The sequence below is a fragment of the Salvelinus namaycush genome, chromosome 16 (assembly GCF_016432855.1).
Source record: "Salvelinus namaycush isolate Seneca chromosome 16, SaNama_1.0, whole genome shotgun sequence".
Lineage (NCBI taxonomy): Eukaryota > Metazoa > Chordata > Actinopteri > Salmoniformes > Salmonidae > Salvelinus > Salvelinus namaycush.
The window spans coordinates 19,868,777-19,940,002 of NC_052322.1; the positions used below are offsets into that span (position 1 = coordinate 19,868,777).

Genomic DNA, 71,226 nt, shown 5'->3' on the forward strand with positions numbered 1-71,226 from the left:
AGATAATTCATACCAGAGAGGAATATATTTCAGTGTCATTTATCATAAATGATTGAAGTCAGCAGCACATATATTAACTAAACTGCTGGGATGATCAATCCAAGAACCGGTCAGTCTACGTTTAAAATGACATGCACAAAATTATCTGTAATTTATTCATGGTCACCATCCATGACATAATTGGACTGCTTTATTATATTTCAAATGTATAATCTATTGCAAGTTTGGAAGCACTTTACAGCTCAGGATAAAATAACATGGTACATATTTGTAACCGGACATTGTTACAGAACATCATACTTGATTCATAAATTCAATTTACACATTTAAGCTAAACGTGCTTGACAATGGGATGGTGATGGTGGTATATGATGAGAGCTGATATGAGTGTGTGTTTTGCTTTTCATTTTGGTTGTCTGTATCGATTTAAATGTAGATATTTTTGTCCACTCAACTGATAATTGTATGCAGGGGTGCAACTTTCACTGGGGATGGGGGGTGGGGACACATTCTGAAATGGCATTTTCGTCCCCCCCAGTTTTATCATTGGAATGTGATACAAAATGAGGCAACGGTGCGCTTTAGGACCATGAGGGTTCGGGTAGACTGTTTGGAGTGTTTATCCGATTGGATAAAACATTTTTTTAAAGATATGTCCACCCACTTCTAAAACCAAAGTTGCGCCCCTGATCGTATGGATAATTTGATGTGGAACACATAAGCACTCTTAAAATGCACAATACTGGGTTATAAAGTTCATGGCAAGGCTCAAGCCAGACTCATCCAATCTCATTGTCTTAAAAACTAAATTACTTCAATCTGAATTTTTACTAGCAACACAAGTAAACTATTGCTTTAAAAGCTCATTATATTTTGCACACATCAGACTTCCGAAATTGTATTTTAGCTACACTAGTCAGGCTTTACAAACTGTTATTTTGAAATATCAAGGAAGGCTCAGGCGTCCACACATTTGAACACGGTTAATTTGGATAGACTTCTTTGGATAGACTTTATCAATCAACTTGATCGCTACCTGGGGCTCTGTCCCGATACTCTTAAATGTCTTCCGTGTCTCCTCCACCTCCATTTGCCCCTTGTCTACTTTTGGCCAGCCACTATTTCCAACAGACATCAGGAAACTACTATCTACACTTCATTATTTTACTGATGCCGGGTTGATCTTAATTCTATTCATCCACGTTTAACTAATGCATCACTTTGCTTTGTGTGTTCAAAAAAAGGAAGAGATAACTTTCTCTTCTTAATTTGTCTTAAGACTACGAGCTACATTTTACGTGTGCTGCAGCTACTGTGACCAATGAAAACACAACCATTTGTAGACACATTTTAGTGGCCAGTGGGATTTCTCTTTGCATAGGCAGGACAATGTAATGTATAGATGTTTGATTAAAAAAACTGAGCGTAAAAGCCCTAGTAGCTTGTGCATTGCTGATGTGGTCAGATGTTTGTATAACTGTTCAAAGGGCTGTAAAAGAAACATTTTAAATCTAAATCGTTTTTCTGTGGGGTACAGCACTGTTCCAGAAAAATCTACGCCGTTTCAACCCTTGCCTGTTTTAACTTATCAGTTGGTGGTGCTTTGTAAAACGTATATTGTTCTTGATATTACTTTCTTTGTTACTTCTCCTGCATTGGCCAGAGACTGCAGTTCTGTGCGGGGGTGTAATTTACTGTATACCAATGTGACGCTTTGTATTTTTTCCTTCTGGTTTTTTGGACTCAGTGAAAGTGTGATGTTTACATGTACAGATTTTTCAAAAGAATTTTACTTTTCGTCCATGTTATTTTCTCACCCTACCCCGCCTGTTTATATTTACTCAGACATGTCTTTAGTGCATTGCATCAAATGCAGACAGATGTGACTGCTTTGAATGGTGGTCAGGTCAGATGACATTCACATGGCCAAAGTGAGGATAGACTAAGACAACCAGGTTGGGGTTGATATCTGATGATGGCTGATAGCCCTATAGGGATTCTGGAGTGAGAGGGAGTGTCACGCCAGTTCAAAGTGCACCATGAATAGCCTACCTCTGTCTGAGATTTATCAGTAGCATAATGATACACGGATCCCCCACTGAGGGATTGCAGATAACCCACCAGTTTTTCCTCTACTGAATAGCCCTCTATAACATGCTGATAGCAGCTCATGGCACCTGGTGCGGAATTGATTCATTAGCATTTAACTAAATTACTGAGAAACACAAAACATTTAATAATAGAACATGTGTACAGTAGTTGAAACATAGTGGCAGGCAATCATTTTATGATGATTCTATTATGATCACATTCCCTGGTTGTTATAAGGAACACTTTGACCTTTCGTAACAGCTCCTCAGTGATGTGATGTAAAAGCCATTCCCCTCTCCTGGTCCTCAAGGGGGGACACAGGAACCTCAGGAAACGCTGAATCTCTGAGTTTATTTTTTATCCATTATGATCTTTGCTGATGGCAGTAAAGACTCTCTACCTATTACCATGACATTTATATGAAACGTGTATCATTGTTTTGTACATTAATCATTGTGATCTAAAAGTGGAGCTTTTTCCAGTACCTGTGACTGAATATTTAGATTTTTTTGAAAAGTGTTTATAGGTATAAATATTTATTGATATATGTGAAGCGACTAAAAAGACAAAAGAAAAGGCAGAAAAATTGTCGTTTGTTTCATGCAAAGCCGCCCAGACAGGATATTCTCTGCCTCTGACATATCACTATTGATGAGGGACTTGTGTTTGTTTTGAAATAACGCTTTTTTTCAGTGTAACGTCAACGCTATGGTAAAAAATGTTGGTTACCAACAGCAGCATTGCAAGGCTCTCTTCTGAGATGTCAGTAACTGAATAAAACAGTGTGATGAGCTATCAAACCGAAACTTGGCTACTTGAATTGCTTTCTTTGATTGGGGATGGAGGGCAGAGAATGTATTGGAGAGATGGAGAGATGGAGTAGCCTTGTGGATAGACGTGCTCCACAAGCTCTTCTCTGTTGCCATGGTGCATCTTCAGTCTCTTTGTGTCAATATATATTCACAGAATGACCAGGATACGGATGCAGTAGTACATAATCATGTTCAATGTCACTATCTGAGCTGCTGCACCTCCTAAATGTGTCTATATCCACAGTGTCCAACACAGTTCTAAAGATTTGTCCATACTCTGTCACAATTTTACCTTTGCCTTGCCAATCACTTTTTTTTTTAAATGAGCTAGTGTATGCCATACAAAGTCTCCTTCCAAGTCCTCAAATATGTTTAGAGTGTGCAGTACTCAACCTGTCGTGCTGATGACACATAGATAAGAGTGCATTTTCAGTTCATCAGGCTCAAGCAGCTAGTAGAATGAGGATGTCATAAGATGCAAGCCATCAAACAACACTTGAGAACGAGGGAACAGAGTAAATGTCTCTTTTCTTAGGGAGTCTTCTGACAGTGTACCACTATGTAAAAGACTGCAGTGGCAGCCTAAGTCCACAAGAGATCAGCAACGAGCCAGAAAGCAGCAGCATGGAGATTGCAAGCAGCCGTCCAGTTAAACTTCAGCAATCAACCAATAACATTCACAGGGGCGCAGCATAGGACCACTGCTAGCTGACAGTAACAGAGCGGCCTCCAAAACTGTGGGATTTTCTATGGGCTTAATGTATGTTAAAGGTGTTGTTTATGCCCATACTTAGCTGCTAATAGCATGTGTGTTTGAGAGAAGGACCTCAGTCCAATTGAACAATATCTTTGACTAAGTGAGTGTGTGAGTGTAAAGTTATTATAGTGCACTCATTCCAAAGAACTGAGAGTGTTCTGCATCATGTGAATAAATAATATCAATGCTATTTTCCTTAAAGTCCATTTCAACTTGACAATCTTCATTGTGGCCTCTTCGGTTTGAATGCAGGCCTTAGCAAGGGCTTCATTAAAGAAGGATTGGTTGCAGGTTTACATGTTTCTGACTGGGAACAAAAGGCAAAAGCTATTTCACAATCTGGGCACATGTATGGAAATGTATAAGCATCCAGTTGGAGGGAGAGCTTAGTCCTACCTTGACATGCCAAGAGAGTACCGTACCAGAAGCACAGGCTGGGTTTTCCTCTCTCATGCTTCACATGTGGCAATATATCAGACCTCTAAAGCTCAGTGGGGTTGCATTATAACTGTACTATACAGTAACTAACTTATTCTTCTAATGTATTATTTGTATTATAACACTATCTTATTCTCCAGAGTTTATGCCTTTGATCTTTATGCTTCAGTGTTGACCAGAAACGTGTGGCGGTCACCTGAGCGATACTTTACTGCCAGGAGACTGTTGTTGTTGAGACATAACATTACTGAGCATTACTGAACACTTCAGGGAACACTGTGTTAACATGGAAGTTCCTATTGGAACATGTGCACCACAGTGCACAGTCTGCAAACACTCAATAACATGATCCCAGCGTGTACACGTTCTCCCTGCATGCTGCTGATCAGAAATAGTCCAGTGATAGAGTAACACGTTAACCCTGGCCTACTGAACTTGGTGGCTCTGCCCACAAACACTGTGTTCCCCTCCCCACACAAACACTGTGTTCCTCCCCACTCTTAATATTTATAGGTTACTTGTTTATTATTAAAGGGGGGGAATATCCTGACCTTGGCTTTAGCCTCAACCCTAATTCTAACACTAGCTTTATGTCCACATCCCAGTTCAACCCTAACCCTCAACCCTAATCCTAGCTTTATGTCCACATCCCAGTTCAACCCTAACTCACAACCCAGTTCAACCCTAACCCTCAACTTCATGTCCACATCCTGGTTAAACATTAACCAGCTCTAACTTCAACCATTTGAGAGCATGCTGGATGAGAGATTCCCATGTCTGTAGAGAGTGGAACATTTTTAGTTCCCCAATTGGTAGTTACAGTCTTGTCGCTGCAACTACCGTACGACTCAGGAGAAGCAAAGGTTGAGAGCCGTGAGTCCTCCGAAACACAACCCAACCAAGCCACACTGCTCACTTAACCCGGAAGCCAGCCGCACCAGTGTGTCAGGGGAAACACCGTACAACTGGCGTACACCTGGCACTGCGCCCAGCCCGCCACAGAAGTCACTAGTGCACGATAGGACAAGGATATCCTGCTGGCCAAACCCTCCCCTAACCCAGACGGCCACAGGAGTCGCTAGTGCACGATAGGACAAGGATATCCTGCCGGCCAAACCCTCCCCTAACCCAGACGGCCACAGGAGTCGCTAGTGCACGATAGGACAAGGATATCCTGCCGGCCAAACCCTCCCCTAACCCAGACGGCCACAGGAGTCGCTAGTGCACGATAGGACAAGGATATCCTGCCGGCCAAACCCTCCCCTAACCCAGACGGCCACAGGAGTCGCTAGTGCACGATAGGACAAGGATATCCTGCCGGCCAAACCCTCCCCTAACCCAGACGGCCACAGGAGTCGCTAGTGCACGATAGGACAAGGATATCCTGCCGGCCAAACCCTCCCCTAACCCAGACGGCCACAGGAGTCGCTAGTGCACGATAGGACAAGGATATCCTGCCGGCCAAACCCTCCCCTAACCCAGACCGCCACAGGAGTCGCTAGTGCACGATAGGACAAGGATATCCTGCCGGCCAAACCCTCCCCTAACCCAGACGGCCACAGGAGTCGCTAGTGCACGATAGGACAAGGATATCCTGCCGGCCAAACCCTCCCCTAACCCAGACGGCCACAGGAGTCGCTAGTGCACGATAGGACAAGGATATCCTGCCGGCCAAACCCTCCCCTAACCCAGACGGCCACAGGAGTCGCTAGTGCACGATAGGACAAGGATATCCTGCCGGCCAAACCCTCCCCTAACCCAGACGGCCACAGGAGTCGCTAGTGCACGATAGGACAAGGATATCCTGCCGGCCAAACCCTCCCCTAACCCAGACGGCCACAGGAGTCGCTAGTGCACGATAGGACAAGGATATCCTGCCGGCCAAAAAAAAAAAAGATCAGGACAAAGGATTCATGTTAGAACCAAGTATAAATGAGGCTTATGTCTACAGGTCTCTTTTGTAAAATACATTTTATCTCAATGACAATAACAATATATAAATAAAGGTTCAATCAAATGCTTAGCTACAGTAACTGGAGTAAACCTTGTTGGCAACTTCAGTCAGTGTAAAACTAGTGAAGTATTCACATTTGTTCCATGCTATAATTAACAATCTTGAAAGTGTATTTTATTGTGTCCTTGTTGATATTTTCAGGTGCCTACTCCACCAATGTGTTGAGATCATAGAAAGTCTGTATAAAAATATAGTGTACATTCCCTTTTATCCCCTAAGAGACTGTGAAAAACAATGTGAATGACTCTGCAGCAACACAGAATGTTCCACAGGTGGTTGACCTATATTTCAGAACAGGTGTACTGTATTATATAAGCATAAGCCATCGTCTTTACCAATTAGCTGTTGCTAATCATATTGTAGCCTAATCAGCCTAATTGCATTAACAGTGGCTGGCAGCATGTTATAAAACAGACACTACACTTATCAGTATTGTCATGAACAAAACTGACAATGGAGTTTTGGGGATTATTATCATTACTGTTATCTGGTTACACATTGTGGACACCAGAACGGTTCATTCTCAAATCTGTCTATCCGCTATCATAGCCATGGACACTTTACAAGTTCAGTATAGTGGCTATGAGTTAATAAGAATATTGACTCATTATAAAAGTTATAAACTACACTTTCATCATTAATTTAATAAATCAGGTAAAATAACTACTTAGCAATTTCTACCCTAATCTTGTTAATAAGATTGCATTTTAAATTATGTGTGTAAACTATATATACACACACACACATGTAGTTATATAAACAGTATACACAGCACCAGTCAAAAGTTTGGACACACCCACTCAAGGGTTTTTCTTTATTTGACTAATTCTACATTGTAGAATAATAGTGAAGACATCAAAACCATGAAATAGCACATGGAATGACATAGTAATTCTAAATAAATCACCGACAAGTTCACTAGCAAAGCACACGTGGAGATCATCCGTTCACCTACTCTGCGTCTCACAAAGACATGGCAGTTGGAACCAAAAATCTCAAATTTGGACTCATCAGACCAAAGAACAGATTTCCACCGGTCTAATGTCCATTGATCGTGTTTCTTGGCCCAAGCAAGTCTCTTGGTGTCCTTTAGTGGTTTCTTTGCAGCAATTTGACCATGAAGGCCTGATTCACGCAGTCTCATCTGAACAGTTTTTGCGACTGCACTTAACTTTCAAAGTTCTTGAAATTTTGTCTTAAAATGGACTGTTGCTCTTTGCTTATTTGAGCTGTTCAGTCTTTTCCCCAAATAGGGCTCTCTTCTGTATACCACCCCTACCTTGTCAACACAACTGATTGGCTCAAACGCAATGAGGAAAGATATTCCACAACTTAACAAGGCATGAAGTAGAGCGGTAGAGATACTCTCAATGATCGGCTATGAAAAGCCAACTGACATTTACTCCGGAGGTGCTGACTTGTTGCACCCTCGACAACTACTGTGATTATTTGACCATGTTCTGTTGGTCAAATAACCACTATAATCTCCACCCGGCACAGCCAGAAGAGGACTGGCCACCCCTCATAGTCTGGTTCCTCTAGGTTTTGGCTTTTCTAGGGAGTTTTTCCCCTAGCCACAATGCTTCTACACCTGCGGTTTGGGGTTTTAGGCTGGGTTTCTGTACAGCACTTCGATATATCAGCTGATGTAAGGGCTATACAAATACATTTGATGAAGCTGGTTATGAATGCACAGTGTGAAAAGCTGTCAAGGCAAATTTGAAATAGAATTGAATTTGTTTAACACTTTTTTGGTTGTCTTTCCATGTGTTATTTCAAAACCCTGGATTTTTTAAATTTAACTTTTAACTAGGCAAGTTAGTTAAGAACCAGTTCTTATTTACAATGACAGCCTACCCAGGGCAAACCTGGGCCAATTGTGCACTGCCCTATGGGACTCCCAATCACAGCCAGATGTGATACAGCCTGGATTCAAACCAGGGACTGTAGTGACACCTCGTGCACTGAGTAGGTGTCCAAACTTGACTTGTACAGTGTCTATAGTTATAGACAAACAAATATTTAGGGACTTAGTCACTTGAATAGGGAATACAAGACAAAGTATTCATTGCAAGAATTTTGATTTATTCAACAGCAAAAAGCATGATAGAGAAATCCTTTTGTATATAAAAAAATATATTTATAAACACAGAGGGAGGAAAAGCAGCCTCAATCACTAAAAAGTTTTAAAATCTGCTGCCTCAATCTCCGACTAAACGCAAGGTGTGGTGAGGTGTTGGAGAAGAGATGGAATTAGGAGGGTGGTGGGCTCCCTTGTTCCACCTTCCCAGAGTCACTGCTTTCACCGAGTTGCCTACTGAGCTGCTTCTTCAACACCATCTCCCTGGCGATACACGCCACCTGCCCGTTGGTCACCGTGTACGTTCCACTCCTGCAACAAGGAATATTGTTTAGGTAAAGAGGTACAGAAAAACAATTAACCGGTTACTTAAGGTGAGACATCTTACAAAGGACAAATTAAGCACAACATTTAAACTATGCATGGTTTTAATCCATTTGTGTGACTCTTGGGTTAGGGAACTCACTTCTGTTCAGATCCAATCATGCTGCCAGGCTGGTTCTGTTTGTTTGGGAAGAAGAAAGAAGACCACCAGTGACCAGAGTCCTGTCTCTGCAGACCTGAGGAAGAGAAAACAAAAGGAAACTTTAGGAACCGAGTGAGAGATAATGTTCTTAAGTAAAACGCGTCAGAGTGCGAGAAACTGCTCTGTACCTGGGGGGTGTGGAATGACTTCACCAGCATACTCAGAACTGCCACAGGAGCTGTTGCTAGAAGTGGAGCCTATGCGCCTTCTATAGTAATCATGGGTGGCGATGAGAGAGCCAGTGGACGGAATTGATGCCATTCTCTTTAACTCTGCTCAAAGATGGAAAACCTAGGGAAGAGAGAAGGGGATATTAGGAGTGTGGAGACAGAAACCATGCAAGCAGAGGCAAGTGATACTGGGATGAGCCAAATACTATTGCTATGGATGCTGCTAGATGTCATTAAATGTGCCATAACGCAACAGCCTCAACATAGGCTTTTGTACAGATTTGTCTTTGTGGAAAGACCCATTTAAAATCAGCCTGCAACCCATTCACAGCATTGCGACACCTCAGAGAACAGGTCTATATTCAACTTCATCCAAAGTGAGTTAGAAACATGCCTGAGTGACAAATTCTGTATTACTAGCATCATCCAGTCACAGAAGCCGGTCATTAGCCTATTATAGGCAAACGTGTGTTTCCACTTCCCATGCTCCTGACCCCTTGAGCCTCTCTGATATCACTGTTTGCTTAGCCCTCAGTCTGAGGGGTGTGATAGAGACCAGCAGCTGTGCAAAGTGATTTCCACACCATGATCTGCAAATAAGTGGGCTGTCTGGGACCGGGGTATGCAGGTATAATGTTCCAACTTCCAGGCACCTATCCAGGAAAGTGCACAGGCTAGGTGAGTCACAGGGCTCAACACTTGGCGCGAGGCACTACAGGACCTCTAAAAAAGGTACTGACTAAGCCACTCAAAGCAGGATATCAGAAAGCAGGACTATACAGGATGCAAAACTCTTCTCAAACACTGCAGTGGAATGCTAAACATTTGGTTTTACTCCCCAACCAAACTACATTGCCATAAGCAAAAACGAGTGGTTTACTGAGAAGCAACCTGATTACATTTGAGTCAGATTTATCAGGTCCAGTCAGGGCAGAAGTTCAGTCCAGATGGTTACTGGCTAGGGATTGTCAGGGTAATGCATGTCTGTGCTACATAGGCAGTTGCAAAATATCAAGGATAAACCAATCCCCTTTACACAGTGGGGAAGGGGGGAAAAAGGTACTTCCGTTAGGCACTATTGGATGTGTGAATGTGCATTGCATTCATGCCAGCATTGCCAATCACACCTCATGTGCAGAAAAATAAGAGACCAACACTGGCAAGTGTATGAGAAAACAGAGCATCTAGACAAAATGTAGATGCAAAGAGACTATACAATATCAGCAGTCAAGGAAACAATTATTCAACAAATTAGAGAATTCTTTGATGATCAGAATCAGATAATATACAAAGCTGGTAGAAAGAGAACCCCCCCAATCTGCTTTCACTATTTTAAGGCTATTAGCCTACATTGTTAAAGGCCATGTGGAATATTTTTTTAAATAATTTGTGCCAGGACAATAAATAAAATATATTTAGTGTAGGTCAACATATGATTGGACACACATTGTCTGTTGTTATCTGGGCAAGTAGCCCAGTTTATTCAATTGCCATTCAAGCTGGCATAGTCAGAGGCGAATATTTTTTAGCCTTTTCTAAAAGCAATCAAATCAATCTTACCTTTTTATTTGGCGTTTGATGATGTTGAAAAACACCAAAGGCGGTGGGTATTTTGGCAATACTCGGTGAATGAAGCTAAACGACTACTCTTGCCCATTTGTGGTATGTTCTCGAATAGAAAACTTCAAATTATTTCTGGTGTGCTCAGTGTAGAATGATGAATAGGGACAAGCAGGTAACTTTATACAGTGGGCGCTGTGACGCATCCTGGACGAGCTGCTCATGGGTGGGGTTAGGGCACGTTTAGGCTTACGTTTCCAAGGAAGCCAACCTGGACTCAGGAGTAGACGTAACATAGCAAGCGTAAATATGTACTGAAATTAGGGCAAATACTTTTCGTATGGTGTGTACAAATTTGTGGATATCCATCATCCATTTCGTATGATATGTTACATATTACAATTCTTATGATATGTTACGAATTGCAATGTGTACAATATGTTACGAATTTGCAAAATGTATGACAAGTTATGAGTTCCAATTTGTTGTGGCTAACGTTACCTATATGGATAATGTGAACTAAGATATAGGTTATGGTTAGGATTAGGGCTAAAGTCAGGGTTAAGGGGTTATTAAGGTTAGGGGTTAGGAGGCTAAAGGGTTTAAGTTTAGGGGTAGGGTTAGCTAACATGCTAAGTAGTTTTAAAAAAAGCTAAAAGTTGTAAGAAGTTGCTAATTAGCTAGACTTGTCCTTGATGAGAGTCAAACACAACCTTTGGGTTGCTAGACTTCGCGTTATATGCACGCACGCCTTCCGTCCATCCCGACCAACTACCCTATGTAATCATACCGAAAAAAAAATTCGGGTGTACGTTTAACATGTTACGTCTAGTTAAAAGGCTGGGCGAGCACAAACATGATTTGCAATCAATTGCAATGCTCTTGACAGACACGTCATACAGAATCCGCAGCTGTCCCAAACACGAATAACCGAACTTTAACCCAGTAGCCTACTGATTGATTCACTGTTTTAATTTGGTCTTCTACAGCGTGGAATTTCGCATTTAGGAATGAATCCTAACTGTGAAAGCAGAACATAATGTCAACATGTGATTATCTGGCTTTTTCTTTTCAATGTTTGTAAGATGATTGGAATCACAGACTATTGTAACAAATCCTATAAATGATCAAATGTTATTCCCTCAATAATAACATCATGAAGAAGAAAGACGCAATAATAGTTTTTTCAAAGTTAACAATATAATTTTTTGGAAGAGTATTTATCGTTATCTAAGCACTTCAGACATCCCTGGTGGTCTAGTGGTTAGGATTCGGCGCTCTCACCGCCGCGGCCCGGGTTCGATTCCCGGTCAGGGAACATATGTTTGTTTTTTTTAAACAACATGACAGTGACTGTACCACCAAAGTCCGTTATACCAAGTTAACAATATCAGTTTTTGAATTGTATTTATAATTTTCTGAACACTTCAGACTTCACTGGTGGTCTAGTGGTTAGGATTCGGCGCTCTCACCGCCGCGGCCCGTGTTCGATTCCCGGTCAGGGAATATGTTTTTTATGTTGTTGTTTTTTAACAACATGACAGTGACTGTACTACCGAAGTCCGTTATACCAAGTTAACAATATCATTTTTTGAAGAGTATTTATCATTTTCTGAAAACTTCAGCCTTTCCTGGTGGTCTAGGGGTTAGGATTTGGCGCTCTCACTGCCACGGCCGGGTTTGATTCCCAGTCAGGGAATATAATTTTTATATTTTTTAAACAACATGACAATCACCGTTCTACCGGAGTCTATTATACTACCGTATCATGGTTATAGCTGTGAACTGTAACAATAATACTCACTTTCATTTCTCTCTTTATTTCCCCCGAAAGGTATAGTATCCAAAATCAGACCAGACCACTTTTGTTTTAATTGTAAATTATCTTAAAGTACAGAAATACATTACTGTACATTTGTGATTGTTATGTTCTTAGAACGCAATAGTAGAATATGACAATGACATTTTCCTTCAAACAGTAGGACAATATACATAACTACATATTGGAAACACTACTTCATATTTAGAATGAATGAAAGGTTGGAACCAACACTGTCAAAGCCATACCCAAGTTATCAACCTCCTGCATAATGTTTACTCTTTGAAGGGGTAGTGTGGACAATGACATCAGGTTAAAGTGATGAAGGGAGTAGTGAGATTACAGATGGTTGAGAGAAAAATTTATTATGTTAGAAGGAACCACTGTTCTGAGATGGGCTTCTTCCAAACCCAGAGATATCTCTGTCAATCCCTAGAATTCTGGACACCTTGTTCTGTGTGGGAGAGACAGAAGACAGTAGAGACATGAGGAATTAGTTGTAATATTAAAGATGAGAAAATACAGTATTTTCTGTTCTTTATGTTTGTGATTGTTCTCACAGACACTTACCTTCACACTTCCCACCATGTCTTCAAAAGGACTTGAATGTATTGGAATGTCTACAAGGAGGCAGAAAGACACATCCCTTAAACAATGGAAATCACTTTCATTCCAGGTTGAAGTAAGTTTTTCAGCTTGAAATGTAACTTTATTTACTTGCAGCATTAATGTCATTCTAATGTCGTTCACCAGACTCTTCCTCCCCAAGCACTGTTCGCAATTAGCCTGGGGACGAAGTTAATATCATTCAAACATCATTCACCGCCTATGGAGGTACTGCAGAAAGTAGTAGTAGTGCAGAATTTCAGTGATGTCAGGTGTGCCCAGTGTTTTACCTCATTGACATAGCAGGCACACTGATGGAGTGGCCCAAGGAGGGGCTGGTGCGTCCGAGAGCAGAAACAGAGACAAAGAGAGATTAGTAAGAGTGCAACAGTGCATCATGTAGTATAGCAGTACAACATGTAGTATAGCAGTACAACATGTAGTATAAAGTAGTAGTATAGTAGTACATCATGTAGTATAAAATGTAATATAGCAATACACCATGTAGTATAGCATGTAATATAGTAGTAAATCATGTAGTATAGCAGTACATCATGTAGTATAGCAGTACAACATGTAGTATAGTAGTACAGCATGTAGTATAAAGTAGTAGCATAGTAGTACATAATTTAGTATACAGTAGTAGTGCATCATGTATTATAGGAGTCCACCATGTAGTATAGGAGTGCATCATGTAGTATACAGTAGTAATACAGTATGTAGTATAAGAGTGCATAATTTAGCATAGGAGTGCATCATGTAGTATACAGTATGTAGTATAGGAGTGCATCATGTAGTATAGAAGTGCATCATGTAGTATAGCAGTACAACATGTAGTATAGCAGTACAACATGTCGTATACAGTAGTAGTACAGTATGTAGTATAGTAGTACATCATGTAGTATAGTAGTATATAGCACATGAGCAAGAAAAACAGATAAGATCAGTAGCAGCTTAATCAGGTGAAGGTTGAAAGGTCAGCAAGCCAAGGTCAGCAACAGTAACTTGGCCTATCAGCTTGGGTAGTTCACTCAGGTCTAAACTAATGCAACAGTTCACTCAGTAGTTAGTTACAGTAAGTAGTTCACTCAGATTTAAGGTAGTATAGTCTTGCAGGGCTGAGGAACCTGGACCCCCTTGACTAAAGCTAATGCAACAGTCAGAATATATCACATTGAAATCAAGGTTTTTCATTATCACAAGGCCAGGGAACTCCTACTATCCTTACCGAGGTGGGCTTGGCAAAGGCAGTGCCCTGTCCGGTCAGTGGGCAGCGTTCCAGGAAAGAGATGGGGAAAGAGAGATGGTCAGATAAAGTAATCAAGAGGCGACATGGAGGTGTAAATATTGACAGTGCGCTGTATGAGTGAGAGAGTGTGTGTGTGTGTATATAAAAAAAAATACTTAAACCATTAATGGCAAGCAAAAATGCATCACAGCGACAGCTATCCTTTACACAGGCTCAATTTAAAGGCTTTGAAGGAACAGTAAAGTAGATAAAGTGATAATGTTGCCAATTACAACCGACTGGTCTGATTAGATTAAGGCTGTTGAATTTCTCCCTGTGATTGCGTAAACAAGTGCACAAGAAGAAACCTTTGTCCCAACAATGTGTCCTGTGAAGGGCAGTGGTGTAAAGTACTTAAGTAAAAATACTTGAATGTACTACTTAAGAAGTTTTTTGGGGTATCTGTATTTAACTATTTATATTTGACAACTTTTACTTCACTACATTCCTAAAGAAAATGATAAAAATTTTACTCCATACATTTGCCCTGACACCCAAAAGTACTTGTTACATTTTGAATGTCAGTTGTATTGCTTTTTTAAATCAGAACAACAATTTTCAGCTGTGCTAACATAATTTCAAAAGGGTTTTCTAATGATCAATGAAACTTTTAAGATGAACTTGGATTAGCTAACACAACGTGCCATTGGAACACAGGAGTGATGGTTTCTGATAATTGGCCCCTGTTATGCCTACCTAGATATTTTTTTTTTTTTTTTTTTAAATCGGCCTTTCAGCTACAATAGTCATTTACCACATTAACAAAGTCTACACTGTATTTCTGATCAATTTGATGTTATTTTAACAGACAATATTTTTTTTGCTTTTCTTTCAAAAACAAGGACATTTCTAAGTGACCCCAAACTTTTGAACGGTAGTGTATGTTGTGCAAAAAAAAGTCAATTCTGAATTATTTTGTCTTAGTTAAGAACAAATTGTCATCCAATAGGCTTTGATTACATTTCCAATATCCCCGTCCACGTGGAAATTCTGTAAGAGTTATATGGAGGCCAATTAGATGGTGGTCCAATCACATTCTGTCTCCTATTATTATTATTTTTACATTTGATGCCAGCAAGAATGAGACCAGGAAGTAATCAAGACGGCTAGCTTGATTAAGCCTCCTCCATGTATCTCTCACTAGGTCAGGGTTTTTCAACCTCCATATATCCACTAGTTCTAATGTATACATGATCTTTGTGATCTCCTTAAAAGTGCTTGATGGTGATAGTTTGTGGAGTGATTTCCTTTACGATCCCTTGAGGTACTTAAAACCGTATTATAATCTCCCACTATAATAATAGATTCATTTGTTGCTTGTGAGCGCAATAGATTATTATAAATATTTTAGAAGAAGTGTGGATCATCATAATTTGGCCCATATAGATTAATTAGCCAGATCTGTTTTTGGTCCAATAGGATATTTAAAATAATCCATCTTCCTTGCGGATCTGTTTGCACAATCGGATCAAAAAGGTAATCACCCTTTTGAGTTTCTTTGCCCATGACAAAAATATATTTCTCCCTCCAAGTCCTTTTTCCACCCAGCCTCCTCTATATTTGTAAAATGAGTTTCCTGTAAACAATATCTATTATATTCTTTCTCTTTTAGCCATGTAAAAATGTATCTTCTTTTTTTATGATCTGCTAAGCCCTTACAATTATAACTGCCTATACTTATTTCCCCACTTACCATAATGATACCCAAGTTTCAATTATACTTACCACAACCTATGGTGTAAACTTACAATTTAAAATCACCATGATGATTAAATGTCCATATAGCTGTACCATAATAATTTGCACTGTTAAGCATACCGTAGCTGCAACTTTGTAAACCTCCAATTGTCCTAATATTCCACCCACTAAAACCTCCCCCATATCTAGGTCTGTTGTCACTGAGACCATCAGACCATCTCCCTGACTCATGATGCACCTTTGCGTCCTAAGGCAAACCCTTGGCGTTGGCCAGAGGGAAATATGGGCAGTCCCAAGATAACATAAATATCTATGAGGGTGCTTAAGAGAACTAATCAAATAACATGGGAAACTGTCAGAAAAAAATAAATAGTAACAATAATAGATACTATTAATATAAATAATAACAGCACAATCTTATAAATGCATGCTCATATTTGAAAAGTCCTAGCAAGGCTATAAGCATGTCAGCCCAGCCTGCTCAGTTCATTGGATTCAATTGTTCGGGAAAAAAAGGAAGAAATTAAGAGAAAACAACCTGAATATACCGCAGGACCAGTCCTTTTTTATGTCCATTACATGCAAGACATATTTCCTGTAGTCCTCATTATATCCTGTTGTATTCCGACAAAAAAAATGAAGGAGAAAGGAACATAGATTCTAACGGCTACTAATAACTGCAAGTAAAAATTAGTCTTAGGCATCACACTGCCCATAAAGGAATACCCAAGTTTAACTTACAATCGACTGACACAGCCATGGCACGATAGCCAAGAATACATGCAGTACTGACAATCCAGAGCGAGTAAACCTGTAAACCCAAACCTCTCTCCACCCATACACATTTTGTTTTTTATTCCAGGGTTGTTGCTCTATCACCTCGGCTGTTTTACACCTAGGTCTATATCATTAGGATCAAGAATATAAAAAGGTAGCATAAATAGCTTATATAGAAATATATAATATACCTCTCTCTCGCTTAGAGAAGTGTTCTATCGTTAACTGTAATCAGTTTATCCCAGTGTTAACCAGCCCGCCACACACGAATAGCGACAACAACCCTGTTGACAATACCTAATCAATTTGCCGGTGTGTAACGGAACAATAATCATCCTTTACATTTTTTATAATGAGATTTATTTTTTAAATGTAAAAGGCAAATGACACCAATTATTTTAGGATCATATAGGCCTATTCCAATAGAGAACCTAGGCAGGTTTTTAATGATATAGTCCTTTATCATTGCCCTATAATAAATCTATTCATATTTATAACGTTTTATCTTAACAGCTATTCATTCCAATTCACATCAGCGAACAATAACATATTTTAAGTCATATGATACACGACCTCTACATTTAGTGTAACGGCTGTCGTAGTCGTTCTCCTCCTCTGGCTCTGGCGGATCCTGGCCGGCTGGCTCCGGCAGCTCCTGGCTGGCTGGCAGCTCCTGGCTGGCTGGACGGCTCTGGCTGGTCCTGGCTGGACGGCTCTGGCTGGTCCTGGCTGGACGGCTCTGGCTGGTCCTGGCTGGACGGCTCTGGCTGGTCCTGGCTGGACGGCTCTGGCTGGTCCTGGCTGGACGGCTCTGGCAGGTCCTGGCTGGACGGCTCTGGCAGGTCCTGGCTGGACGGCTCTGGCAGGTCCTGGCTGGACGGCTCTGGCTGGTCCTGGCTGGACGGCTCTGGCTGGTCCTGGCTGGACGGCTCTGGCTGGTCCTGGCTGGACGGCTCTGAAGGCTCGGGACAGACGGGCAGCGCTGGGCAGGCAGACAGTTCAGACCACGCTGGGCAGGCAGACAGTTCAGGCAGCGCTGAGCAGGCAAGCAGCGCAGGCGGCGTTGGGCAGACGGCCGACTCTGACCTGCTGAGGCGCACAGTAGGCCTGGTGCGTGGTGCCGGAACTGGAGGCACTGGGCTGGAGACACGCACCAGAGGGAGAGTGCGTGGAGGAGGAACAGGGCTCTGGAAACGCACTGGAAGCCTGGTGCGTGGTGTCGGCACTGATGGTACAGGGCTGGGGTGGGAAGGTGGCGCCGGATATACCGGACCGTGAAGGAGGACACGCGCTCTTGAGCACCGAGCCTCCCCAACCTTACCAGGTTGAATGGTCCCCGTAGCCCTGCCAGTGCGGCGAGGTGGAATAGCCCGCACTGGGCTATGCAGGCGAACCGGGGACACCACCTGTAAGGCTGGTGCCATGTACGCCGGCCCGAGGAGACGTACTGGAGGCCAGATACGTTGGGCCGGCTTCATGGCACCCGGCTCGATGCCCAACCTAGCCCTCCCAGTGCGGCAAGGTGGAATAGCCCGCACTGGGCTAAGCACGCGTACTGGGGACACCGTGCGCTCCACTGCATAACACGGTGTCTGACCAGTACGACGCCCTCTCACTCCACGGTTAGCCTGGGAAGTGGGCGCAGGTCTCCTACCTGCCCTCGGCCCACTACCTCTTAGCCCCCCCCCAAGAAATTTTTGGGTGAGCCTCTCGGGCTTCCAGCCGCTCTGCTTTGCTTTCGCCTCGTAATACCTCCTCTCCGCTTTCGCTGCCTCCAGCTCCGCTTTGGGGCGGCGACACTCCTCTGGCTCTGCCCAGGGTCCTTTTCCGTCTAGGATTTCCTCCCATGTCCATTCCTCTTTTCCCCATTGCTGTTGTTCCTGCCTTCCTTCTCCACTCCGCTTGATCCTGTTTTGGTGGGTGTTTCTGTAACGGCTGTCGTAGTCGTTCTCCTCCTCAGACGAGGAGGAGCATGGATCGGACCAAGATGCGGAGTGGTAAGTATTCATGTTTTAATGGAAAAACAACAAACACTACAAATTACAAAACCCAACAAACGTGACTAACCTGAAACAGTCCTGTGTGGCCCAAACACTGTCACAGGAAACAAACACCCACAAAAACACAAGTGAAACCCTGGCTGCCTTAGTATGACTCTCAATCAGGGACAACGATTCACAGCTGTCTCTGATTGAGAATCATACCAGGCCGAACACAAAATCCCAACATAGAAAATCAAACCTAGACCAACCCACCCAACTCACGCCCTGACCAACTAAAACAAATACATGACAAAGGAAAACAGGTCAGGAACGTGACAATTAGGCCATATCATATCAACTTAAAAAAACAACCTTGCTATTTCTAATGTACAATCTTCAAATTAAATAAGTAAATAAATCATAAAGAAAAAAGGTCAGCCTTACCCATCTTTGCCTTCCCCTAAATCAAAACCTGATATTAAGTCCATATAGAAAAAGGATAAGTTCATCATACCCATTCTGCATGACCATAAGTCCAACCTTATTTTAAGTCCACGGTTCCATACTGCATGAATAAAAAAAGTTGTTCATGCAACAAAAAAAGTTATACAAATTAATCCATATGTGTACTGTGTAACGCGGTGCAAATATCTATCGGGGACAACTTCAACAGCAGGTAGCTATCACACAGCCACGTTGTAATCTTCAAGTCCTTGAACATTTGGTTGTTTACATATAATTTATTGACCACGAGACGAACATTCTGCTTCACTGCTCGGAGCCTTTTGAAAGTGGGGTACAGGGCACGTCGTCTCTCCACTATTTTATGGGGGAAATTGTTCATCAATAGAGAATGAGGTGTTCTTCAATTCTTCAACAAAGCAATTTTCATTTTGAGGTGGGTCAGCATAGCTACGATCGGACGGGGCCTTCCCTCTGCTCTGCCACCGAAACGGTGAGCCCTTTGAAAATCAATTGTTTCCACTTGTTCGTCCGTCATATTGAGATTACTTTTCCTGAACACCTTGCTTTTTCCTCCGTTGACTAATAGTTTTCGTTTTCATCCTCCTTCATTCCCATTATAACAATATTATTTGTCATACTTCTGCACTTTAGATCAAGTAATTCGGCTTTCATTGTTTTATTATCATACCGTAGCCTCTCTGTATTGTCTTCTAGGGAGTCCACGGCAGTTTTCAATATCTTATTTTCCACTCGTATTTCATTTTATTCATTTTATTACTGTAATCCATTCCTATTTTTAAGGCCTCAAACTCCCCCAGTAACCCAGGCAATATATCAATTTTTTAACTGCTCGCTCATGCTTGTAAGCAATGCTCTATCTTCTGGAGACAGTTATAAAATCGTCCCCCTCCCAATGTTAAATTTTGAATTTTTGGCGGCGGCTTCCCATCAGTTTCGCTTGTAGAACACGAGGAAAGAGATTCTCTTGTTCGCTTCGATGTATCCGTTTCTTTTTCGAGCATATCAAAATGCGGATCAATAAATAGTTCCAGATTCTCTATATTATCCAGAATGTTTGCTTCGTAGTTATCAGCTAATCCTCAATTTCTGTGATTAATTCATGCGACAAGCTATGCCTACCACGCTGCCACGTCAGACTTGGTCTTTTACCAAATAGGGCTATCTTCTGTATACTTTGTCACAACACTTTTTTTGGTTAATAGATGATTCCATTTGTGCTATTTCATAGTTATTCACTATTATTCTACAATGTAGAAAATAGTAAAAATGAAGAAAAACCCTGGAATGAGTAGGTGTGTCCAAACTTTTGACTGGTACTGTATATATATATATATACTGTTGAGCGTGAAAAACCCAACAACATTGCAGTTCTTGACACACTCAAACCGGTGTGCCTGGCACCTACTACCATACCCCGTTCAAAGGCACTTTTGTCTTTGTACTTTTGTCTTGCCCATTCACCCTCTGAATGGGACATACAGAATCCATGTCTTGATTGTCTCAAGGCTTAAAAATATTTTTGTAACCTGTCCCCCCCTTCATCTACACTGATTGAAGTGGAATTAACATGTGACATCAATAAGGGATCATATCTTTCACCTTGAATCACCTGGTCAGTCTGTCATGGAAAGAGCAGGTATTCCTAATGTTTTGTACACTCAGTGCGTGTGTGTGTATATATATATATATATATATATATATATATATATAGTATATATATAGTATATATATATATATATAACTGGATTAAAAAGAAGATTGATTTAGTGGATTAAGACAAAGTGACGATATGAAAGGTGGACACAGCTGGCGGACAGATGAGTAATAGAGGTGGTGAAGGAAGATGGAAAGAATAGAAGGGTGTGTAGGAGGATGAGCTGAGGGTACCTCATGTCTCCAAGTCTCCTTGTAATGGCCACACCCACTGTGGACAGGGCAGCACTGGTCATCTGTCCTGCATTAGAAATACTCTCCTGGGTCCTCTTATACCTAGTCACAGAAAGCAAGAGAGAGAGTCAGAGATCTAGAAAAGACAGGAAGTTTATATTTTGACTACCAATCAGTCGGCATGACTACAATAGTATATCAACGGGGAAAGGGCAAAACTTAACCTATGTCACTGAGGTTTGTTCAAAGTACACCCTACACAAGGACTTAATTTGCATATTGGCCGATCCACATGTTCCACTTTCTTGAATCCTCCTTTTCACAGTGACGAGCTTGCTGTGTGCCACCACAGCATCAGCGGGAGGACACATGCTATGATCACGGATGGACTGGTTGAAACAAGATGGGTGACACCCCAAAACATGAGCCATTAGCACCTTCGTCGTCACCCTGTCCTAGTGCAGATAGCCAGATTCCCCCCACCCCCTCTGTTTTCACCAAGTGAAGTGCTCCCTCCCCGGCCAGGCCAGCCACAGCCTGTTGTTAATGCTGCTGCCAGTGTTAAGAAAGGCTATTGGACAGGCTATTAACAGGCCTCTGATCCAGCTGACCTTAAAATCCCATCAGCTGTTCCAACATAGAGCTTAGAACAACATAGAACAAGAACCCTTTTAGCAAAGCCCGTCTTGGTTAAATTCACATATATAATCGTCCAACTATCGTCCAAGGTGGCTTAGCAGTTCAGACGTCTTTTTCTGTTCCGTATTGTTCGTGTCCTGTATATATATATATTTACACCTTTCTTCGCATATCTTTTATCTATTTTATTATCCAAGAACTCAACTACAAAAGCTTTCCTGCAAAAGCTTTCCTGCAACCCGCTTCACCAATTACAAAGTATTATTTACCTCAATCTGAAAATCCATCGTGGACGCTAGCCAGGGGCTAATTCAGAAGCTAGCCTGAAAGCTAACCAGAAGCTACTCCGATAGCTAGCCAGAAGCTAATCTGTAGCTGCCCCGAAATTAGCCGGTTTGCTGGCTAGCGTTGGTGTTTCAGCTGCCCACGTTTAGTGGTCATCAGCTATTCCTTTAGCTCGATAATCTACCGGCACTTTTGTGCAACGCGACTCGGACCGGAGCATTCCGGGACTCTTTTTCTCTCAGTTTCCCCGGATTCCAGCCGCAGGCTCTGGACACTTGCACCTTGATTTCGCAGCTAGCTAGCTGCAAACCGTGTGACTATTGGCTTACGTCGACCCCGGAGCAAACTCAAATCATTCTGGAGCTAGCCAGCTGAGGAGTTCCATCACCATCCGGACCCGTTTCTTTTGTTGCTGCTGCAGATACGGAACCCCACCGGGCCTTCACGACTGACTGCCGCGACTGACTGCCGACGTTATCTGCCCGAGGGATTTATCCAACTGGCACCTCCGTCCCGACGTTACCTGAACGCTCATCTGAGGCCCGCTAATCGTTAGCTGTCTTATCGGCTGCTATTTGAACAAGTATATCGGACAACTATTATTATTATTATTATTTATTTATTTTATTTTTTCCTTGGGTCACTATATCTATTTTGCCAATTTGGATTGATCCCCTCTACCACACGGAACCCCACTACACGGAACCCCACTAACCTACCGACGGAAACGCACGAGGTACCTACAAACAGACCTCCATCCTATGCTGTTACCGATAGCCATATACCCGGCCAGCTGTCTGGATCGCCACGACCCCAACCAACCTCTACTCACTGGACCCTTATTGATCACTCGATTAGCATGCCTCTCCTTAATGTAAATATGCCTTGTCCATTGCTGTTCTGGTTAGTGTTTATTGGCTTAGTTCACTGTAGAGATTCTAGCCCTGCTCTCTATACCATATCCAACCTCTCAGTTCCACCACCCACATATGCGATGACATCACCTGGTTTCAATGATGTTTCTAGAGACAATATCTCTCTCATCATCACTCAATACCTAGGTTTACCTCCACTGTATTCACATCCTACCATACCTTTGTCTGTACATTATTCCTTTAAACTATTTTATCGCCCCCTGAAACCTCCTTTTACTCTCTGCTCTAGTAGCTCTAGGCGACCAATTCTCATAGCTTTTAGCCGTACCCTTATCCTACTCCTCCTCTGTTCCTCTGGTGATGTAGAGGTGAATCCAGGCCCTGCAGTACCTGGCTCCACTCCTATTCCCCAGGCGCTCTCTTTTGATGACTTCTGTAACCGTAATAGCCTTGGCTTCATGCATGTTAACATTAGAAGCCTCCTCCCTAAGTTTGTTTTGTTCACTGCTTTAGCACACTCTGCCAACCCGGATGTTTTAGCCGTGTCTGAATCCTGGCTTAGAAAGACCACCAAAAATTCAGACATTTTCATCCCCAATTACAAGATTTTCAGACAAGATAGAACGGCCAAAGGGGGCGGTGTTGCAATCTACTGCAAAGACTGCCTGCAGAGTTCTGTTATACTATCCAGGTCTGTTCCCAAACAATTTGAACTTCTACTTTTAAAAATCCACCTCTCTAAAAACAAGTCTCTCACCGTTGCCGCCTGCTATAGACCACCCTCTGCCCCCAGCTGTGCTCTGGACACTATATGTGAACTGATTGCCCCCCATCTATCTTCAGAGCTCGTGCTGCTAGGCGACCTAAATTTGAACATGCTCAACACCCCAGCCACCCTACAATCTAAGCTTGATGCCCTCAATCTCACACAAATGATCAATGAACCTACCAGGTACCACCCCAATTCCGTAAACACGGGTACCCTCATAGATATCATCCTAACAAACTTGCCCTCCAAATACACCTCTGCTGTTTTCAACCAAGATCTCAGCGATCACTGCCTCATTGCCTGCATCCGTAATGGGTCAGCGGTCAAACGACCTCCACTCATCACTGTCAAACGCTCCCTGAAACACTTCAGCGAGCAGGCCTTTCTAATCGACCTGGCCGGGGTATCCTGGAAGGATATTGATCTCATCCCGTCAGTAGAGGATGCCTGGTCATTTTTTAAAAATGCCTTCCTCACCATCTTGAATAAGCATGCCCCATTCAAGAAATTTAGAACCAGGAACAGATATAGCCCTTGGTTCTCTCCTGACCTGACTGCCCTTAACCAACAGAAAAACATCCTATGGCGTTCTGCATTAGCATCGAACAGCCCCCGTGATATGCAACTTTTCAGGGAAGCCAGAAACCAATATACACAGGCAGTTAGAACAGCCAAGGCTAGCTTTTTCAAGCAGAAATTTGCTTCCTGCAACACAAATTCAAAAAAGTTCTGGGACACCGTAAAGTCCATGGAGAATAAGAACACCTCCTCCCAGCTTCCAACCGCTCTGAAGATAGGAAACACTGTCACCACCGACAAATCCACTATAATTGAGAATTTCAATAAGCATTTTTCTACGGCTGGCCATGCTTTCCACCTGGCTACCCCTACCCCGGACAACAGCACTGCCCTCCCCTCTGCTACTCGCCCAAGCCTTCCCCATTTCTCTTTCTCCCAAATACAGTCAGCTGATGTTCTAAATGAGCTGCAAAATCTGGACCCTTACAAATCAGCCGGGCTAGATAATCTGGACCCTTTCTTTCTAAAACTATCTGCTGAAATTGTTGCCACCCCTATTACTAGCCTCTTCAACCTCTCTTTCGTGTCGTCTGAGATCCCCAAAGATTGGAAAGCAGCTGCGGTTATCCCCCTCTTCAAAGGGGGGGACACCCTTGACCCTAACTGCTACAGACCTATATCTATCCTACCCTGCCTTTCTAAGGTCTTCGAAAGCCAAGTCAACAAACAGATTACCGACCATTTCGAATCCCACCACACCTTCTCCGCAATGCAATCTGGTTTCAGAGCTGGTCATGGGTGCACCTCAGCCACGCTCAAGGTCATAAACGATATCGTAACCGCCATCGATAGGAAACAATACTGTGCAGCCGTATTCATTGACCTGGCCAAGGCCTTTGACTCTGTCAATCACCACATCCTCATTGGCAGACTCGACAGCCTTGGTTTCTCTAATGATTGCCTCGCCTGGTTCACCAACTACTTCTCTGATCGAGTTCAGTGTGTCAAATCGGAGGGTCTGTTGTCCGGGCCTCTGGCAGTCTCTATGGGGGTGCCACAGGGTTCAATTCTTGGACCGACTCTCTTCTCTGTTTACATCAATGATGTCGCTCTTGCTGCTGGTGATTCTCTGATCCACCTCTACGCAGACGACACTATTCTGTATACTTCTGGCCCTTCTTTTGACACTGTGTTAACAACCCTCCAGGCGAGCTTCAATGCCATACAACTCTCCTTCCGTGGCCTCCAACTGCTCTTAAATACAAGTAAAACCAAATGCATGCTCTTCAACCGATCGCTGCCTGCTCCTGCCCGCCTGTCCAACATCACTACTTTGGACGGCTCTGACTTAGAATATGTGGACAACTACAAATACCTAGGTGTCTGGTTAGACTGTAAACTCTCCTTCCAGACTCACATCAAACATCTCCAATCCAAAGTCAAATCTAGAATTGGCTTCCTATTCCGCAACAAAGCATCCTTTACTCATGCTGCCAAACATACCCTTGTAAAACTGACCATCCTACCAATCCTCGACTTCGGTGATGTCATTTACAAAATAGCCTCCAAAACCCTACTCAATAAATTGGATGCAGTCTATCACAGTGCCATCCGTTTTGTCACCAAAGCCCCATATACTACCCACCACTGCGACCTGTACACTCTCGTTGGCTGGCCCTCGCTTCATACTCGTCGCCAAACCCACTGGTTCCAGGTCATCTACAAGACCCTGCTAGGTAAAGTCCCCCCTTATCTCAGCTCGCTGGTCACCATAGCAGCACCTACCTGTAGCACGCGCTCCAGCAGGTATATCTCTCTAGTCACCCCCAAAACCAATTCTTCCTTTGGACGCCTCTCCTTCCAGTTCTCTGCTGCCAATGACTGGAACGAACTACAAAAATCTCTGAAACTTGAAACACCTATCTCCCTCACTAGCTTTAAGCACCAGCTGTCAGAGCAGCTCATAGATTACTGCACCTGTACATAACCCATCTACAATTTAGCCCAAACAACTACCTCTTTACCTACTGTATTTATTTATTAATTTATTTTGCTCCTTTGCACCCCATTATTTCTGTCTCTACTTTGCACTTTCTTCCACTGCAAACCAACCATTCCAGTGTTTTTTAGTTTTTATTTTACTTGCTGTGTTGTACTCACTTCGCCTCCATGGCCTTTTATATTTTTATTTATTTATACATATATTTGTTTGCCTTCACCTCCCTTATCTCACCTCACTTGCTCACATTGTATATAGACTTATTTTTTTTCACTGTATTATTGACTATATGTTTGTTTTACTCCATGTGTAACTGTGTTGTTGTATGTGTCGAACTGCTTTGCTTTATCTTGGCCAGGTCGCAATTGTAAATGAGAACGTGTTCTCAATTTGCCTACCTGGTTAAATAAAGGTTAAATAAATAAAAAAATAAAAAAATAATGGATAGTGAACACTCACATGTTAGATTGGCTGATGTCCTCCAGAGTAGCTGAGGCTGTCAGATATCTGTAAATACAGAGGTACATTATCATCAGGGCTCCATCTTAGAGAAAGCGTTAAGTACTGAAGATGAGCGTGCATTTCAGGATTATGTACTGTAGGTATGATGCCAGACAAAAACAAGGTGCTGACATTGTATGCTTTTCTACGACGTTCTGCCAGAAATAATAATAGATGCAATAGCTGCTTTGGCAGGCTTGGTTCACCTTTGCACAACTTTTACTCATTTTTCCACCTGAGATTGCTTCTACCAACCTTAGGCCAGACATGGTACTCTGGTCCCCTTCACGAAAGGCTGTGTACATCATAGAGCTCACAGTCCCGTGGCAAAACTCTGTTGAAGAGGCCTACGAGCGTAAGAAACTGCGTTACACAGAGTTGGCAGCAGACGCAACTCAGCGTGGCTGGAATGCAAAAGTCTGGCCAGTTAAAGTGGGATGCAGAGGATTCGTGGCTTCTTCTACCATCAGGTTGCTGAAAGAACTTGGAATCCATGGACAGGCTCTGTGGAAGACCGTCAGAGCAGTTTCTCAAGCAGCTGAAAGAGGCAGCCAGTGGATCTGGATCAAACGGAAGGACACTTGCTGGGCTATAACTTCATGACCCCCCACCTGAGAACCCAATTCAGATCCCTCCAACTTGAGGAGGGCATATGAGGTATGCGGTCAGCTGTAGGGCTGGCTCAGGGAAGAGGACTCCCCTGCCTTTCATAGTCCCGTGGGAAATCTTAATTGGGCATGGGACACAAGCTAAGGCTTGATCACCCTTTAGCTGGCCACCTTTGATGAGGGTGTTTAGTGATTAAAGGCCGAAACACCCACTGATTCAAAGGCACACTATTGAGGATGTGTCCCAAAATTGACATCTTAACCCAGTCTAAGAAATAAACCTCCCATGCCACTCTGTCAACATCACGGCAAATCTCATGTGAGTGCATATCATCTATTGGCACAATGGACAGTTTTAACATCTCGTCCCGTGTTTTATGATTCTGATTAGTGACTGCTGTGAAAGGACAGCTGACAACATAGGAAAGTCTGTGTGACAGCTTGGAGAGACAGCTGACCGGAGGGAATAGACCCCAATGGGGCTGTAATGGGCTAGCTACCCATGTTGGTAGTCTCCGACGCTGCTTCGGTATGTTGGAGACACCCGCTAAGTGCTACTGAAAATCAACAAAGGAACATACCCCTAGAGCCTGCGAGAGCTGGGGCGCAAGATGGCTCAACGACTGATCACACGGCTACGGACCCAGGAATGGAAACGACTACGAGTAGGAACACAGCACATGAGACAACCATAACAGCAGCAAGACACACACTTCAGGTGTGCAGCTGTGGTTGGGAGAAAGTAACATCGGCAAGGGGGTTAAGGATCCATCAAGGGAGGAAAAGGTGCTTGGGAGAGCAGAGACAGGGACCTCGCATTGACCAGTACTTCTTATGAAGCAGCCAGTCAAATCAGTCGAATGAAGCACAGCGACGGGACGCAAACCAAAGTTCGCAGAGCATCAGCACCCCTGTAACGGAGGAGGATAACACAAGCACAGAAATGCCGGTGGATGAACTCACCCAGCCACAGAGACCTCTAAAAGAGGAAAATATCAAAGGGCACAGACCGAGTGTGAAGTGGCCCAAAGCTGTTGAAAAGAGAGAGTGGGAAACAATCAACAACGACCTCACAAAAATCTTGAAACAACAGGTAGGAACAGCAGAGAAAAAGCTTGAAAGGATGGGAGACATTATCTACCACTACGGAGAAGAGCGCTTTGGAGTAAACGACAGGAGAAGTGGCAAGACACCACCCGCGCCAGCCAAATCTAGGAGGCAGCAAGATATCGAGATACTTGTCAGAGAGAGAAAGCAGCTGAGAAAGCAGTGGAAGAAGGCCTCTGATGCAGAGAGAGAAGGTCTCATGCTACTCCAAGCAGACATCAAATGTCGGCTGGCAACCTTGCGAAGAGCGGAAAACTTAAGGAAACTTCGTAGGAAGAAGGAACACTCAAGAACGCGGTTCTATAAAAAACCCTTTAAGTTTGTCAAAGACCTCTTCGCAAAGGAAAAGTGCGGAATCCTAAAAACTCCAAAGCCAGAACTGGAAGAACATCTGGAAAAGGTCCACCAGGACACGAAAAGGCATGAGCAGATAATCATCCCACATGACATCCCACCTATTCAACCACCATAATTCAATCTGGACACTGACCCTCTAAAATGGAAGGAAGTAGAGAACGTTGTCCGACGAACAAGAGCGGCCTCGGCTCCTGGGCCTAATGGAGTACCATACAAGCTCTACAAGAATGCCCCGGATGTTCTACGCATTCTTTGGAGGCTCATGAAGATAGTGTGACAGAAGGAAATAATACCAAAGGCATGGCGAAGGGCTGGTGGTGTGCTAATCCCGAAAGAGAAGGATGCGACAGACATCAGTCAATTCCGACCAATCTCCCTTCTCAACGTCGAAGGGAAGATCTTTTTCAGTATAATAGCACAGAGGCTGTCCACTTACCTGGAAAGGAACAAGTACATTGATACATCTGTACAGAAAGCAGGCATTCCTGGTTTCTCTGGTTGCCTGGAACATACTAGTATGATTTGGCACCAGATCCAAACAGCTAAGAAGGACAAGAGAGACCTCTATGTCATCTTCCTCGACCTGGCCAATGCCTTTGGCTCAGTTCCCCATGAACTCCTCTGGGAATCCTTCAACATTTTCCACGTACCAGAACCCATCACTACACTGGTAAAGGCCTATTTCCAAGACCTGCAATTGTGTTTCACAACACCTGACTTCACAACAACATGGCAGCGCTTGGAAGTAGGCATAATGGCAGGCTGTACAATTTCACCTCTAGCCTTCACTATGGCCATGGAAGTCATCATCAGGGCATCGAGATGGGTGGTCGGCGGTGAGAGAACTAAGGAAGGGCTCCGTCTCCCACCTATCCGAGCATCCATGGATGACATGACTACACTGACCACCACTGCAGCATGCACCAGGCGGCTACTTGCAAAACTGCAGGATAACATCAAGTGGGCCCGGATGAAAATCAAGCCAAGCAAATCTCGAAGCATCTCCATAGTCAAGGGACAGCTTAAAGATGTGAGGTTCTGCATTGGAGATGACCCGATACCAACGGTGTCTGAGCAACCCGTCAAGAGCCTGGGTAGATGGTACCACGAAAGCCTCCGGGATAAAGATCAAGTGCAGCAAGTAAGGCAGGACATCGCCGACGGTCTTGAGAACATCAACAAGACCCTACTGCCTGGGAAGCTCAAGCTTTGGTGCCTACAGTTTGGACTTCTCCCCCGGGTAATGTGGCCACTCACCGTCTATGAGGTCCCAATAACAACAGTGGAGAAGATGGAGCGAACCATTACCTCATACGTGAAGAAATGGCTGGGTGTCCCACGATGCCTGAGTAACATCGGCCTCTATGGCAAAGGGGTCCTTGAACTAGCTCTTACAAGTCTAACGGAGGAGTACAAGTGCTCTAAAGTAAGACTTCAGATGACATTGAAGGACTCCAAAGACCAGACCATTAGCAAGGCTGCACCTCCCCTACAAACTGGACGGAAATGGACATCATCCAAGGCTGTGCAGCAAGCAACATCAGCCCTGAGACACCAAGACATTGTGGGGAATATCCAGCATGGAAGAGGAGGCTTTGGCCTGGCAGCAAGCAAACCAACGTTCCATAAGGCAACAACATCTGAACGCAGGAAGCTGGTGGTTGAGGAGGTGCGCAGACAGGAGGAGACTGCAAGAAGTGCAAAGGCTGTCTCTCTTGCTAAACAAGGGCAATGGACGCGGTGGGAAGGCCTGGAGAGGAGAAAGATCAACTGGAGTGAGCTTTGGAAAATGGAGGCAAGCAACATCAGCTTCATCATAAGAGCTGTTTATGATGTGCTTCCATCACCAAAAAACCTACATCAATGGTATGGCGAGGACCCGACCTGCCCCCTCTGCCCAGCTCCAGCGACTCTCAGGCATATAATGACAGGTTGCAAGACCAGCCTCTCACAAGGGCGCTACACCTGGAGGCACAATCAGGTCCTCAAGAGCCTGGCTGCAGCACTTGAGACCAAGAGGAGTGCAACCAATTCATTACCTCCAAAAACAAGCAATCCCGTCAAAACAACAACATTCATCCGGGAGGGACAGAAAAGGCCCAAGCATCCTCCTACGAAGCCAGAAACTGGACACCTAGCCATGGCCCGGGACTGGAAGATGCTTGTCGATATTGGCCAGCAACTAATTTTTCCACCTGAGATTGCTTCTACCAACCTTAGGCCATACATGGTACTCTGGTCCCCTTCACGAAAGGCTGTGTACATCATAGAGCTCACAGTCCCGTGGGAAAACTCTGTTGAAGAGGCCTACGAGCGTAAGAAACTGCGTTACACAGAGTTGGCAGCATTCGCAACTCAGTGTGGCTGGAATGCAAAAGTCTGGCCAGTTGAAGTGGGATGCAGAGGATTCGTGGCTTCTTCTACCATCAGGTTGCTGAAAGAACTTGGAATCCATGGACAGGCTCTGCGGCAGACCGTCAGAGCAGTTTCTCAAGCAGCTGAAAGAGGCAGCCAGTGGATCTGGATCAAACGGAAGGACCCTTGCTGGGCTATAACTTCATGACCCCCCACCCCCACCTGAGAACCCAATTCAGATCCCTCCAACTTGAGGAGGGCATATGAGGTATGCGGTCAGCTGTAGGGCTGGCTCAGGGAAGAGGACTCCCCTGCCTTGCATAGTCCCGTGGGAAATCTTAATTGGGCATGGGACACAAGCTAAGGCTTGATCACCCTTTAGCTGGCCACCTTTGATGAGGGTGTTTAGTGATTAAAGGCCGAAACACCCACTGATTCAAAGGCACACTACTGAGGATGTGTCCCAAAATTGACATCTTAACCCAGTCTAAGAAATAAACCTCCCATGCCACTCTGTCAACATCACGGCAAATCTCATGTGAGTGCATACCATCTATTGGCACAATGGACAGTTTTAACATCTCGTCCCGTGTTTTATGATTCTGATTATCTGGACCAGTCCAGTGACTGCTGTGAAAGGACAGCTGACAACATAGGAAAGTCTGTGTGACAGCTTGGAGAGACAGCTGACCGGAGGGTATAGACCCCAATGGGGCTGTAATGGGCTAGCTACCCATGTTGGCAGTCTCCGACGCTGCTTCAGTATGTTGGAGACACCCGCTAAGTGCTACTGAAAGTCAACAAAGGAACATACCCCGAGAGCTGGGGCGCAAGATGGCTCAACGACTGATCACACGGCTACGGACCCAGGAACGGAAACGACTACGAGTAGGAACACAGCAGTTTTAACATCTCGTCCCGTGTTTTATGATTCAGAGTCAAATCTGCTCTGGTTCATTTGCAAAGGCTGTCCATTAGTTTGAAGTCTATCCACAGTTTTGGAATGCCTTCAAATCTGATAGTGTCTCAGGGGGAGTTGGGATAAAACACATTTCCAATTCACAAATGCATATAATACACAATTATACACAAGTACATGTGTGAAATAGGACAAATATACTGAACAAATATAGAAACGCAACATGTGAAGTGTTGATCCAATGTTTCATGAGCTGAAATAAAAGATCCCAGAAATGTTCCATACGCACAAAAAGCTTATTTCCCTTAAATGTTGGAATGTTCATTTCTCTACCATAAGCCGTCTTAGGGAAGCTCATCTGGGTGCTCGTCATCCTCACCAGGATCTTGACCTGACTGCAGTTCGACTTCAGTGGGCAAATTCTCACCTTCGATGGCAACTGGCACGCTGGAGAAGTGTGCTCTGCACAGATTAATCCCGGTTTTAACTGTACCGGGCAGATGGCAGACAGCGTGTATGCCGTCGTGTGGGCGAACAGTTTGCTGATGCCAACATTGTGAACAGAGTGCCCCATGGTGGCGGTGTGGTTATGGTATGAGCAAGCATAAGCTATGGACAACTAACACAACTCTATTTTATCAATGGCAATGTGAATGCACAAAGATACCGTGACGAGATCCAGAGGCCCATTGTCGTGCCACCTCATGTTTCAGCACGATAATACACAGCCCCATGTCGCAAGGATCTTTACACAATTCCTGGAAGCTGAAAATGTCCCAGTTCTTCCATGGCCTGCACACTCACCAGACATGTCACCCATTGAGCCTGTTTGGGATGCTTTGGATCGACATGTACGACAGTGTGTTCCAGTTCCCACAAATATCCAGCAACTTCGCACAGCCATTGAAGAGGAGTGGGACAACATTTCACAGGCTTATCAACTCTATGCAAAGAAGCTGTATCTGTCGCACTCCACGAGGCAAATGGTGGTCACACCAGATACTGACTGGTTTTCTGATCCACGTCTCTAATTTGTTTAAAAGGTATCTGTGACCAACAGATGCATATCTGTATTCCCAGGCATATGACATCTATAGATTAGGGCCTAATGAATGTATTTAAATTGACAGATTTCTTTTTTTTGCAGTGTATATTTGGTATTTGATTAGGATCCCCATTAGCTGTTGCAAAAGCAGCAACTACTCTTCCTGGGGTCCACACAGAACATGAAACATAATACAGAATGACATAATACATAACATCAATAGACAAGAACAGCTCAAGGACAGAACTACACAATATTTTTTTAAAGGCACACATAGCCTACATATCAATGCATACACACAAACTATCTAGGTCAAATAGGGGAGAGGCGTTGTGCCGCGAGGTGTTGCTTTATCTGTTTTTTGAAACCAGATTTACCGTTTATTTGAGCAATATGAGATGGAAGGAAGTTCCATGCAATAAGGGCTCTATATAATACGGTACACTTTCTTGAATTTGTTCTGGATTTCGGGACTGTGAAAAGACCCCTGGTGGCATGTCTGGTGGGATAAGTGTGTGTGTGTCAGAGCTGTGTGTAAGTTGACTATGCAAACAATTTGGGATTTTCAACACATTGTTTCTTATAAAAAGAAGAAGTGATGCAGTCAGTCTCTCCTCAACTCTTAGCCAAGAGAGACTGGCATGCATAGTATTTATATCAGCCCTCTGATTACAATCAAGAGCAAGATGTGTCGCTCTGTTCTGGGCCAGCTGCAGCTTAACTAGGTCTTTCCTTGCAGCACTGGACCATACGACTGGACAATAATCAAGATTAAACAAAACTAGAGCCTACAGAACTTGCTTTTTGGAGTGTGGTGTCAAAAAAGCAGAGCATCTCTTTATTATGGACAGACCTCTCCCCATCTTTACAACCATTGAATCTATGTGTTTTGACCATGACAGTTTACAATCTAAGGTAATTTAGTCTCCTCAACTTGTTCAACAGCCACAAGAAATGATTTGTACCAAATAAAATGCTCTTAGTAGAGATGTCCAGGACCAGTTTATTACTGGCCACCCATTCCAAAACAGACTGCAACTCGTTGTTAAGAGTTTCAGTGACTTCATTAGCTGTGATGGATATATGGTTGAATCATCAGCATACATGGACACACATGCTTTGTTTAATGCCAGTTGCAGGTCATTGGTAAAAATATAAAAGAGTAGAGGGCCTAGAGAGCTGCCCTGCGGTACACCACACTTTACATGTTTGACATTAGAGAAGCTTCCATTGAAGAAAACCCTCTGAGTTCTATTAGATAGATAGCCATATTGTGGATTCAGAGCTGAGGTTAAAAAGCCATAAGGCTTAACAGGCTTCCTGTTAAGGCAAGGGCTGATTTCAAGGTTTTACTGTTAACCTATAAAGCGTTACATGGGCTTGCTCCTACCTATCTTTCCGAGTTGGTCCTGCCGTACATACCAATACGTACGCTACGGTCACAAGACGCAGGCCTCCTAATTGTCCCTAGAATTTCTAAGCAAACAGCGGGAGGCAGGGCTTTCTCCTATAGATCTCCATTTTTATGGAACAGTCTGCCTACCCATGTGAGAGACGCAGACTCGGTCTCAACCTTTAAGTCTTTACTGAAGACTTATCTCTTCAGTAGGTCATATGATTGAGTGTAGTCTGGCCCAGGAGTGTGAAGGTGAACGGAAAGGCTCTGGAGCAACGAACCGCCCTTGCTGTCTCTGCCAGGCCGGTTCCCCTCTCTCCACTGGGATTCTCTGCCTCTAACCCTGTTACAGGGGCTGAGTCACTGGCTTGCTGGTGCTCTTTCATGCCGTCCCTAGGAGGGGTGCGTCACTTGAGTGGGTTGAGTTACTGACGTGATCTTCCTGTCTGGGTTGGCGCCCCCCCTTGGTTTGTGCTGTGGTGGAGATCTTTGTGGGCTATACTCGGCCTTGTCTCAGGATTGTAAGTTGGTGGTTGAGGATATCCCTCTAGTGGTGCGGGGGCTGTGCTTTGGCAAAGTGGGTGGGGTTATATCCTTCCTGTTTGGCCCTGTCCGGGGGTTTCTTCGGATGGGGCCACAGTGTCTCCTGACCGCTCCTGTCTCAGCCTCCAGTATTTATGCTGCAGTAGTTTATGTGTCGGGGGGCTAGGGTCAGTTGGTTATACCTGGAGTACTTCTCCTGTCTTATCCAGTGTCCTGTGTGAATTTAAGTATGCTCTCTCTAATTCTCTCGTTCTCTCTTTCTCTCTGAGAACCTGAGCCCTAGGACCATACGTCAGGACTACCGGGCATGATGACACCTTGCTGTCCCCAGTCCGCCTGGCCTTGCTGCTATTCCAGTTTCAACTGTTCTGCCTGCGGTTACGGAACCCCTACCTGTCCCAGACCTGCTGTTTTCAACTCTTAATGATCGGCTATGAAAAGCCAACTGAGATTTATTCCTGATTATTATTTGACCATGCTTGTCATTTATGAACATTTTGAAAATCTTGGCTCTCTCTAATCTTCTCCTTCTCTCTTTCTTTCTCTCGGAGGACCTGAGCCCTAGGACCATACGTCGGGACTACCGGCCGTGGTGACTCCTTGCTGTCCCCAGTCCGCCTGGCCTTGCTGCTATTCCAGTTTCAACTGTTCTGCCTGCGGTTATGGAACCCCTACCTGTCCCAGACCTGCTGTTTTCAACTCTTAATGATCGGCTATGAAAAGCCAACTGAGATTTATTCCTGATTATTATTTGACCATGCTTGTCATTTATGAACATTTTGAAAATCTTGGCTCTCTCTAATTTTCTCCTTCTCTCTTTCTTTCTCTCGGAGGACCTGGGCCCTAGGACCATGCGTCGGGACTGCCGCCCGTGGTGACTCCTTGCTGTCCCCAGTCCGCCTGGCCTTGCTGCTATTCCAGTTTCAGCTGTTCTGCCTGCGGTTATGGAACCGCCACCTGTCCCAGACCTGTTGTTTTTCAACTCTTAATGATCAGCTATGAAAAGCCAACTGAAAATTATTCATGATTATTATTTGACCATGCTTGTCACTTATGAACATTTTTGAACATCTTGGCATAGTTCTGTTATAATCTCCACCCGGCACAGCCAGAAGAGGACTGGCCACCCCTCATAGCCTGGTTCCTCTCTAGGTTTCTTCCTAGGTTTTGGCCTTTCTAGGGAGTTTTTCCTAGCCACCGTGCTTCTACACCTGCATTACTAGCTGTTTGGGGTTTTAGGCTGGGTTTCTGTACAGCACTTCGAGATATTAGCTGATGTACGAAGGGCTATATAAAATAAAATTGATTGATTGATTGATAACACATACGTTTTTTTCAACAACAGGTTAGGGTCAATAATGTCAAAGGTTGCACTGAAATCTAACAGTACAGCTCCCAATCTTATTATTATAGATTTATTTCAACCATTTGTGTCAGTGCAGTACATGTTGAGTGCCCTTCTCTATAAGCATGCTGAAAGTCTGTTGTTAATTTGTTTATAGAAAAATAGCATTGTATTTGGTCAAACACTATTTTTCCAACAGTTTGCTAAGAGCTGGCAGCAAGTTTATAGGTCTACTGTTAGAACCAGTAAAGGCTGCTTTACCACTCTTGGGTAGCGGAATTACCTTGGCTTCCCTCCAGGGCTGAGGACAAAGACTTTCCTCTAGGCTCAGATTAAAAATATGACAGATAGGAGTGGCTATAGAGTCAGCTACCATCCTCAGTAGCTTTCCATCTAAGTTGTCAATGCTAGGAGGTTTGTCATTATTGATCGATAGCAATCATTTTTCCACCTCTACCACACTAACTTTACAAAATTCAAGCGTGCAATGCTTTTCTTTAATTTTTAGTTTTTTTATGCATGAATACAATTGCTCACTGTTCGATGTTGGCATTTCCTGCCTAAGTTTGCCCACTTCGCCAATGAAATAATCATTAAAATAATTGGCAACATCAAATGGTTTTGTGATGAATAATATCATTGATCATATATCATTGATCTTGTCTTCATAATAGAGTTTCTTCTTATTTTTGTTGAGTCTAGTCACATAATTTCTCAATTTGCAGTAAGTAAGCCCGTCAGATGTGCATTTTTAACATCATCCGCATAAGAGTCACAGCAAAATCTTTTGTATGATCTCTTATACACTATTTTAGGCCCAGTTGTTGGAACTTTGGCTTTCCTGGATATAGCCACTATATTGTGATCACTGCATCCAATGGGTACGGATATAGCTTTAGAACAAAGTTCTACAGTATTAGTAAAAATGTGATCGATACATGTGGATGATCTTGTTCCTGTAGTGTTTGTAAACACCCTGGTAGGCTGATTAATAACCTGAACCAGATTACAGGCACTGGTTACAGTAAGAAGCTTCCTCTTGAGCGGACAACTTGATGAAAACCAGTCAATATTCAGGTGCCCAAGAAAGTAGACCTCTCTGTTTATATCCCATACAGTATCAAGCATTTCACACATATTATTTAGATACTGACTGTTAGCACTTGGTAGCCTATAGCAACACCCCAAAAGAAAAGGCTTTAGATGTCCCAAGTGAACCTGCAACAAAAACACTTCAATAACACTTGACATAAGATCTTCTCTAAGCATTACATGGATATGGCTCTGAATATATACAGCAACACCTCCCCCATAAGCATTTCTGTCTCTTCTATAGATGTTATATCCTTGTATTGCTACTGATGTATCATTACATTAATTATCTAAGTGAGTCTCAGAAATGGCTAATATATGAATGTTATCTGATGTCAGCAAGTTATTGATTTCATGAACCTTATTTCTAAGGCAACGTATATTAATATGGGCTATTTTCAGCCCTTTCCTGGGTAGCTTATCGGATATAGACATAATACTGAAAAGAGCAAACAAAGCAAGAGAACAAAATATACATTCAGCAGTCCATTAATCAATTGGTGTGTGTGTGTTGTGGGGTTGAAGCTTCGAAATCCATAGGCTTGGCTCTCTCATCCCTTCCAGGCTTCTGGGAGGAAGGGAGGGTGGACAATGAGCCTGTCATAGCGGATGTAAGCAATGTCCCCACGCGCTCTGGCAGCTTTCATGGCTGGGATCAGTTCTTTCCTATTTCCTAAGATATACGTTCCTCTCAAGTTCTTGGCTCTTTCCAGAACAGCTACCATGTCCTTGAACCTCAGGAACTTGACCACTATCGGTCTGGGCCTATCACCTGGGCCGGGTTTTCCACTCCCGTGGGTGTGCTCCACCTCAATCTTCCTGTGGTCCATCTTCAATTTCTCAGGGATCATTTCCCTCACTTTGTCCTCAGACTCCGTCCAGGTCTCATGTGGAGATTCTGCAATTCCGTCCACAACCATGTTATTCTGCCTTGAACTGATGTCCTCTCTCAATGACTTACAGAAGCTATTTTCTTGTTGTTGCAACAACTGCTTGTGGGTCTCTTTTTGTTTGTTTAAAAGATCCTTCACGTGTGATAGAGAGACACCACTGTCCTCAACGGTACTCCTGCTGGCTTTGGTCTTTGTCAGTACCCACCAAATTATTATTATTATTACTATTATTATTATTGCTATTATTATTATTATTATTACTATTATTATTATTACTACTATTATTATTATTACTATTATTCTGATACTAATTATGATGTATTATTGTCAAGCTTGTTATGTAATTCACTGACAGTCACTCAATCAGCCCATGTCAGCTAACATTTTTTAGATGTGTAATTTAGTCTTTATAATTACTTTAATACATTTCTGGTGATGATGTTGTATAGGCAGTTGAAGAAGCAGGAGTGTTGTGTGACATCATGAGGGCATCTCACAGGAGGAAGTACTTACGCATTGGAGGTCTGGACTTCCTGCCAGCCTTTGGAAAGGTTCTGTTTAATCTCACTGAAGGGGCCAATACCCAGCTGCCTCTTGATGTCCATTGCATATTTCTCTTTGGCCAAGAGTACCTGCCGCAAAGTCTGTATTTCATCCTCCGTCTGAGCAGAAAAAAATGACAGAAAAGTTTACAACGTTCAGACTAAAAATAATAAATTGTGGATTTTCTATGACTTGTCTTTTTCCATTAATTTGGGTGCAAATCAAAATCTGAACAAACTATTATGCTAAGAGACACATTCAACATAAATTAATGTGACAATGTTTGACAACATGTAGAATGGGACAAAGGGGCAAAGTTGGACAGACAGAGAGAGAATAATACCTTTGCCAGCTCCATCTTTAAATCAAACTCATCCTCCTCTGATAGACCGTTAGTCGGACTTCCAATTCCTGATATTCCAATGGAAGTGTTCCTTGGTGAAACATTTTCCCCACTGTAACCTTTGAAAGGATAGATGTTATTGTCTACAATGCATACCCATATCAATGCTCGAACTGTGACTTCATAAATGTTCAATCAGTTGTTGACATCAATTACTGCTCTACTGGCAGTTCATCTTCATTTAGTCAACTAGTCTCAACTAAAGAGATGCTCTGCTTTTTTGACACCACACTCCAAAAAGCAAGTTCTGCAGGCTCTAGTTTTGTCTAATCTTGATTATTGTCCAGTCGTGTGGTCCAGTGCTGCAAAGAAAGACCTAGTTTAGCTGCAGCTGGCCCAGAACAGAGTGGCACATTTTGCTCTTGATTGTAATCAGAGGGCTGATATAAATACTATATAAATAGTATGCATGCCAGTCTCTCTTAGCTAAGAGTTGAGGAGAGACTGACTGCATCACAATGTGTTGAAAATCCCAAATGGTTTGCATAGTCAATTTACACACAGCTCTGACACACACACTTACCCTACCAGACATGCCACCAGGGGTCTTTTCACAGTCCCGAAATCCAGAACAAATTCAAGAAAGCGTACCGTATTATATAGAGCCCTTATTGCATGGAACTTCCTTCCATCTCATATTGCTCAAATAAACAGCAAACCTAGTTTAAAAAAACAGATAAAGCAACACCTCGAGGCACAACGCCTCTCCCCTATTTGACCTAGATAGTTTGTTTGTATGCATTGATTATGTAGTTCTGTCCTTGTCTATTGATGTTCTGTATTATGTCATTCTGTATTATGTTTTTTGATTTGTGTACTTTTGCATTAGCTAATGGGGACGGTAATAAAATACCAAAATACCAATACCAACTTACTGTTGAGAGTTAGAATAGTAAAATGCACAAGGTGCAATTTCGAAATTTGGTTGTGCATCAGCAGTCTTTCTCTTGTAATATCAGTCACTCAATTAGCCCATGTCAGCTCACATTTATTTAGATGGGTAAGATAGTCTAGCGGTCAGCTATCTAAACTTGTAGTAATCACGGGTATTGACCGGTGGGCACCCATTGATTTTGTTAGTCACACTCAGTCAGATATCATATTAAACATGCAATGCAAACATTTCTCTAGACCCCATGGCAAAATGAGTAGAATTGCAGGACATTAGCTGTAGAACTGCTACTGTTTCTCTCCGCACCATGGCAAAATTAGTAGAATTGCAGGACATTAGCTCTAGAACTGCTACTGTTTCTCTCCGCACCATGGGAAAATGAGTAGAATTGCATGACATTTGTTAAAAATGTGCCATATCTTCTCTCCGCCCCATAGCAAATTGTTTAGAACTGCAGCAAACCTGTTTTAAAACAGCAACATTTTCTCTACAACCCATGGAAAAATGTGTAGAATTGAACTCTAAAACGTATAATTTTTTTAAATCTCCGCTGTCAAGAGACATTCGTTGTTCTCAATTTCGCCCAGTGCGCAGTCCATGGTGCTGAATTCCATGCCTACCTGTAGCACTAGCAATAGCATTACGTGTGGCTAATCACGCATAGCAGGAAAGGCTATCTAGGCAAGTATTCTTTATCTCACCGTGTGATACAGAGTAGGATGTCAGTCGGTCATTGAACAATTCAACAATCTAGTCATAGTAACTTACCTTGCCTATTCATGATCAGCAGAGGCATGAACAACTCCGTTTCACCCAGCACTTATTTTCCGTGTTCGTGCTATTGTTAGCTTTTGCTAAATGGTGTCCAATCCCTACTGCTCAATAATAGATGTCTCAAATGCTTCTCTGTACTCACATTCAGTATCACGCTATGGTTTACATGCCAAAGCTATATACAGGAAATCAAGATCATAATGTAGTCTTATTGGAATATTAACGTTATGTTGCGTTGTTTATTCAACACCTAAGTGTTTTAAGAATGGGAGTTAATCCCGCACGTGAGTGTGTGAGATGAATGGGGCGTACCCCTGTCGAGTAAACAAATTCGATGTATTTTTATACAGATTGTCCATATTGTTCATCGATGTTATTTTATAAAGTATAGGCTATCCTAATTCATTCAGAACGAACTTTGCTGCTGCTGCGGGAAACACAAATAGCCACCTGTGCTGGCTGTGCTGGCTGTTTCAGCGTTGGTAAAATATCCATCAAGTGGTAAAATGAGTGAGCGCTGAAGAGGATTCCACAGCACGGGCTCTGTCTCCATCTACCTCATATTCTAGAGTAGGCCTACAGTATTTCATAGGCCTATTGAATGTAGAATATTATGTTTTCAGTCTACTGTAATAGCACGACACTTAATGATTAATGATACTTGAATATCGTAATTGCAGCATAGCATGAGAATTGAAATAATAAGCAAAACAAAGGTAAATGTTCAAGAACATTTATTTTACCAACAGCAAATCAGATCAATGACCCACTTTGTTTTCTTCCAGACACACAAGTATTACCATGCTACAACATAAAGGTCAAGATTTATACTACATATTTAAGTGTATGTACAAGAGACCTTAACCATTAAACCATGCGTTGCAAAATTTAATGGCCACATCAAAACAACATACCATTTATAACTATAGCCGCTCATCATCAAAACCATGATAAAATAAGATACCTTAAATAAAATTGCATCAAATTACTATATCACTATCGTTACACTATATGTCCTCTGTATCAAGAAAATGTTATGTCACCATTTCCTGATCATTGATCCAGTAGTCTTTAGTTTTTTTAACACATTGCATTTCAACTCATTTAACAATTAGCATTTTCCAACATGTCAATGAAGAAGCGATAATAGGTAGGTATATCTATGGGATTTTTTCTCAGGACGGCACAGCAAACATTGTAAAAGGGTCACACAGGTCAAACAACCATGCCATCAAAAGCAGAGGGCAGGCAAGAGGAGCTCAGAAACCCATCACTGTAAACCATTGAAACACGTAATTGGCATTAATGAAAGAAACAAACAATGAAGATAATGGCTGTTTATGGCAAGTTATGTATTAGTTACACTGGACGTATATTGCGCTCTATATATTTCTATTAAAAACATTAGTATATTCTGGTTATAGGACAAGAGCTGCCTGTAGTAGAGCTAGCCCACTCATGAAATGACTTAGAAAGTACCAATATCGACACTCAGAATTCAATGAAGGTAAACACAAATTAACAGCATTGGACAATTACAAAACTCTTTAGAATTCCCTTCAACACAACTATAAAAACACGATGATGATAATATTCTTCAAATGCTCACAATATTTTCCTACACATGATCTTTTTCGTCACATCTAAACATAGATGAATAGTGCTCGGAATAAAATGGACATCACACTCTAAATATGGATCAGGTCAAGGTCCTTGGCTTAGACAGTGTGGGGTACCACTTGGAACCACAAGAACAGAAAGCACTGGTAAAACGTATTAAATAACTGGATATCGAGAACATCCATTGAAATGTGCAGAGAAGAAGTGTTGCTCAGAGATGTCTGGGACGCACTCGTCCAAGCAATCCAACGGGACTGTGGGTGGCACAGTGGCAAGTAAAACTACACAAAATATTCACATGTGTAAACAAACCTATATGTATCATATTTATCTTCTGGTGTTAGTCAGTTCTTCAATGCAGGGAAGTTAGAGGCAAGATTACAAGCATTCAATTCAGGTTTCAGGGGCAGGACAAAACAATACTTCCTACACAAAACAAGAGACCAAAGTAAGCCAAGTCAGATAACGGAAAAGCCAAGATCCACCAAATGTTAAGAAAACAATGACGTCATCATCAACATTTCATGATATTGCCGTCGTAAATCCCCACGCCCCTTCTACATGCACAGGTCTCAGGGCAACATAACCACAATGCAATTGGAAGGGCAGAAACACAGGTAAACAGGAGTCCAAATCGATGGGTTTAAAAGTGGATGAAGGAAAGGAGCTGTGTGTTTATAACTGGCATCAGCTGATGGCAATTCCAAACTGAGCATTGTGTAGCTCAAACCTTGGATGTTTAATGATTACTCCAGCATGAAGCAAAGACAATGAACAGCAAAACACCTCACTATCCAGATCTCCCTGAGCCGAGCCTCTCTTATCAGTGAGCAAAAAACATCAAGTAAACTGTACCCCAAAGGAATCACACTCACAAATACAGTACTAGCCAACAGTTTGGACACGCCTACTCTTTCAAGGGTTTTTCTTTATTTTTACTATTTTCTACAGTGTAGAATAATAGTGAAGACATCAAAACTATGAAATAACACATATGGAATCATGTAGTAACCAGAAAAGTGTTAAACAAATCAAAAGATGTTATATTTGAGATTCTTCAAAGTAGCCACCCTTTGCCTTGATGACAGCTTTGCATACTCTTGGCATTCTCTCAACCAGCTTCATGATTAATGCTTTTCCAACAGTCTTGAAGGAGTTCCCACATATGCCGAGCACTTGTTGGCTGCTTTTCCTTCACTCTGTGGTTCATCTCATCCCAGACCATCTCAACTGGGTTGAGGTCGGGTGATTGTGGAGGCCAGGTCATCTGATACAAGTCATCTGATGCAGGACTCCATCACTCTCCTTCTTGGTCAAATATCCCTTACACAGGCTGGAGGTGTGTTGGGTCATTGTCCTGTTGAAAAACAAATGATAGTCCCACTAAGCGCAAACCAAATGGGAAGGCATATCGCTGCAGAATGCTGTGGTAGCCATGCTGGTTAAGTATGTCTTGAATTCTAAATAAATCACAGTGTCACCAGAAAAGCACCCCCACACCATCACACCTCCTTCTCCATGCTTCACGGTGGGAACCACACATGCAGAGATCATCCGTTCACCTAACCTGCATCTCAAAAAGACACAGTGGTTGGAACAAAAAATCTAAAATTTGGACGTATCAGACCAAAGGACAGATTTCCACCGGTCTAATGTCCATTGCTCATGTTTCTTGGCCCAAGCAAGTCTCTTATTATTATTGGTGTCCTTTAGTAGTGGTTTCTTTGCAGCAATTCGACCATGAAAGCCTGATTCACACAGTCTCCTCTCAACAGTTGATGTTAAGATGTGTCTGTTACTTGAACTCTGTGAAGCATTTATTTGGGCTGCAATCTGAGGTGTAGTTATTCTAATGAACATATCCTCTGCAGCAGAGGGAACTCTAGGTCTTCCTTTCCTGTGACGGTTGAGAGAATGTCAAGAGTGTGCAAAGCTGTCATCAAGGCATAGGGTGGGCATAAAATAGATTTGGATTTGTTTAACACTTTTTTGGTTACTACATGATTCCATATGTGTTATTTCAGTTTTAATGTCTTCACTATTATTCTACAATGTAGAGAATAGTCAAAATAAAGAAAAACCCTTGAATAAGTAGGTGTGTCCAAACTTTTGATTGGTACTGTACGTATTGCACATACCTATGCACCAACAGAATTCTGAAAACACAACAAATGTCACATTCAACAAAATAAAACAAATGAAAACAATGATTTTTTTTCTCAGTGCATGCTACACCATCACACTGAATATGGAAAGGGGACTGTGGGGATGGAGGATTGTGAGGTCAAAGGCCAAAGAATACAAAAGAACAAAAGGGAAGGAAGCATACAATTTCTTTCTCTTTCTTCCTACATAGAGGCGGGAGTGGACCACTCTGGAGAGGGTGGAAATGGGGGGGGGTCTTCAAGAGTTTTGTATGTAGGCCAAGCTCGCTCCTCCAGCTCCTCTCCAGGACATGGCGCTCTTAGTGAAGTTAAAACAGATTGCCCTAATCATCCTTTTAAGGTGGAGCAGGGTAGCAGACAGGGCCACAGGCCAGGATAGGGATGGGGTTTAGTTGAAGCCCATGTCGGTCTGGTAGGAAGAATGGTGACCATCTGACGTCAGCTGGGTGGTCTCTGTCGCTGATGGCTGCACCAAGATGGCTTCACCGCCACCCTCTGTCAGAGAGAGCGTTACACAAGCACACATACGGTAAGATATAAAAGGTCAGTGATAGTAAATTACAATGCAATTGAGACAAGTCAAGTGTTAGTGATAGGGTTGCAAACTTCTGGTAAAGTTATGTGATTTGTGTTCATGCAGAAACATGTTTCTTACACAATAAGCAGTCGATCTCACCTCTCTCGTCAGACTGCATCTGGGCCTCCAGGTCCTCAGGGGACACATAGAAGTCGGGCTCCTGGCCCTCTGGGGGCCGTGGTTTACACTTCCCACAGCAGCAGTTACAGCAACAACACAGACAACAGCAGAAGTAGCAGCCAGTGGCTAGGCCACAGAACACAAACAACGCCTGCAGAGGGAAAACAAGGTGGTGTGTGTGAGAGAGACAGAGATATCAAGAAGAAAAAACAATAACAATAGCCAACAGTGTTAGAGAGGCTTTCTTTTTATAGGGTTTGTGTTATAAAATATAGTGTTATATTTGACCCTAAGTCCACTCTACATGTCAACCCTTCACGTCCCCACCTCCCCATGGCCCCTCACAGTCTCACCTTAGCCCACCAGCTGGACAGAACAAAGTAGGTGTTCACATTCTCCTCGCCAAACTGCTCAGCCACGTACAGTCCCAGGGAGCCGTACTTGTCATAGATGTTCCGCTTGGTGGGGTCGTTCAGAATGGCATGGGCATTGTTGATCTCCTTAAACTTGTCAGAAGCTTCTGGGTTATCTGGGTTCTTATCAGGGTGGAATTTCAACGCAAGTTTTCTAAGAACACAAAATAGTGAGAATTAAAACCTACCAATAAAGACAACATACAGTGCATTTGGAAAGTATTCAGACCCTTGACTTTTCCCAAATTTTGCTACGTCAAAGCCCTATTCTAAAATGTATTAAATAAAACTCATCAATCTACACACAATACCCCATAATGAGAAAGCAAAAACGTGTTTTTCTAAATTTTTGCAAAACAAAAACATTTACATAAGTATTCAGACCCTTTGTTATGAGACTCGAAATTGAGCACAAGTGCATCCTGTTTCCATTGATCATCGTTTCTACAACTTGATTGGAGTCCACCTGTGGTAAATTAAATTGATTGGACATGATTTGGAAAGGCACACACCTGTCTATATAAGGTCCCACAGTTGACAGTGCATGTCAGAGCAAAAACCAAGCCATGAGGTTGAAGGAATTGTCCATAGAACTCCGAGACAGGATTGTGTCGAGGCACAGATCTAGGGAAGGGTACCAAAAAATGTATGCAACATTGAAGATCCCCAAGAACACAGCGCCTCCATCATTCTTAAATGGAAGAAGCTTGGAACCACCAAGACTCATCCTAGAGCAGACCACCCGGCCAAACTGAGCAATCGGGGGAAAAGGTCTTGGTCAGGGAGGTGACCAAGAACCCGATGGTCACTCTGACAGAGCTCCAGAGTTCCTCTGTGTAAATGGGAGAACCTTCCAGAAGGGGAACCATCTCTGCAGCACTCCACCAATCAGGCCTTTCTGGTAGAGTGGCCAGACAGAAGCCACGCCTCAGTAAAAGGCACAACAGCCCGCTTAGAGTTTGCCAAGAGGCACCTAAAGGACTCTGACCACGAGAAACAAGATTCAAAGTACAGAGAGATCCTCGGTGAAAACCTGCTCCAGAGCGCTCAGGACCTTAGACTGGGGTGAAGGTTCACCTTCCAACAGGACAACGACCCTAAACACACAGCCAAGACAACGCAGGAGTGGCTTCAAGACAAGTCTCTGAATGTCCTTGAGTGGCCCAGCCAGAGCCCAGACTTGAACCCGTTCGAACATCTCTGGAGAGACCTGAAAATAGCTGTGCAGCGATGCTCCCCATCCAACCTGATAGAGCTTGAGAGGATCTGCAGAGAAGAATGGTAGAAACTGCCCAAATACAGGTGTGCCAACCTTGTAGCGTCATACCCAAGAAGACTCAAGGCTGTAATCGCCGCCAAAGGTGCTTCAACAATGTACAGAGTAATGGGTCTGTATACTTATGTAAATTTGATTTTTCAGTTTTAAATTTTTTATAAATTTGCATACATTTCTAAAAACCTGCTTTTGCTCTGTCATTATGCGGTACTGGGTGTAGATTGATGAGGGGGGGGGAACAATTTAATCAATTTTAGAATAAGGCTGTAAGAACATTTGGAAAAAGTCAAGGGATCTGAATAATTTCCGAATGCACTGTGAATTTGTCTTTTTTTGTTACTTATGAGTATTAGTATGACTACTACAGTAAGTGTCTGTGCCTCTCTGACTGACCTGTAGGATTTCTTGATATCGTCGGGAGTGGCTAGCTTGTCAATGCCAAGCACAATGTAGAGTGATTCACCAGAGGTGGAGAGTGAGCGCTGCCTCGCCTGTTCATGAGCTGCCATGATGCCTCACGTCCTTCACAATCTGAACACAGAGAAAAGGAAGCAATGCACCTGTTTATTTATAAATGAGTCATGGCTATTCTATTATTCAGCCTATAGCACCCTGTGTGTTGACTAAAGCAGTGTTATTTTTCATTCTCACAAATACAGTGCATGTGCAATTCTGCTCCAAATTCACCAAATACTCCCACACTCCAGGAATCTATTGGACACCTTATCCCTACCGCCACTCCAAATTGGTGCACTGTCAGCAGGGTTTCCCTGACTCCAGTAGGCCTACCATGTAAAAGGAGAGCAGAGTAAATAATCTGCCTGTAACCCTAGATGCCCTCTCCCTCCAACAACAGATGAGACAATTTAGTCACATACTGTTAAATTATCTTGGGTTTGTATTTAGAATAGGTCTACAAATGCCAGATTCCTGTAGCTATTACTAAGTCAATAACAAATTCACTTGTTGTCATTTTCAGTCAATCTGTTGTCAAATTTGGAGCTGAGGTCTCACGCAAATCACTATCTTTAATTGCAATGTGTGCTCTAGGGGTCTTTTTTCAAACTAGCTACTCTGTCAGTGTCAATTGTTGCAATAGGAAATCAGTAAGAAGTTAACAAATCACCTTGCGCAGTCGGAAGCTACAGCATGATGTTTCAAACACGAAGATACTAATAGCTTCAGACAGCACAAGGGCATATACAGTAGTATCCAGAGAACCTCAAGGGCCTATAGCATTAAGAAACCATCACTGCAGAAGGCCCTTGAGGTTAAGGCCAAAATGCTTCATCTTGAGCATTTTCCATCATAGGCCTATCCCTGAATAAAAAACGAAGACAGTTCAAATTATGTACTCAATCGGATGCTCAATTTAAAGTAATATCGGAAATGTTGAGACTTAATGTAGGTGGTCCTGGGGAGTGAGAATCATTATTTACATCCAAGGAAGCAGCCGGCCACATACACTAGATTCATTGAGGAAGCAGCCGCCACATAGACTAGGTTTATTGAGGAAGCAGCCGGCCACATAGACTAGGTTTATTGAGGAAGCAGCCGGCCACATAGACTTGGTTTATTGAGGAAGCAGCCGCCACATAGACTAGGTTTATTGAGGAAGCAGCCGGCCACATAGACTAGGTTTATTGAGGAAGCAGCCGGCAACATAGACTAGATTTGTTGAGGAAGCAGCCAGCCACAGACTAGATTTGTTGAGGAAGCAGCCGGCAACATAAACTAGATTTATTGAGATGGCGGACTAGTCGTAAAATAATCTTCAACGCCCAACCGAAATAAACTACTGTATCTTCAACCTCCAGCCGAACTAGCTGGTACCATTCATAAACCATGTCACAAAGACTGATCAAATGACTCATTTTCACAAAAATCGACGTTTGCAAAATGTAAAAACCCGTACGCTTTGACGCTGGTTAAATGAATTGAATACATGACCATCATTCATGGAATGTCCGTTTGCCATAAGGACAAAGAAAGAATATAATACATATTCAGGATTATTTTGAATCTGTAAATGCGATGCTTGGTGCAGTTAATCTCTGTAGCTGCATCACCAGCAGGACTGCGCAGCATCCATGTTGGTTTGCTTGCTGGCCTTCTCTAGATGTAAGACAGAACTCGCTCAAATCAGCAGTAATTTTCAAGGGCAAAGAGAAAATGGGTACAAAAAAAATAAACAATCCACATCCATGAGAATGCTTACCTCTTGTAGTTGGTTTTGATGAACTGTATAGGGAAATGATCCAGAGCGATATAATAACGGTTTGTGATTATGGTCGCATCCCAGAGAACCGCGCGCACCCACCAAACCCAACCATGGACAGCTGCAGTATATTGTCCCCGCCCCCCGACCAAACCCCCAATCGACGTGCGCACACTCATTGATGGGGACTGAAGTGTATTTTTTTTTTAAATTTATTTAACCTTTATTTAACTAGGCAAGTCAGTTAAGAACAAATTATTATTCACAATGACGGCCTAGGAACAGTGGGTTAACTGCCTTGTTCAGGGGCAGAGTGACATATTTGGGTGCCCATCGTCCTGGTCAGTAATAGGAAATAAACATAACTAACTACAACGTGATAAAGTATTTTGATCTTGAAGTCATTTTGAAGAAAAACTAAAATATAAACGGAACATGTAAAGTGTTGGTCCCATGTTTCATGAGCTGATATAAAATATACCAGAAATGTTCCATAAACACAAAAAACGTATTTCTCTACATTTCTGCACAAATTTGCTTACATTCCCTGTTCGTGAGCATTTCTCATTTGCCAAGATAATCCATCCACCAGACAGGTGTGGCATATCAAGAATCTGGTTAAACAGCATGATCCTTACATAGGTGCACCTTGTACTGGGGGACAATAAAAGGCATTTCTAAAATGTGCAGTTTTGTCACACAACACAATGCCACAGATTTCTTAAGTTTTGAGGGAGCGGGCAATTGGCATGCAGACCGCAGGAATGTCCACCAGAGCTGTTGCTAGAAAATTTAATGTTAATTTCTCGACCATAAGTCGCCTCCAAAATCATTTTAAAGAATTTGGCAGGATGTCCAACCGGCCTCACAACTGCAGACCACGTGTAACCAAGACAGCCCAGGACCTCCACATCCGGCTTCTTCACCTGAGATCAGCCACCCGGACAGCTGATGAAAGTGTGGGTTTGCACAACCGAAGAATTTCTGCACAAACTGTCAGAAACCGTCTCAGGGAAGCTCATCTGTGTGCTCGTCGTTCTCACCAGTGTCTTGACCTGACTGCATTTCGGCGTCGTAACCGGCTTCAGTGTGCAAATGCTCACCTTCGATGGCCACTGGCACACTGGAGAACTGTGCTCTTCACGGATTAATCCCGGTTTCAACTGTACAGACAGTGTGTATGGCGTCGTGTGGGTGAGAGATTTGCTGATTTCAACGTTGTGAACAAAGCTCCCCATGGTGGCGATGGGGTTATGGTATGTGCAGGAATAAGCTACGGACAATGAACTCAATTGGATTTGATCAATGGCCATTTGAATGCACAGAGATACTGTGATGAGATCCTGAGGCGCATTGTCGTGCCATTCATCCACCGCCATCACCTTATGTTTCAGCATGATAATGCACTGCCCCATGTCGCAAGAATCTGTACACAATTTCTGGAAAATGAAAATGTCCCAGTTCTTCCATGGTCTGCATACTCACCAGACATGTCACCCATTGAGCATGTTGGGATGCTCTGGACCGACATGTACAACAGTGTGTTCCAGTGGCGACCTGTTATTCAGGGCAGGTGGGGACCGCATTTTTTGCCTGTTTTGGATATTATTTTGGCATTAGTACGTGTCAAATATCAGTTTGCAAACAATGTAAAAAAAGAAAATATCATTGAGTTAATAAAGCCACATACAAACATGGTCTCTTTTTTGTTTCTTGAGTAAGGTAGCTCCAAAATGCAGGTGTTTCAGCCTAGCTCAGTGCTTTCTGTGGTGGTGGGGCAAGCCAGCAGAAAATACGGAGCATTGCACCGTGATTGGCTCAGTGTTCTGTCACTCATGGGGACACTACATCACCACCAAGTCTAAGGGTAGAGCTAGAAAATTCTAGCCCCTTGGGTACTGCCATAGAGTTACATTAGAAGTGCCCATCCAAGAAGGCTCAAGGTCATTGGCCACAGATAAAATGATGTCAAATCACATTATATGTACAGTAGCTTTGATTGGACTGATCATGTCAACATCATACTTTCAAAATCTTAGCTAGCAGTCATCATCATGAATCAAGTCAACAATCTACTGGCAAATCCTCTTTAATCCTTGTCATATGAAGATAAATAAGGAAGAGAAATTATAGATAAAATGTATTGGTGCTCATTGGCCATTAGCCATTGGACATAAACATTACACAACAAGTTGGAAGAAATCAGTGACAGTGGCTAACTGCAAGCATTGCAAAACAATCACTAGCCTGCTATTCAGTGGAGTGGCTGTGTGGTTCCAAATCTGGGATTAAGGGGCTCTTTTCCAAGTTTAAAATGATAAACATTCAACATTGGCCATGCTGTCAATCAAGCACAATTTGTGCCGCGCTCAAAACAACTGTTAACTCGGAACTGCGAAAACTAGACTTCAGTGAGCTCAAGACAACTGGGAAGTCGGGAATAAACAAGCTCCGACTGGGAAAATACTTTTTGAACGGTCATCCAACTCGGAATTGTAAATCCGGCCTCTTTCTAGAGCTACAACCTGAAGATCAATGACGTCATCATGATTCAACCTTATTTTTTCAGAGTTCCCAGGTGTTTTGAAAGCATCATAAATCCAGAGAATGCCAGACTTTGATGACAAAATTTGCCCACGAAGGACCGCCACGCAACCTTCCTGTTCAAGTGAGCACAGCACAACACGGTGAGTCTAAAGATGTATTGTATGCTGCATAAATTATGTAATATGCCAGGGAGATATGTATACTGTAGCTAAGAAAGTAATACTAAGTGTATGTTGTGTAGTAAGATGTTAGTAGCCCATGTGTCTCACCCTAATAATTTGGTCTATTTACCCCTCTTAATTTTGAATACTGTTCTGACTTGGTGGTGCAATCATTGAATATTGTAAGAGCTTTCATTGTCTGCTTATATGCCCCCTTAATTTATCCTAGGTTCTGACTTGGTGTACAAGAAGAACACTGTAAGAACGGCACATGTTCTGAATTCTGTCGCTGTACATTTCAAAAGTGCTGAACAAGTAGTTATATACCTCCGTCCTAGCTCGCTCGTCATTAGAAACCACATTTGTTTAAGCAAGTCAGCCATATCAGCAATGTTTTTTTTAAAGGCAGTAAATGAGGCTGAATTAACTGTTTCGCTGCCAGACAAGGCTCTGCTGATAGCCAGGTGTAGCAGTGGTAAGATGTTGGGACTGCTGTTGGGACAGCTTTATGTAGGCCCTAACAGTTTTTGGGCACCGTTTGTCACTGTTATAGTGCAATTCATGTATTGTTTAGTGTTGTGTCGTGTAGTGGCTTTGTTGGCATGCATCACACTTAAAAAAAAAAAAAATCCCACCAAGATTTACATGCTAAAATCGCCACTGGTGTGTTCCAGTTCCCGCAAATGTCCAGCAATTTTGCACAGCCATTGAAGAGGAGTGTGACAACATTCCACAAGCCACAATCAACAGCCTAATTAACTCTAAGTGAAGGATATGTGTTGCGCTGCATGAGCCAAATGGTGGTCACACCAGATACTGACTGGTTTTCTGATCCACGCCCCCACAGGTGTCTGTAACCAACAGATTCATATCTGTGTTCCCAGTCATGTGAAATCCATAGATTAGGGCCTAATGAATTTATTTCAATTGACTGATTTCCTTATATGACCTGTAACTCATTAAAATCTTTAAAATTGTTGCATGTTGTATTTAGATTTTTGTTAAGTGTAGTAAGTAATACAGCCTATGTGATTCTCAACCAGAGACCTCCTCAGAGAGTTTTCCTCCAGAGGGTCACTGGAAAAGGAGGGATAAAACGATCAAATTGAAAATAACATCAGCAAAGACAACATAAATGTTTAACACCGGCATTAAAATGTGTAATTTTATATTTTGACCGTCGACAATGAATATTGAGCAGTGAGCACATATTTTACATTCAAAAGTGTGATCTATGTCCGTTACAGCAAGTCTCTAATAACTTTACACACCCACCAATTATTAACTTCACCATGTTCTTTTTAAATATGAAATTTTGAAAACGTATCACATTTCATTAGGCACAATAAATCTAGACTGATGGAGAAAAAAAATCCCATTCCAAAACCATTTACACTTTTGTAATTTCAGTTTCACTTTGCATTTTCAAAAAGGCATGTTCATTTCTACATTACTCAAAGAGGGGTAAACCCTAAAACCCAATACATTACTTTATGTAATTTTCACTTTGCCTTAATCCACAGAATAGACTTTCGAGTTACACTTAAATGATAATGCCAGAGAAGCTGGTGTTTGGAAGATATGTTGTCAGGGGTCTTAAATGTCCACTGTTGAAAACTAAATGTTAGTCTAAAAGAAATGTGAGATAATGTCTAGATGTTTTGTTTATAGTGGAGATCCAGTTTATAAATTGCTTGGCTGGGCTGATGAGACAATGGATTGCGCAGTCTGATGGAACAGAGTAAATAGGCATTTTAATGTAATAGATTTAGCCGGTGGCAACTTGTGGAATAGACGCGGCTGGAATGCGGTTTTAACCAATCAGCATTCGGGTATAAACGAGTATAAACCCTTTTATACAACTGGTGGGTCTAATCTTGAATGAACAAGATTTGTATAAACAGTGCTGTCTGTCTCTCCGACATTTGCAACATTGTTTCAATATTCAAATTCGATCTCCTGCTGTCCCAAAGTAATGAACTTGTCGTGAGTCGGGACGAGATAGACAGGCAGGCAGCGTTTCTCAGCCAGTCGAAATCATGATTCAGCTGGCATCATTTTTATGGATATATACAAAACGATGTCAATTGAAAAAGTCAAAACGAAACGCAGCTCATTTGCAGTCTTTCAAGCTTCCGTTTGAAGTGATTGTGTTACTGTAGCTGTGTTATATTGCCTAGCTCCTCTGAACAACAGTGTCCTGACGAGTGAGCACATTTTCTATGCCAAGCGAAATCGCGCTTCGTCAGCTTATTGTTATGGATGTGTCCAAATAAATGTAACTAGAAAACAGCTTAAACAAATGCAAATGCAGTTACTTTGCTGTTATTCTGGCTGCACTTTTTGACGTGACTGTAAATTAGCCGTAGTTGGCTAGTTAGCAAGCAAGGGATGGGCATCTCTAGCAACCATAGATTTGTGTAGGGACTATATCTTGTGGAAGGATGAAAAAGTGATAATGCCCTCGAAGGCGGTGTTTGGGGGATATATTGGCACGTTTTTCCAACGGGTGGGTCTAATCCTGAATGAACAACACCCGTGCCAATATATCCTCCAAGCACCGTCTTCGAGGGCATTATCACTTAAATATTCAATGAGGTGAAACTTTTAGAACCTTGCAGCCCAATTCAACAAGACGGAACATCTGTTCTACAAAATGCATTTATATCTGACCATTTTGTAACGTTAAATCCTTCTGAACAGACCCCACCATTGCTACTGTTCCTGGTAACCCACTGAGGTATAAAGTAACCATGCCATCATTCCACTGACCAATCGTAGTTCTTGTTCCCACAAATCAGGTTTGGCTCTCGCGAGAGAGCGTGAAGCAACTACACGGCTGTTGCCGAAGTCGAAAGATTGTTACAGGTAGGTAGCTGTATGTCAGTTTACAATACAGCTGTCTATTATATTTCATATAGATAATGATTGTTATTATTTATTGTATTGTACTTTTCGTTCCTGTGTCAAATTGAGCTTTCGGATGTTAAAATTACACGTTGGTGGGTGATGCACCAACAAGCAGCTTGCTAGCTTAACGTTAGCAAACAACACAAGTCATTTCAGGTAGGTGTTTTGCTGGCGTATTTACATACACAATCGCTGCTTTCAATTATATTGGGTTGCACAAAACCGCCGTGGGAAGCCAGAAGCTAAGTTGAAATGGAATTGTATTTAACGTTACTGTGCTGTGAGTGGAGGGTTGGCCATTATGACGGGGGAATTTGAGACAACATATCTAAAGGATTGTATTATTAATGCCAGGCACCACAGGCTATGACATTTTTGCATCTACCTATCTATTTTTTTGGTATTTTGGTCCATTAATGAGTATTTTCAAAAAGTAAGCAATTTTAAATAACTTCATAAATATATTTTCTTTAGTTTGTCATATTAGCTAATATATTAAAATATATTTTAACCACTTTTTAAAATGGTCACCAATAATTTCCAAGCTTACTAGCTACATTGAATTACACAATTTCAATGTCCATTTCGTAGAGTTACAAACTGGACTACATTTTAATAACTTACTTTGAAGAGATGGTGATTGGGTCTAAACAGGCCTTTGGCGTTTGGTCGTCTTAATTCAGTTTACTTGTCTTTAACTGCCTGTTCTCGGAAGTCAGACTCTTCCCACACCCCAACACATTTTTCTTAGCTTCAGAAACATCTGCATTCACCAACATTTGTGTGGTTATCTTTAGCTATATTCTCCAGACTTGCCCAGGGGGAATTGTTGATATGCTGTACATTATCTATTGTAGATAACATTTTATTTGCCAATAATGCATTTTACATGTCTTCAGTGTTTTACAGATAGAAAGATGAAAAAAGTATTTATCCACCATCTGTAATGGACAAGTCTGGACTTAGAGTGTTTTTTCACAAAATGAAACAAAAATATTTAGGCTAACTTCATCCAGTGTCTAGAATTTTTTTTTTGTCTGGTATGCAAACATGCACAGATTTAATGAGACATCACTTCATTTGCATATTTTTGTATATAAAATATTTCAGAAATCAGAATACACATTTTTATTTAATTTGTCTACATTCAACTGGTAAAAGTTGATTGTGATATGATTAAGAGAAAATGGTGTGGTGCCTAGCCTTAAACGGACTTACCAAAGGTGGGTCTGTTGTAGATCCACTTCCCTTCTGTCAATGTAAAAGTCCCCCATAAATTATTACTTTTTTTTTGTCCACGTATGGCGTACGTACATGACTTTTATTTTGACATGAGGTAAGAAGAGAAAGTGAGTCTACAACAGACCCACGTTTGCAAAGTCTGTTTAATTGACTACAGCTCAGCTTTCAACACCATAGTGCCCTCAAAGCTCATCACTAAGCTAAGAACCCTGGGACTAAACACCACCTTCTGCAACTGGATCCTGGACATCCTGATGGGCTTCCCCCAGGTGGTAAGGGTAGGTAACAACACATTTGCCACGCTGATCCTCAACATGGGGGGGCCCCTCCTGTACTCCCTGTTGACCCATGACTGCATGGCCAGGCACGACTCCAACACCACCATTAAGTTTGCTGATGACACAAGTGGTAGGCCTGATCACTCACAACGATGAGACCGCCTAAAGGGAGACCTGGCTGTGTGGTGCCAGAACAACAATCTCTCCCTCAATGTGATTTAAGACAAAGGAGATGATTGTGGACTACAGGAAAAGGAGGACCAAGCACACCCCCATTCTCATTGACGGGGCTGTAGTGGAGCAGGTTGAGCGTTTCAAGTTCCTTGGTGTCCACATCAAAAACAAACTATCATGGTCCAAACTAGGGTTGCAAAGGGTTGGAAACTTTCCGGGAAATTTCCATGTGAAGTTAAGCCTGGGAATTTTGCTTAAATTCATCAAAAAGGTTGGCTTATAACTTTTTTTGTGGGATACACATAAGGCAATTCTAGGTCTTGTGGCATATTTTGGTTAAACTATCCCCAATTCAATGGAATTGCAACCATCTGCATGCACAGTGCATTCCATCACATGTACAGCTGATTCTCAAGAGCTTCCACACAAATGAGATGCTATTGAGTCCACACCACCACACTGTCTGAGCCAAGGACTACATGCTTTCTGGTATGTTGTGATTACAATACTGGGTGGGGCAAATATATTTTATGACAATTTTTTTGTAAACTATTAAATAGTAGCCTACAGCAAAGTGTGTTTAAATAATTTCTAACTTGTTAACAATTTCTGCTGGTTAGTTTTTGCTACCGTGTGGGTTTTAGCTTGCTTGAGCCTGCTAACTGAGTGTAAATTCACCTGTTTCCACACATTTCATTTTAAAACATTTATCTTACAAAGGGGTTGTTTAATGTAACTGCTTAATTATTTATTTGTACATGGAATTGTATTTCAAATGTTTTACAATTTTTTTTCTCCTAATGTTTACAGGAAAATGCCACGGGCACTATCTGATGTGTGGAGACATTTCACTGCAGCTAATGTAGAAGGAAAAGCTGTGTACATTTGCAAATACTGTGTCCAAATCATATGTGAAGAATACAACAAAGATGCAGAATCATCTGGGCAAGTGCATAAAGTTCCCTCAACGCTCACAACAAGCAACCTCTGACAAAAGTCCTATTAGAGGTGAAAATGATGAATCAGACACCTTACCGATAGCAACAGCTCATGGTCCTCCTGGAATCAGAAGTTTCTTTTGACTCAATGGAGGAACGTAGTCAGAAATGCTGTTGAATGTCTGGCTTGAGCTGTGTATGCAACTGGTTCACCTCTGCTCACAGGCAGTGTGTATTGGAAGAGATTTCTGAATGTTCTTCGCCCAGCATACACCGCTCCAACCGGACATGCTTTATCTACTCATTTGCTGAATGCAGAGTTCAGAGTTCAAGTGAAGGTCAAGCAAATCATAGAGAAAGCAGACTATTGCATTCATCTCTGATGGGTGGTCGAATATTCGCGGGCAAGGAATAATTAAAGACAATCTCCACCCCTCAACCAGTATTACACAAGGGACAACAGACACTGGTCTCTACATTGCAGATGGCTTGACTGCAGTCATCAATGACCGAGGACCACAGAAGGTATTTGCACTGGTGACAGACAATGCTGTGAACATGAAGGCTGCTTGGTCTAAAGTGGAGGAGTCCTACCCTCACAGCACACCCATTGGCTGTGCTGCTCATGCATTGAATCTGCTCCTCAAGGACATCATGGCACTGAAAACAATGGATACACTCTACAAGAGAGCCAAGGAAATGGTTAGGTATGTGAAGGGTCAAGTTATAGCAGCAATCTACCTCACCAAGTAAAGTGAGAAGAGTAAGAGCACCACATTGAAGCTGCCCAGCAACACCCATTGGGGTGGTGTTATGTTTGACAGTCTCCTGGAGGGGAAGGATTCTCCAGGAAATGGCCATATCCCAGTCTGCTGATATGGACAAGCCCCATCAGGAGGATCCTCCTGGATGATGTATTTTGGGAGACAGTGGTAAGCAGCCTGAAACTCCTGAAACCTAAAGCAGTAGCCATTGCACGGATTGAGGGAGACAATTCCATCCTGTCTAATGTTCAGACTGCTTGCAGATGTAAGAGAAGATATCTGTACTGTCCTGCCCACTTCACTGTTGTTCCAAGCAGTAGAAACTGCAGTTCTGAAATGCATCAAAAAGCGTGAAGACTTCTGCCTGAAGCCCATACACGCCACAGTGTACATGTTGGACCCCAAGTATGCTGGCAAGAGCATCCTGTCCGGTGCAGAGATCAACAAGGCCTATGGTGTCATCACTACCGTGTCTCGCCACCTTGGCCTGGATGAGGGCAAGGTTCTTGGCAGTCTGGCGAAGTATACTTCCAAGCAAGGGTTTGGGCTGGAGATGCCATATGGCAGTTGTGCCAACATATCTCATCAGCCACCTGGTGGAAGGGACTTTGTGGGTCTGAGGCTCTTTCCTCTGTTGACTCCATCATCCTCCAAATCCCACTAACATCAGCCGCCTCAGAGCACAACTGGTCCTTGTTTGGGAACACACACACCAAAGCATGCAACCGGCTGACCAATACAAGGGTTGAGAAATTGGTGGCCATCCGGGCAAATCTGAGGCTTTTTGAGCCTGACAACGAGCCATCCTCAACAAGGTTGGAAAGTGACCGTGAAGATGAGGCCCTAGAGTCTGATGTTCAAGAGGTGGACATTGAGGACGTCCAGGGAGGAGACATGGAAGCCTGAGAGGAAGACAACCAAAGCTTTAGTTTCTAGACTATCATTTTACAGATGTATGTCCTTTTTGGGAGATGCGATCATTCAATATTCCCTTTTGTTGATCAGTGAAATCATCCCATGTGAAGAGTCAACTCATTTAATTAAAGTTCAATTTGTAACAACAAAAATCTATTGGGATTTAATCATTTGCAATTATTCCTACTTATAAGGTTAAAGATTTGTTTGTCTCCATATGATATGGTAAATTTATCCAATGCAAAAAAATCTACATTTAAATGGTATTTAATATTAATTTTCATATATTCCCACAAAGTTTCCACCTCTGAATATTCCCCAAAATTTGCACCCCTAGTCCAATCACACCAAGACGGTTGTACAGCGGGCACGACAAAGCCTATTTTCCCCTCAGGAGACTGAAAAGATTGGGCATGGATCCTCAAGGTTCTACAGCTGCACCATCGAGAGCATCTCGACTGGTTGCATCACTGCCTGGTTATGGTAACTGCTCGGCTGCAAGGCACTACAGAGGGTAGTGCGTATGGCCCAGTACACCACTGGGGCCAAGCTTCCTGCCATCCAGGACCTCTATACCCCTCTTTTACGCTGCTGTTACTCTCTGGTTATCTTTGCATAGTCACGTTAACTCTACCTACATGTACATATTACCTTGACTAATCTGTGCCCCCACACATCGACTCTGTACCCGTACCCTCTGTGTATAGCCCTGCTACGGTTATTTTACTGCTGCTCTTTAACTATGTTACTTATATTTTTTACTTCACTTATTGTTCTTAACTGCATTTCACTGTAAGGTCTACACCTTTTTATATTCGGTGCATGTGACAAAGTTTGCTTTAATACGATCCTTTTAGATATTGTCTCATGCCCCACGTCATAATGACCAAACATCCTGCCCACCGGCACAGTAATTTGAAATTGAATTATATTTCACTTCTGTCTTTCTACTGTTTTAGCAATACAATTTAAAGCAATGCTAGCTAGCTAACGTTGTTTTGGTTTTTCAAACACTACTTCAGTCACTCTTGACATAAACGGCAGGTCAGTGCAATAACTAGATACCTGCTACAACACTTTATTTTCATATTCAAATTTTGCAGGATCCAATGATGAGTTACATGGAAAAGCCTGAAGATATTACGAAAGACGAATGGATGGACAAACTGAACAATGTACAAATACAGAGGGCTGACATGAACCGGCTTATTATGAATTACCTGGTGACAGGTATACCATCATTCACACTTTGTCATTTGCTGCTAAAACAACCTCCAATCTGAGCTGCGCTCAATCCCAGTTTACTGTTCTGCTCCAAACAACTTTGGCTTTTCAGCTCGTTTCTACTTGCAGAATCACTCACCTTTTTCCTTGATCTATCCTATATCCGGTTGATTGTTCTTGTGATTTTGATGGTCTCACTCTTGTCTGTGTTTGTGCAGAGGGGTTTAAAGAGGCAGCTGAGAAGTTCCGGATGGAGTCTGGGATCGAGCCCAGTGTGGACCTGGACTCGCTGGATGAGAGGATAAAGATCAGAGAGATGATCCTAAAGGGGCAAATACAGGAGGCCATCGCACTCATCAACCGCTTACACCCAGAACTGCTTGACACCAAGCGCTACCTGTATTTTCACCTGCAGGTAAGGATGCCCTCAGTGGACTGTTTTGGGACCAGCTCCTGTCCAAATCATAAGCATCTCGATGTGGATGTCCATTGCCTACACCATAACACTAACTTCTGTCATCCCGCTCCATTTCTTTCCCCTTTTCCTCTTTGTAGCAACAGCACTTGATTGAGTTAATCAGGCTGCGGGAGACGGAGTCTGCGTTGGAGTTTGCCCAGACACAGCTGGCAGAGCAGGGGGAGGAGAGCAGGGAGTGCTTGACAGAGATGGAGAGGACGCTGGCTCTTCTTGCCTTCGATACCCCAGAGGAGTCGCCCTTTGGAGACCTGCTTAACATGATGCAGCGACAGAAGGTGTGTGTGGTTGGTCTATAATCTGTATCATTGTATTATTAGAGCCTCTTTACACTACACTAGTTTGACAACACATACTAGTTCCATTACATATTTTTGTAGTGTAAAAAGACTTACCTTACTTGGCCCAGCGTCGTCCGGGGTAGGCCGTCATCGTAAAGAAGAATTTGTTCTTAACTGAATTGCCTAGTTAAATAAATAAAATGCCTGTATACATTTGCTGCTGGACAAATTGAAAATGACATGTTTTCAAAATGTCCACACGCTTTGTAACGCTTTGCGTTGATCATGTGTGCAACATGGTTTGGATGAGATGCTCCTGTTTTAGTTATCCTTATTTAGTTTTTCTAAATACTAAGGTATTTATGGTATGCTATTAGCTGCACACACATGAATCAGGAATGTGCCTTTGGCCACACCACATCCAAGGCTAATGTAAGGATAGTGTAAAAGTAAAATGTGCACATCTGAAGTTGAAGAGATGCAGATCTTACTTCACGTATTTTACTAATAGCCTTAATGTGCATTTGTAAAGGGGTCTCCTTTTTTATAGGTGTTCTGTGTGACTGTATTCCTGTAATTGACACACCATTCTTTCCCTTCTGAATGCTCTTCAGGTGTGGAGTGAGGTGAACCAGGCTGTGTTGGACTATGAGAACAGGGAGTCAACGCCCAAGCTGGCCAAGCTACTCAAGCTGCTGTTATGGGCTCAGAACGAGCTGGACCAGAAGAAAGTAAAATACCCCAAAATGACAGACCTCAGCAAAGGCATTATTGAGGATCCCAAGTGAAATGACGAGCAGTGACATGGACTACCATACTTCCTTTCTCCTATTTATAATCCGTGAAAGACTGGATGATAACGGGAAAATAACATGTATATAAATACTTTTTTCATGTTGCATATATGAGAGGACTTAATTGAGTGTGCAAATGCTATATGGCTGTATTTAAAGAAAAGAAAAAGTGACACACTGATTTAAACATTCAAGAGTACCCACATTTATATACACTTTAAGAGACCACACGTTTATATTTGATTACCTGAGAAATTGGTATGAATCACTTTTACTTGAGTGTCATGGTCGGTTCTGAATATAATTAAATTCGTTTTTTAAGCCACTGAGTTGAGTGTAGGTGTTAAGATTTTATACAAACCATATAGTTTGTTAAAGGTCCAATGTAGCTGTTTTTTATCTCAATATCAAATAATTTCTGGGTAACAATTAAATACCTTACTGTGACTGTTCAATTAAAGTGGTCAACAAGACACAAATAGATTCTTGGTGAAGAGCAATTCCTCAAGCAAGAATTTTGCAAGGATTGTCTAGGAGTGATCTGAGTGGGGAGGGGGAAACTGAACTATCTATTGACAGAGCTCTTTCTTATTGGTGATGTTACCAGACAGGCCAAAACTCTGAGGCAGTCTTTTCAAACAGCTCTTACACTATCACCGTTTTCAAAATGTCACAGTATTTCAACCTCAATTGTAGAAATATGTATATTGAACACAGGAAATATATTTGTTTTAATGCACTGGGCCTTTTTAAGCCTAAATTAGGCTCCTATGTAAAGGACAGAGGGGAATATAGGCTAAATGCTATTTTAATTTTTTTGTAAGTGTTTGGGTCATGTGGGAAAGGCCAGGTAACAGTTATCTACAGTAATTTGATTGGTTAAAATGGCAAGTCTATCTTCTGGACATCTGGTCTTAACCTGTCTACTGATGGATGAAATTATTACACACACACATGGAAATACGGGTTTCTTTTAAATGGTTGACTGAGTTTACATTCCCTTCTGTGTTTGAAAGATACCTGAAGCTCTGCCGTGTAGGTTATATTGAGGCATGAAAACTTGTAGCTGGAGGGTGAAAACCTTCACCTTTCATAGTATAAAGGCTCTCCTACAGAAGTAGAGAAGTTGGTGTAAGGTACCCATGACCAGATTGCTATTAAGAGTTAGTAACCAGTCTGAATTTGTACATTTACTGCACAGAGGCATGTGGTGTAAATATTGTTCAATGGGTGAAAGTCACTGTAGAAGTGCCCATTTCTTGTTTATGTTGTGATATTTGTTTATTTTTTTACCTGCTGCTAAATGTCAATTTCATTGTATGATCAGACAATGTGATTATGCACAGACTACAGAGAACTCCCTTCCCTTGTATTGTTGGGTGTTTTTGAGGTCAAATGTGCACATATAGAAATAAACTTTTCTGAGTTTTTATTTAAATTGGTCAATCCAGCATGACAATCCAGTGAGGGGACTGTTTCCTGCATTGTGTAGCCTTGCTGTCGAGGTTAATCATTTATTCTTTGCAGATGTGTGATTTTGGTGTAGGTAAGTTGGGCTCCCGAGTGGCGCAGTGGTTGACGGCACTGCATCTCAGTGCTAGAGGTGTCACTACAGACCCTGGTTTGATTCCAGGCTGTATCACACCTGGCCGTGATTGGGAGTCCCATAGGGTGGCGCACAATTGGCCCAGCGTTAGGGTTTCGCCGGGGTAGGTCGCCATTGTAAAAAATTATTTGTTCTTAACTGACTTGCCGAGTTAAAGGTTAAATAAAACTTTTAACGTATGCTTCCCAGTCAAAAGTTTGCGCATATGTTGTGACATTTCTTTTTGGTCTTTGTCAGAGGTTTTCTTCCGGCTTGAGGTGAGTCAAAGTTAGGGAAGAAGGGTGCAATTGCCGCCTGCAAACCGGGGCATTCCTGCATCTGCAGGAACCCCTCAGTACTTCTATTGCTACAGTTTTTTGTTAGGACAGGCGGGAGGCGAGGCTGCTTCATTACAATAGGTGGTGTTGATGCACAATAACATTGGATGCCAGCTGCCGATAAACCCCCACAGAAGAAGGGGTGGTAGCAACAACTGTAAATAGCTAGCCGTACACCGGTAGAGGGTGTTCTTCGTCCCCGCCGGTCGGGCACTGTTTTCCCGCAGTTCCGTTAACGACAGCGAGGGCAGGTGTTTGGTAAGCGGGAGCAAAGGACACTGCTAGCTGAGCCAGCTAGTCTGGTACACAGGAGGCGGGGGCGACACCGTGTGCTATCTAGTTAACTAACATGTTAGCTAGCACACGGTGTCTCTAATTAGCAATCTAGCTAGTTAGCTAACACACTGTGTCGCCCCATCCTCCCATCTGCTGTGCTAGTGGGAGGCAGGGGCGAACAGTAGTCCGTGTCCTTCGCCCCACCATTATCCCACAGATCTGTTAACAATGGTGAGGGCAGGTGTTCGGGGGGAGGGGGTGGTGGACCTCCATATCTGACTTCTTCACCTGCAGGATCGCCTGAGACCAGCCACCCGGATAGCTGATGAAGCTGTGGGTTTGCACAACCAAATAATTTTTGCACAAACTGTCAGAAACCGTCTCGGGGAAGCTCATCTGCGTGCTTGTCGTTCTCACTATTGTCTTGACCTAACTGCAGTTTGGTGTCGTAACTGACGATGGCCACTGGCATGCTGGAGAAGTGTGCTCTTCACCAATATATCTCGGTTTCAACTGTACCGATCAGATGCGTTTTGATGAAGTCCACGTTGTGAACAGAGTGCCTCATGGTGGCGGTGGGGTTATGGTATGGGCAGGCATAAGCTATGGACAACGAAGCTCATTGTTGTGCCATTCAACTGCCGCCATCACCTGATGTTTCAGCATGGTAATGCGTGGCCCCATGCCGCAAGGATCTGTACAGAATTTCTGGAAGCTGAAAATGTCTCAGTTCTTCCATGGCCTGTATACTCACCAGACATGTCACCCATTGAGCATGTTTAGGATGCTCTGGATCTACGTGTACGACAGCGTGTTCCAGTTCCCGCCAATGTCCAGCAACTTCGCACAGCCATTGAAGTGGAGTGGGACAACATTCGACAGGACACAATCAACATCATGACCAACTCTACGCGAAGGAGATGTGTTGCGCTGCATGAGGCAAATGGTGGTCACACCAGATACTGACTGGTCTTCTGATCCACACCCCTACCTTTTTTGTAAGGTATCTGTGACCAACAGATGCATATATGTATTCCCAGTCAAGTGAAATCCATAGATTGAATTTATTTCAATTGACTGATTTCCTTATATGAACTGTAACTCAGTAAAATCTTAAAAATTGTTGTATTTATATTTTTGTTCAGTGTACATCTTCGGGACTCACCCTAGAAGACAAAGGAATATAGTTTGTTTTATATGCCGTGACTTAGTAATCTTTTCACCAACAGAACAGGGGCTAGAAAAAAGCCTGTCCTTACTAGTGTAAGGGAAATTTAAATGTTTGTGCTATTCTTATAACTAATTTCTGTGTTGTATTCATGTGCTGTTCTATGAACCAATTTCTGTGTTCTTGCAAGTGACTGACTGTACAAATCCTCACTATCAGTAGCAGCAATTTGGCAGTATGCCCAGACCTTGTTTTGAGAGATATCTCAGTTTCAAGGTTTCAGCTTAGAGAGATAGAAGCCTCGTGATGTATTGGTCTGTCACATGTTATGAACCAATATTGGTCTGTCACATGGATGAAATAAAACGGTAATGATTAATTAATTATGCTAAATCATGCAAATATAACTTGTCTGTATAGCCATATATAATACAACTGCTGGGACTGCCCAGGCAGAGCTCCTGATTGACGTGTACTATGGTGCATTGAGTTGGTTGGAACCTCTCCAGTGCGCTGACAATAAACAATGATTAATTTATTATTGACTTAGAGTGTCCCTTTGTAAGAATTTCCACGACACTAGAAAAACATGTTAAGACTGGACACTATCCAGAAAACTAAGTAATGATCTTTCAGCAAAAGTCTAGATCTCAGGAGAGTATATATCATTTCACCCTAGGAGAAACATCCTTGAAACATACCACCAACTATACTTATCTTGGTGCTTGGTTTGAGTAAATTCATCTGGGCGGTTTGACGTGTCCATGAAGTATTTTACAGATAAAGCACACAGGCAATATTTTGAAATTAGAAAAACATTGTACAGATTTAACCCTCCAATTACAATTTGGCAAAAATTATTTGACTCTGTCATAACATCATAGGGCAAAATCCCCACCTAAATTTTAAACACCTGGCAAAAATATTCTAGGTGTGCACAGAAATGTCCCAAACCTAGCCTGCAGGACAGAACTGGGGGGATTCCCCCTAGCTCTCCAAGTTGAAAAAGAGCAACCAAATTCTGAACTCAACTAACACACTGTAATCCAGAATATTATCATCACAAGGCTTTCTTATACAAACACCACAACCCAGAAATTTACCCTTTAAAGCTCAGATACACTGTCATCAAGGCAAAGGGTGGCTATTTTGAAGAATCTCAAATATAAAATATATTTTGATTTGTTTAACACTTTTTTGGTTACTGTATGATTCCGTATATGTTATTTCATAGTTCTGATGTCTTCATTATTATTCTACAATGTAGAAAATAGTAAAATAAAGAAAAACCCTTGAATGAGTAGTTGTGTCCAAACTTTTGACTGGTACTGTAGGTAGGGGTAAAGTGACTAGCGGCAGTGTATGTGGTGAGTGTGAAAGTGTGTGTGAGTGTGTGTGTAGTATCAGTATGCATGTGCGTGCATGTTGTGTGTGTGTGTGTGTGTGTGTGTGTGTGTGTGTGTGTGTCAGTGCAATTGTGTGGGCAGAGTCCAGTGTGTGTAACAGAGTCAGTGCAAGAGAGTTAGTGCATAAAAGGGTCAATTCAGGTATGTTTTTTTATTTAACCTTTAATTAACTAGGCAAGTCAGTTGAGAACAAATTCTTATTTACAATGATGGCCTACTAAAAGGCAAAAGGCCTCCTGCAGGGACAGGGGCTGGGATTAAAAATGTAAAATAAATCAAATATAAATATAGGACAAAACACACATCACGACAAGAGAGACAACACAACACTACATAAAGAGAGACCTAAGACAGCAACATAGCAAGGTAGCAAAACATGACAACATGACAAAACATGACGGGGCGGCAGGGTAGCCTAGTGGTTAGAGCGTTGGACTAGTAACCGAAAGGTTGCAAGTTCAAATCCCCGAGCTGACAAGGTACAAATCTGTCGTTCTGCCCCTGAACAGGCAGTTAACCCACTGTTCCTAGGCCGTCATTGATAATAAGAAATTGTTCTTAACTGACTTGCCTAGTTAAAAAATAAATAATAATAATAATAAATAAATAAATAAATGCAATACCATGTGTGGATATCAAAAGGTGAATGCACCAATTTGTAAGTTGCTCTGGATAAGAGCGTCTGTTAAATGACTTAAATGTAAATGACAACACAGCATGGTAGCAACATGACAACAACATGGTTGCTATTTGATGAGCTATTTAGCAGTCATGACTCCAGTGATGTACTGGGCCGTACGCACTAACCTCTGTAGCTCCTTGCGGTCAGATGCCAAGCAGTTGCCATACTAAGCGGTGATGAAACCAGTCAATATGCTCTTGATGGTGCAGCTGTATAACTTTTTGAGGATCTGAGGGCCAATGCCAAATCTTTTCAGCCTCCTGAGGTGGAAGAGGTGTTGTCGTGCCCTCTTCACGACTGTGTTGGTGTGTTTGGACCATGATAGATTCATAGTGATGTGGACACCAAGGAATTTGAAGCTCTCGACCTGCTCTACTACAGCCCTGTCGATGTGAATGGGGACGTGCTCAGCCCTCCATTTCCTGTAGGCCATGATCAGCCCCTTTGTCTTACTGACATCAAAGTCACACTGCCATTTCTCTGACCTCCTACCTATAGGCTGTCTCATCATCGTCTGTGATCTGGCCTACTAGCGTTGTGTGTCTGAAAACGTATTTGATGGTGTTGGAGTTGTGCGCGCCCACGCAGATGTGGGTGAACAGGAAGTACAGAAATGAACTAAGCACGCACCCCTGAGGGGCCCCCATGTTGAGGGTTAGCATGGCGAATTTGTTGTTGCCTACCCTCAACACCTGGGGGCAGCACGTCAGGAAGTCCAGGATCTAGTTGCAGAAGGAGGTGTTCAGTCACAGGGACCTTAGCTTAGTGGTGAGCTTCGAGGCTACTATGTTGTTGAACACTGAGCTGTATTCAATGAACAGCATTCTCACATAGGTGTTCCTCTTGTCCAGGTGGTAGAGGGTAATGTGGAGTGCAATAAAGTTTGCGTCATCTGTGGATCTGTTGGGGCAGTATGTGAATTGGAGTGGGTTCAGAGTGTCTGGGATAATGGTGTTGATGTGAGCCATGACCAGCCTTTCAAAGCATTTCATGGCTACATATGTGAGTGCCACAGGGCGATAGTCATTTAGAACGGATTACATTGGCGTTCTTGGGCACAGCCACTATGGTAGTCTGCTTGAAACATGTTTGTATTACAGACTGGGTCAGGGAGAGGTTGAAAATGTCAGTGAATACACTTGCAAGCTGGTCGGCGCATGCTCGGAGTACATGTCCTGGTAATCCGTCTGGCCCTGTGGCCTTGTGAATGTTAACATATTTAAATGTCTTTCTCACATCGGATACGGAGAGCGAGATCCCACAGTCGTCTGGGAACAGCTGGTGCTCTCATGCATTGTTCAGTGTTTCTTGTCTCAAAGCGAGCATAGAAGGCATTTAGCTCGTCTGGTAGGTTTGTGTCACTGGGCAGCTCGTGGCTGGGTTTCCCTTTGTAATCCGTGATAGTTTGCAAGCCCTGCCATGTCCAACGAGCGTCAAATAATAAGTGGTTGGTTATAGGTTTCATATGAGGTAGGATGTTATAATATCTCATACTACTGTATAGTACTGTATTTAATAATATATTTATAGCTTGAAATTATCAAAAAAATGTAATGCATGTGTTATAGCGCTTAACTACTTGTTTAACTGGTTGTTATGATCATGAGGTAGGCTGCTATAATCATACTACTGTATATGTTAAAACGGCCAGCTTCAGACAATCTGTTTCTAGCCATCCCTTCTGGTTAGCTCTAGTCGGGCAGCTTAGTCTCCCATTCAGAGGACCCCCACTTTTGTCAGTGTCTTATTGGTCAAGGTCATGCCAAATACTTATCACCACGTCTCCTTCAGTCTATCAGTGGCCTTGATTCCCGGGACTTTAGTTTCAGTTAGTCTATGACCCCAGCACACTGTGTGGTCAGAAACATGCTATCCCCATCCTGATGAGCACTTCCACAGTTTACTCTCCTGCTGAACTTTTCCTCCTGTGGACTGAATCCCTGCATGTCTGATGTTTAATTGTGCGTGCATCTAAACAACACATAGTTAATGTCAGTTCTCACTGGACATGACTCTCAGTTATCTGAAACATGAGTGGTCAGATGTGTGTGTGATGTGTGAATGTGAACATCTTCTTCCATTAAACTCCCCTTAACCTGGACATCTGCCTCATCCTTGTTCTAACCGGACATTCTGTAGTGGTTGCTACCGGCCTTAAGCCAGCACCTAATGCTTCTTATTATATTCATGGTCCTTCGATTCTCTACAACCCTACTCCTATTTTTCAGTATATAATAATGTGACATTGCGTGTTGGTTGCAAGTCAGATGAACACAATGGAAGAGGTGTCAAGCCATCGATCTAGTTCGGGTCTGTCAAAGAAACACTGGCTGAGAATGTTCAAACCGCCCTCTGTGTGGTACAGCTCATATTTTACATGTGAACTAAATACAGTATGCCACATGGATGACGAGCTAAACTACTTCCATGCTTGCTTTGAGGCAAATAACACTGAAAAATGCATGAGAGGACCAGCTGTTCTGGAAGACTGTGTGATCACGCTCTCCGCAGCCGATGTGAGTAAGACCTTTTAACAGGTCAACATTCACAAGGCCGTAGGGCCAGACAGATTACAGGACGTGTACTGCGAGGATGCGCTGACCAACTGGCAAGTGTCTTCACTGACATTTTCAACCTCTCCCTGTCCGAGTCTGTAATACCAACATGTTTTAAGCAGCCATAGTGCCTTTGCCCAAGAACACTAAGGTAACCTGCCTAAATGACTACCGACCCGTAGCACTCTGGGCCCCAAGTGACTTTTCCCTAGCTGAGAAGGGAAAGTGCAACTGCCAACAGTATAGTCCAAAGGGAGACCTTCTAATGACAAGTATCTCACATAAGCATATTATGTAAATAAAACATCTTATTTATCTATGTTACCTAACTAATTCTGATTCAGCTCCCACAACATCCGCCACGCTGATCCTCAGCACAGGGGCCCCTCAGGGGTGCATGCTCAGTCCCCTCCTGTACTCACTGTTCACTCATGACTGCACGGCCAGGCATGACTCCAACACCATCATTAAGTTTGCCGATGACACAACAGTACCTACCCGATGACACACCACCTGTAGGCCTGATCACCGACAACGATGAGACAGCCTATAGGGAGGAGGTCAGAGACATGGCCATGTGGTTCCAGGACAACAACCTCTCCCTCAACATGATCAAGACAAAGGAGATGATTGTGGACTACAGGAAAAGGAGGGCAGAAAACGCCCCCATTCACATCGACAGGGCTGTAGTGGAGCAGGTTGAGAGCTTCAAGTTCCTTGGTGTCCACATCACCAACAAACTAACATGGTCCAAGCACACCAAGACAGTTGTGAAGAGGGCACGAAAAAACCTATTCCCCCTCAGGAAACTGAAAAGATTTGGCATGGGTGCTCAGATCCCTGTTATGGCAACTGCTCGGCCTCCGACTGCAAGGCACTACAGAGGGTAGTGTGAATGGCCCAGAACATCACTGGGGCCAAGCTTCCTGCCATCCAGGACCTCTATACCAGACGGGGCCAGAGAAAGGCCCTAAAAATTGTCAAAGACTCCAGCCACCCTAGTCATAGACTGTTCTCTCTGCTACTGCACGGCAAGCGGTACCGGAGCGCCAAGTCTAGGTCCAAGAGGCTTCTACGCTTCTACCCCTAGCCATAAGACTCCTGAACATCTAAGGAAATGGCTACCCAGACTATTTGCATTGCCCCCCCCTTTAACACCGCTGCTACTCTCTGTTGTTATCATCTATTCATAGTCACTTTAATAACTCTACCTACATGTACATATGACCTCAACTAACCGGTGTCCCCGCACATTGACTCTGTACCGGTACCCT

General features: G+C 42.8%; 4 protein-coding genes and 1 non-coding gene across 9 annotated transcripts; 2 read left to right on the forward strand and 3 right to left on the reverse strand.

Annotated features, from left to right (window-relative positions):
* Positions 1 to 8,176: 8,176 nt before the first annotated feature.
* Positions 8,177 to 10,614, reverse strand: LOC120061140 (pancreatic progenitor cell differentiation and proliferation factor). Its single transcript, XM_039010708.1, has 4 exons — positions 10,449 to 10,614; positions 8,847 to 9,009; positions 8,659 to 8,752; positions 8,177 to 8,504 (listed from the first exon to the last, which is right to left on the reverse strand). Exons 2-4 carry the CDS (start codon positions 8,977 to 8,979, stop codon positions 8,366 to 8,368), a joined length of 366 nt encoding a protein of 121 aa, XP_038866636.1. The 5' UTR covers positions 8,980 to 9,009; positions 10,449 to 10,614; the 3' UTR covers positions 8,177 to 8,365.
* Positions 10,615 to 11,694: 1,080 nt separating this feature from the next.
* On the forward strand, positions 11,695 to 11,766 carry trnae-cuc. The gene has a single exon. It is a non-coding gene; the product is annotated as a tRNA-Glu (tRNA).
* A 482-nt stretch (positions 11,767 to 12,248) lies between these two features.
* On the reverse strand, positions 12,249 to 41,162 carry LOC120061141 (tumor protein D54-like). 3 transcript variants are annotated; one of them, XR_005478301.1, is made up of 10 exons: positions 40,845 to 41,146; positions 39,125 to 39,243; positions 38,752 to 38,900; positions 26,537 to 26,584; positions 20,992 to 21,093; positions 14,102 to 14,128; positions 13,164 to 13,208; positions 12,985 to 13,053; positions 12,838 to 12,887; positions 12,249 to 12,721 (listed from the first exon to the last, which is right to left on the reverse strand). XR_005478301.1 is itself a non-coding variant. In XM_039010710.1 (9 exons), the coding sequence occupies exons 1-8, from the start codon at positions 40,870 to 40,872 to the stop codon at positions 12,860 to 12,862; spliced, it is 546 nt and encodes a 181-aa protein (XP_038866638.1). In that variant the 5' UTR covers positions 40,873 to 41,148; the 3' UTR covers positions 12,249 to 12,721; positions 12,838 to 12,859. The 3 variants fall into 3 exon arrangements, 2 of the variants coding, with proteins under 2 accessions (XP_038866638.1, XP_038866637.1); XM_039010710.1 differs by lacking the exon at positions 12,985 to 13,053 and having other exon boundaries at positions 40,845 to 41,148; XM_039010709.1 differs by lacking the exons at positions 12,249 to 12,721; positions 12,838 to 12,887; positions 12,985 to 13,053; positions 13,164 to 13,208; positions 14,102 to 14,128 and having other exon boundaries at positions 20,853 to 21,093; positions 40,845 to 41,162.
* A 3,861-nt stretch (positions 41,163 to 45,023) lies between these two features.
* On the reverse strand, positions 45,024 to 47,530 carry LOC120060815 (dnaJ homolog subfamily C member 5-like). Its single transcript, XM_039010238.1, has 4 exons — positions 47,415 to 47,530; positions 45,686 to 45,899; positions 45,312 to 45,483; positions 45,024 to 45,130 (listed from the first exon to the last, which is right to left on the reverse strand). Exons 1-4 carry the CDS (start codon positions 47,528 to 47,530, stop codon positions 45,024 to 45,026), a joined length of 609 nt encoding a protein of 202 aa, XP_038866166.1.
* Positions 47,531 to 54,708: 7,178 nt separating this feature from the next.
* Positions 54,709 to 63,376, forward strand: LOC120061142 (glucose-induced degradation protein 8-B homolog). 3 transcript variants are annotated; one of them, XM_039010713.1, is made up of 6 exons: positions 54,796 to 54,815; positions 54,924 to 55,013; positions 60,272 to 60,398; positions 60,611 to 60,807; positions 60,948 to 61,145; positions 61,763 to 63,376. In XM_039010713.1, the coding sequence occupies exons 3-6, from the start codon at positions 60,278 to 60,280 to the stop codon at positions 61,934 to 61,936; spliced, it is 690 nt and encodes a 229-aa protein (XP_038866641.1). In that variant the 5' UTR covers positions 54,796 to 54,815; positions 54,924 to 55,013; positions 60,272 to 60,277; the 3' UTR covers positions 61,937 to 63,376. The 3 variants fall into 3 exon arrangements, with proteins under 3 accessions (XP_038866639.1, XP_038866641.1, XP_038866640.1); XM_039010711.1 differs by lacking the exon at positions 54,924 to 55,013 and having other exon boundaries at positions 54,709 to 54,815; XM_039010712.1 differs by lacking the exon at positions 54,796 to 54,815 and having other exon boundaries at positions 54,825 to 55,013.
* The last annotated feature ends 7,850 nt before the right edge of the window (positions 63,377 to 71,226 follow it).

Coding starts and splice junctions, on each gene's coding strand:
- LOC120061140 (XM_039010708.1), bottom strand. CDS start 8,979: ATGGCATCAATTCCGTCCACTGGCTCTCTCATCGCCACCCATGATTAC. Junction 8,753..8,846: donor AGTCATTCCACACCCCCCAG/GTACAGAGCAGT, acceptor TCTCTTCCTCAG/GTCTGCAGAGACAGGACTCT. Junction 8,505..8,658: donor ATGATTGGATCTGAACAGAA/GTGAGTTCCCTA, acceptor TCCTTGTTGCAG/GAGTGGAACGTACACGGTGA.
- LOC120061141 (XM_039010709.1), bottom strand. CDS start 40,872: ATGCCTCTGCTGATCATGAATAGGCAAG. Junction 39,244..40,844: donor GCTGATCATGAATAGGCAAG/GTAAGTTACTAT, acceptor ATCCTTTCAAAG/GTTACAGTGGGGAAAATGTT. Junction 38,901..39,124: donor TAAAGATGGAGCTGGCAAAG/GTATTATTCTCT, acceptor TTTTCTGCTCAG/ACGGAGGATGAAATACAGAC.
- LOC120060815 (XM_039010238.1), bottom strand. CDS start 47,530: ATGGCAGCTCATGAACAGGCGAGGCAGCGCTCACTCTCCACCTCTGGT. Junction 45,900..47,414: donor GATATCAAGAAATCCTACAG/GTCAGTCAGAGA, acceptor TTGTGTTCTTAG/AAAACTTGCGTTGAAATTCC. Junction 45,484..45,685: donor TGTCCAGCTGGTGGGCTAAG/GTGAGACTGTGA, acceptor TTCCCTCTGCAG/GCGTTGTTTGTGTTCTGTGG.
- LOC120061142 (XM_039010711.1), top strand. CDS start 60,278: ATGATGAGTTACATGGAAAAGCCTGAAGATATTACGAAAGACGAATGG. Junction 60,399..60,610: donor TATGAATTACCTGGTGACAG/GTATACCATCAT, acceptor GTGTTTGTGCAG/AGGGGTTTAAAGAGGCAGCT. Junction 61,146..61,762: donor ACATGATGCAGCGACAGAAG/GTGTGTGTGGTT, acceptor AATGCTCTTCAG/GTGTGGAGTGAGGTGAACCA.